Source organism: Eleginops maclovinus, chromosome 22 (genome assembly GCF_036324505.1).
Source record: "Eleginops maclovinus isolate JMC-PN-2008 ecotype Puerto Natales chromosome 22, JC_Emac_rtc_rv5, whole genome shotgun sequence".
Lineage (NCBI taxonomy): Eukaryota > Metazoa > Chordata > Actinopteri > Perciformes > Eleginopidae > Eleginops > Eleginops maclovinus.
Genome location: NC_086370.1, coordinates 319,758 through 391,846, shown reverse-complemented (window position 1 = coordinate 391,846; position 72,089 = coordinate 319,758). Strand labels below are relative to the sequence as shown.

The 72,089-nt window shown below is 42.1% G+C and overlaps 2 protein-coding genes and 4 long non-coding RNA genes across 7 annotated transcripts; all 6 read left to right on the top strand.

Annotated features, from left to right (window-relative positions):
* Nucleotides 1–3,744: 3,744 nt before the first annotated feature.
* On the top strand, nucleotides 3,745–4,421 carry LOC134858579 (uncharacterized). The gene is made up of 2 exons (XR_010164982.1): nucleotides 3,745–4,135; nucleotides 4,368–4,421. It is a non-coding gene; the product is annotated as an uncharacterized LOC134858579 (long non-coding RNA).
* A 6,813-nt stretch (nucleotides 4,422–11,234) lies between these two features.
* On the top strand, nucleotides 11,235–12,528 carry LOC134858580 (uncharacterized). Its single transcript, XR_010164983.1, has 3 exons — nucleotides 11,235–11,379; nucleotides 11,870–12,042; nucleotides 12,358–12,528. It is a non-coding gene; the product is annotated as an uncharacterized LOC134858580 (long non-coding RNA).
* An 8,142-nt stretch (nucleotides 12,529–20,670) lies between these two features.
* LOC134858576 (uncharacterized) lies at nucleotides 20,671–21,544 on the top strand. Of its 2 annotated transcripts, XR_010164979.1 has the most exons (4): nucleotides 20,671–20,729; nucleotides 20,813–20,983; nucleotides 21,100–21,275; nucleotides 21,364–21,544. It is a non-coding gene; the product is annotated as an uncharacterized LOC134858576 (long non-coding RNA). The 2 variants fall into 2 exon arrangements; XR_010164978.1 differs by having other exon boundaries at nucleotides 20,680–20,983.
* Nucleotides 21,545–21,702: 158 nt separating this feature from the next.
* LOC134858577 (uncharacterized) lies at nucleotides 21,703–22,362 on the top strand. The gene is made up of 3 exons (XR_010164980.1): nucleotides 21,703–21,816; nucleotides 21,906–22,144; nucleotides 22,239–22,362. It is a non-coding gene; the product is annotated as an uncharacterized LOC134858577 (long non-coding RNA).
* A 10,947-nt stretch (nucleotides 22,363–33,309) lies between these two features.
* Nucleotides 33,310–40,537, top strand: LOC134859142 (E3 SUMO-protein ligase ZBED1-like). The gene is made up of 5 exons (XM_063875478.1): nucleotides 33,310–33,533; nucleotides 34,277–35,867; nucleotides 39,300–39,471; nucleotides 39,750–39,829; nucleotides 40,487–40,537. The coding sequence occupies exons 1-5, from the start codon at nucleotides 33,472–33,474 to the stop codon at nucleotides 40,535–40,537; spliced, it is 1,956 nt and encodes a 651-aa protein (XP_063731548.1). The 5' UTR covers nucleotides 33,310–33,471.
* An 18,157-nt stretch (nucleotides 40,538–58,694) lies between these two features.
* Nucleotides 58,695–60,547, top strand: LOC134858550 (general transcription factor II-I repeat domain-containing protein 2A-like). The gene is made up of 2 exons (XM_063874518.1): nucleotides 58,695–59,191; nucleotides 59,460–60,547. The coding sequence occupies exons 1-2, from the start codon at nucleotides 58,763–58,765 to the stop codon at nucleotides 60,432–60,434; spliced, it is 1,404 nt and encodes a 467-aa protein (XP_063730588.1). The 5' UTR covers nucleotides 58,695–58,762; the 3' UTR covers nucleotides 60,435–60,547.
* The last annotated feature ends 11,542 nt before the right edge of the window (nucleotides 60,548–72,089 follow it).

Sequence of the window (72,089 nt, the reverse complement as noted above, 5' to 3'; positions counted from 1 at the left end):
ATCACCCCCATCTACGGTCAGTGGCTGGTAAAATCACGCCTGTGGACCACAACGCACCTATCCTCTTGCTCTTAGGGAGGGACATCCTAAGCGTACACAAGGTACGTGAGCAAATCAACGGGCCCCAGGACGCACCTTACGCTCAGAGGTTAGACCTAGGCTGGGTCATTGTGGGAGAAGTGTGCTTGGGCTCAGTTCATAAGCCATCAAAAGTGAACGTCTACAGAACAAACGTATTGAACAACGGCCGCACGTCCTACCTACAGCCATGTCCAAACAGTATCCACGTGAAGGAAGACTACGGTGGTATGGCTCCTCATCACAGCACGACCTTACCAGCAGGTGACGTAAACACAAGTCTCCATGTGGACACAGACAACTTGGGGTCTTCTGTGTTCGACAGGTCCAAGGATGACAACAAGCTAGCGCTGTCCATAGAAGACAAAGCCTTCCTAGCTATCATGGACACAGACGTCTATCAAAATGAAGAAAATAGCTGGGTGGCTCCTTTACCATTCCGGGCTCCCAGGCGACGCCTTCCAAGCAACAGGCAGCAAGCCTTGAAACGCCTCTGCTCACTTCGGCGAACCCTGGAGAAAAAGCCGGAAACAAGAGAGCATTACATCAAGTTTATGCAGAAAATGCTGGACAGTGACCAAGCCGAGCTTGCTCCAGCTCTGGACAAAGAGAAAGAACACTGGTATTTACCAACCTTTGGTGTGTATCACCCGAAGAAACCTACCCAGATACGTGTAGTTTTCGACTCAAGCGCCGAGTGTGATGGAACCTCACTCAACAACGTCCTCCTGAGTGGACCGGATTTGAATAACACTCTGCTAGGAGTTCTTCTGTGGTTCCGTAAAGAACGCGTGGCTCTTACAGCAGACGTGGAACAAATGTTTTATTGTTTCGTCGTCCGAGAAGAGGACAGAGACTATCTACGGTACCTCTGGTATGAAGACAATGACATTGACAAGAATGTGACCGAGTACAGGATGAAGGTCCATGTTTTTGGAAACAGCCCTTCACCTGCGGTGGCCATATACTGCATGAGACGAGCAGCGCAGAAAGGTGAACAAGAACATGGTTCTGACGCAAGACAGTTCGTTGAGAGGCAGTTTTACGTCGATGATGGTCTCATGTCTGTCGCCACACCAGAAGAGGCGATAGATCTCCTCACACGAACCAGAGAAATGTTGGCAGAATCCAACCTGCGACTGCACAAGCTGGCGTCGAACAGTAGCCAGGTGATGGAAGCGTTTCCGGTCGAGGACCGAGCCAAAGATCTCAAGGATCTGGATCTCGGAGTGGATCCCCTCCCTCTTCAGAGGAGTCTAGGCCTCTCCTGGAACTTGGAATCAGACAGCTTCACTTACCTGGTGTCACGCGAAGAAAAGCCATACACGCGAAGAGGTGTGTTGTCTACGGTCAACAGTCTGTATGACCCCTTGGGCTTCGTAGCTCCTATTACCATGCAAGGAAAAGCGCTTCTCCGGGAGTTGTCATCTCAGCAGAGTGAGTGGGATGCTCCTCTCCCTCCACAAATGGAGGCAGAGTGGAACTCGTGGAGAGACTCTTTGAAAGCTCTGGAAGACCTGCACATAAGGAGATGCTACATACCAGTTTCGCTGTCTTCAACACAGACAAAAGAACTGTGTATCTTCTCAGACGCTTCCACAGTAGCCATAGGAGCAGTGACTTACATGAGAGCTACAGACGCCGAGGGACAGTATCACGTTGGGTTTGTCATGGGGAAATCAAAGTTAGCTCCTCGGCCCGCTCACACCATTCCACGTTTGGAGCTCTGCGCAGCTGTGCTGGCTGTTGAGCTGTACGAGCTGATCAGTGATGAGATGGACGTGGAAGTGGACACTGTCAAGTTCTTCACGGACAGTAAGATCGTTCTTGGCTACATTCATAACTGTACAAGAAGATTTTACCTCTATGTCTCCAACCGGGTAACTCGGATCAGACGATCTACACACCCCAGTCAGTGGCACTATGTGCCGACGGATCTGAATCCCGCTGATCATGCGACAAGGTTCATGCCAGCACGCCAACTCCAGCAGAGCAGCTGGCTGTCAGGTCCAGCTTTTCTCTATCAAAACAAAGCAGCGGAGATATCCGATTCTAGTGTCTTCGCCCTCATTGAGCCTGAAGTGGATGAGGAGATTCGTCCGGAGGCTACAGTTCTGGCAACCAAGGCATCAGAGTCTCAGTTGGGCTCTCAACACTTTGAGAGATGTTCAAGCTGGAGAACACTCTATCACACCGTAGCCAGACTTATTCACGTTGCAGCATCCTTCAAAGGAAAGTCAGACAAGGATGAAAAGAAAGGATGGAAGTGTTTCGGAGACGCATCCAGCATGAGTGAGCTTCTACAAGCCAAAGCTGTGATCATCCGCTCTGTTCAGCACAGTGCCTTTAAAGAGGAATTCAAGTGTCTTGAAAGCGAACAGACCCACCCCAAGCAGAGCGCACTCAAAAGACTCAATCCAGTCGTGGACGAAGATGGTATGCTTCGTGTTGGAGGTCGTCTTTCTCATGCTGATCTCTCAAAGAAAGAAAAACATCCATTGATTATTCCACACACGCATCACATCGCTACACTTCTTGTGAGACACTTCCATGAACAAGTAGCTCATCAAGGAAGACACATTACAGAAGGAGCCATAAGATCGGCTGGATACTGGATAATTGGGAGCAAGCGTCTAGTGTCTTCTGTCATTTACAAGTGCGTTACCTGTCGCAGGCTACGAGGAAGGTTGGAGAATCAGAAGATGGCCGATCTGCCTGCCGACCGACTTACTCCTGAGCCCCCATTCACCACAGTTGGCCTCGATGTCTTTGGTCCGTGGTCCGTCATGACACGTCGGACAAGAGGAGGATCGGCAGACAGCAAACTCTGGGCTGTGTTGTTTACATGCATGTCGACCAGAGCAGTACATATCGAGCTAATCGAAACCATGTCAACCGACAGCTTTATCAACGCTCTCCGGAGGTTTTTTGCGGTTCGAGGTCCAGCAAAACATCTGCGGTCAGACAGAGGGACCAATTTTGTGGGAGCTTGTGGAGAACTGGGTATAAGCACAGAAGACACAACAATCAAGAAGTACCTCCAGGAGAAAGGCTGCTCCTGGGTGTTTAATCCCCCTCATGCTTCCCACATGGGCGGCTCCTGGGAAAGGCTCATCGGGGTTGCCAGGCGCATCCTGGATGCGATGTTGCTTCAGGCAGGACCAACACGTCTCACTCATGAAGTCCTGAGTACTTTCATGGCAGAAGTCATGGCAATCATGAACGCGAGACCTCTTGTTGCCATATCCACAGACCCGGATATGCCTATGGTGCTCACCCCAGCGACACTCCTTACTCAAAAGATGAGTGCAGTTTCAGCCCCCAGTGGAAACTTCGACACAGCTCAGTTGTACAGCAAGCAGTGGAAACACGTTCAGTGTCTTGCTGACACGTTTTGGAAGAGATGGAAGGGAGAGTATCTGTCTACGCTACAGAGCCGCAGGAAGTGGACAGAGGACAAACCAAATGTGAAAGAAGGAGATGTCGTCTTGCTGAAAGACAGCCAAGTCAGCAGGAACGAATGGCCTATGGGTCTAGTCGTGAAGACTTTGCCAAGCAGTGATAACAGAGTCCGCAAAGTCGAAGTGCGGATTGTGAAAGATGGGACAAATAAGGTGTTCTTAAGGCCGGTCTCGGAGATCGTAGTCCTTCTTTCAGAGACTTAATGTGTGTTGTTTTCAGAAAGCATTCCGCTTTAAAATTTGTGTGTATCTGGAGTGATATAATGTAATCATATCAAGCGGGGAGTGTTCTGCCTTTGCAGATGAAAAAGTTAAAAGTAATAAGTTAAGTTAAAATTCATCAGTTCATACGTAGATTTAAAAAGTGTATGTTCTTGGTTGTAAGAAACTGCGTCAGAGTGAGTGGTCTTTTCTTTGGTCTCGAGAAACCGCATCGTAGTGAGCGCTCAGTGCGTTAGCAGCAGCTATGTAACCAGCGCGGTTGTTCTCCTCATTACATGCTCAGGAGAGCTGAGGCACGCACAGACAGATAAGCAGACTGTTAAAATCATATTGTCAAAGGTTACAAACGCTTTTGCCTTGGAGAATATTTGTCTGTAAGTATTATAAGTGGTCAAATGTGTATTTTATATCAAGACCTACTTGTTGTGTTTTTATGAGTATAGCCTACTCCGCTAACGTTAGCTCATGCTGAGATGCTATTTTGTGTTAACATGCTAACTCTTCTCAGTTTGTTCATTTGTGGAGGCTAATTGAAATGTACTCATTCTATGCCAACTCACACTGTGTTTTAAGTAAGTAAAGTGTGTTTATTTCTGTAATCTGCAGTTTTACGGTGATGTTGGAAAAAAGAAGACTTCATTAAAGGACAAGAAAAGTCAAGCCTTGTGGTTTTTTGGAGGGCTTCTAGCTAACCGTTATCTGACTGTCTAGCCTTGCATCGGCACATGCACTGCGAGGGCAGTACAGTAAAAAGACATCACACGGCGGGCTCAAGCAGTAAACACAATATTCAGCAACATGAGTCTGCGCTCAGGAAGAAACTATCTTAAAGACTGTACCACTACACAGCAAGAAGCAGCTGGTGAAGAGCAGCTAACAGAGACTGTAGATCAAGCTACCAAGAAAAAAGAGACTCATCAAGCACGAGATGTTAAGTCTCGGTCATCTAGAGCATCTGGTAGTTACACATCAACAACGTCTTCAGCTACAAAGGCCTACGCTAAGGCGAAAGCTGCAAAGGCTGCGTTAGCCTTCGCTGAAAAGGAGGCTAACGTCATGAAGCAGAAAGCTGGCTTTGACGCTGATCTCCATCTCCTCCAGAGTCAAAAAACTGTGGCTGCAGCTGAAGCGGAGGCTTCAGCCTTTCTGGAGGACGCCATCAACATCGACACTGGAAACCCCTAGATTTGAGGCCAGGCGGTTCAGCACCTGGAATTCCAGAGGAAAGTCGGTGAAAAGGTAAGACCGTTTTTGTCATTGATATGGCCTAACAGACACTTCAGCATGCTGAAACAGATTTTGCATCATTAAACCATTATACATATAACGGAGATGAAGCTGGGAAGCACTAGCCTAGCGAGCAGGTGTATGCTGTCCATGCTGAACCAGCCTTTTCTCCTTTATTTTATGCCTTGTCCTGTTCGGGATGCACCGTAGTGTCGTGTAGGCCTATTATCATTCTAGAACTACCATTTTGCGTTCACTCAGTGCCAAATCAGAAATAGTCCAGCTTAGCACCAGCTCATGTGTAACGGAGGCCAACTAGCAGAGTGTGGCGTGGAACGTTAGTAAACCTTCCTCCCAAAGTACAGTACGTTTTGCAGCTAAAAATGTCTATTTCTGGACTAATGAATACTTAGTATTTGATGGTGGTGGTAAGTAGCCTATTCATGAAAAAAGGTGCCATTTGTGAATGGGCAGTATGAATTCTGGAAATAAACAACTAAAAATATTTCACAGTGCACAAGAAGCAGCACTATGGAAACCCATTCCCGCCACAAAGAAAAATCCGGACCATATCTCGCAATTCTGAGATACTATCTCTGAATTGCGAGATACTAAGTCAGAATTCCGAGATAGTAAGTCAGAATTGCGAGATACTATCTATCTTGCAAGAGATATGGTAGTAGGCTAGGCTACGTGAGAACACAACAGGCGGCAGTAGGCACATTTGTTTCAGTGTCGCTGCATGCATGCCACAGTTGAGAAGCATTTTCGTGCACATTCCTCCATTCAATAATGCGTGGATCACTTTTAGTTTTGTAGGCTTCAAGCCAGATTCTCTTCCGCGAAAAGCCATCTATGCAACCACTGATGCAGATGCCATACGCTTAAGTTTATCGTAGAATGGCCGTTAGCTCGCTAGCTAGCACAACAATCACTCATAATTAACGAAGATCTGTCTTTTTTTCATTTCCCCAAGTTCTTGTAAGTGGCCCGTGACTGGCGCAAAACTTGGGCAGTCTTCGCGGTCTATTTTGGTTCGCTTGGTCTATTTTGGTTCGTTTAGAAATATGAATATGTGAAACCGAACCAACGTTTGTTTGCTACATTGTATCATTTTTTGGCCTGGTGCGGACCAAAGCAATCGAACTATATGTATGAAAGCACATTGCGAGGTATGGTCCGGATTTTTTTTTTTTATGTGGCGGGAATGGGCTTCCACAGTGCACAAGAAGCAGCACTCCTTTTTCATGCTTTCTTTCTGATTTGTTCTGGATGACTACCCCTAGCTAAGCTACGTCAGCAGGTGATAGGCACCACCTCATACCTGCAGGGGTTTGAGACTGAAAATGCCCAGCACATGTGACCAACAATTCAGCTGGTTAGCCTGACAAGAGAGAAATGGTCTTTATACACCACCTACAGAATAACTATTTTGGGGGGTGTTTTTTGTTAGTACCTTTCATTACCACCCATTGCATAGTATGGAAATTCACAATGATTGTTGCTGATAATATTGATCTTTTTTGATCAATTTGATCTCAAGGGTAATATCGCAAATGTCTCTGTCACTATGTCATAGTGCATTCATGTAGTGGTTTGGGGAGTCTTTGATTTTGATTGTTTTTGTCATGTTGTCCTAAGTATGTTGATGTTCTATATCCTTTTTTTTTTACAGAACAAAGCCGGGAATACACCGGGCTTTTCATAAAGATGTTATCCTGCTGCCTTCAGCTGATGACAGCAGTGTCGTAAAACAAGCAAAGAAATCAGTGCTGCACCAGAGAGGCTACATACTGAATGCCTTTGAATTTGAAAAGGCATGGGACAGCACAGAGGTGATGGCCAGGCTTAGGCAGGCATTTGCAGCTAAGGTGTGCCTTCCTAATAATGTCAGGTAAGTACTGAAGTGGACAACAGTCCATTTTGTTGTGTTGAGAGAAGTTAAGCCAGGGATGTCAAACCCGAATGTGTATTAGAGTTGGCCCACATACCACCAATACACTGCTCCCAAAAAATAATAAAGGGAACACCAAAACAAAGCAATGCAACTTCAAGTCAACCATACTTCTGTGATACCAGCCTGTCTAGTTAGGAAGCAACACTCATCATGAATCCATTTCGACAACTGCTGTGCCAATTTAACAAGGCATGGGTAGAAATTAGCGGTAATAACCAAAATGTGCCCAAAGTAGACTTATTCTGCAGGTGGTGTCCACAGACCAATTCTCTTTTTTCATTCTGTCTGGTTGATTGACACCGCCTCGTGGTACCTCCAGGGAAGGGACACTGACAAAATGCACTTGTGACTAATACAAATAAGCTAGAAATGATTTAAAAAAAGAGAAATGGGCTGTGGCCCCCACCTGCAGAATAACGGCATATTCTGTTTTGGGGAGCTTATTTTGGTTATTACCTTTAATTTGTATCCATTGCATGCCAAAATGGTTGTTGATTCCTAACTGGAAAGGCTGATGTAACAGAAGTGTGATTGACTTGGAGTAGCATTGCATTGTTTTTGGTATTCCCTCAGAGTGTTTTAAAGAGTGCATTTCTTTTAAAATATATATTGAGTTCAGCCCATCACTTCGGCCTGTGTACTTTATCGTTCATTATTTTTTACTCTGTGGCCGGTTATGTGACTGTGCTGGATGTAATGTATGTGTTGCTTCATCAAACTCTTAATCTGCATTAGCTTACAGATTAGGGATGTCCCGATCCAGGTTTTTGCACTTCCGATCCGATACCGATATTGTATTTGCATTTCCGATCCGATACCGATACCGGCCGATACCGATACCGGCCTATCCAAGCATGTATTAAAGTTTAAAGTTATTTAGCCTACTAACTTAGTTGTCAGACTCATGTTGAAAAGAGTTTTCCTGTTTATTCAGGGATAAACACAACATTGACAAAATTATAAATAACAAACAGAAATGGCATCAATTAACAGTAAAAAGTGCAAATAATACTGTAAACTGTACACAGTTCACTCACACTCTTAGAGTACAGTATACAAACACCCGCACCCTGCAACACTCAAACACAAACTCAAACACAAACTGTCACACAGACGTGCACTTCCAGTGTAAAGTGCAAATGCACGTTCACAAATACAGTGAAAGACATGTACGTTGGGTGCCTGTACTTATGTGACGAGATAAATGATCTCAGAGAGGTACACAGGCTGAACTCACAAAAGGGACAGCACATACAAATACAAGCATACACCAAAGGGACAGAGCACAGACACACACATTTGCTGTCCCTGTACATAAAATGTGTGATGTAGTGACACTGTAATGACAGGTTTGGGTCTGAAAGAGTGTGGGCACCAATTAGCCAAATCAGTGAATTAGTGTGGAGACAGAGAGAGAAAAGGGACATAAAAGAGGCTCATTAGCAGTCTCCATTTACATTACAAATAATACTGTAAACTGTATTAAGAAAGCAAATCACACAAACAACCTGAGTAGAAAATAGTCTAGTAACTCAGCATCAGTACTCTGCTCTTGAACAAGTGTAAACCAAGGCTTTAAAAACAATCAGTGCAAATAATATTGTGAACTATTTAAAAACAAAAATGACTTCTACTCCCCAATCTCCTCCACACTTTGCTGCTCCATCTCAATCTACACACTCCCTTCAACTGTATGCCCTGGCTGCAGTCCGAGCATGATGGGGAGATTCTTTTTTACAAAGACGTTGCCTTTTTCATATTGGCCGCGTTATCTCTTTGAATTACATGGACCTTCTTTTTGTCAATCTTCCAAGCACGTAGCATATGTTCCATTGCGTCTGTGATGGCATTCGCTGTGTGTGAGCCTCTAAACTCGCGCGCATGTAAAACAGCTCTCTTTGGGGTGAAATCCGGCCCAATCCAATGTGCAGTTAAACTTAATAAAGACAAAGGACGGTGATCACAGCTCCATATATCAGTTGTGAAACTCAAATAATTTGCACTCTCTATCTGTTTGGTAATGTAATCTGTAACATCTTTGTGAATCAGGGGGATCGTTTTTTCAAGGATGTAATGACGGCTGGGCATGTTGTACCGTGGTTCCAGGTGCTGGATGGTGCGTCTAAATCCCACTTTACTCACGAGAGATAATGGCTCGTCATCCAGAATGATTTCCTCGGCAATGACTCGTGTTATTCCCTGGGCTTTAGCACTGTTCAGTGGCAGTATGTCACGCTTTGCAAACGTTTGTGCAAGAGTAAGTTGTGTTGGACCTTTCTTTTTCTTTTCTTCTGTTTTCTTTAAAAACTCCTCATGCTGTTTATGGTGGTATTTCGCCAAATGCGTAATAAGATTAGTTGTATTAAAATGCCTTACAACTCTACCACCACGCTTGACTTTATTGTGGCAAGTTTTGCACTCCACCTCTTCATCTTTTTCGTCTTTTAGGGTAAAGTAATCCCACACAGCCGACATCTTTACCGGTAACTTCAAATGGCCGTCTTAATGGTTAGGACACCTGTGCATAGACATAATATTATTATTATGTCTATGCACCTGTGGGTTAGGAGATGCGCTCGTGTGTTGGTGTGCTGGAAAATGCGGAGCGGATATTAGGGAACAACACAGAAAAAAGTGGAATGGATTATTTAAATCGGTGCGCTGGAAAACACGGACCGGACTTTTTTTAAAAAAAAAACTGGATCGGGAGTCTGTGGATCGGCATTTTTCCATGCCGGCCGATACGCATTTTTTTGCAAATATCGGCGGCCGATCCGATCCAAATATCGGATCGGGACAACCCTATTACAGATCCTCATGCCCTGTGGCAACAAGCTTGTTCCTCCATCACTGTCTGAGGGCCAAAAGCTGGATGCAACCCTCATACAGAAAATATTCAAAAGGGCATCTTTATACCTGCGGCCTTCCCTTTCACTTGAGGTAAGTATGACTCTGTTGAAGCCTGGTGGTCATTGTGCTGAAAAAGCCTCCAGTTAGAAAGTTGAAAATGAGAGTTCATCTTTCATGACGACAATTAGCCTAATCAAATGCCTACATCAACAAAAGAATGGCTTCACCAGAATAAGATTTGAGATTTTGTGTAAAAAAGATGGTTCACCCACTTTTCCACAAATTTGCCCCTTGGACTTCTGTTTTCTGAAAATGGTATTAGTCTTCTATGCTTAAAACCTACATACCGTAAAACATTTTTGTTCTCAAGTGTTTGAGTGATGACGGCTCATATAGTGATGACAGTTCCGAGGTAGAGGACGACCTCATGGAAGACATTTCTGCCAGCAGCCAGCAGCCATCCTCGTGCACCACACCACCCCCACAAGCACCACCTCAGCAGCCACCTCAACAGCCACCTCAACAGCCACCTCAACAGCCACCTCAACAGCCACCTCAACAGCCACCACAGCAGCCACCACAGCAGCCACCACAGCAGCCACCTCAACAGCCACCTCAACAGCCACCACAGCAGCCACCACTGCAGCCACCACTGCAGCCACCAGTGAATGACCAGGCAGGATATCATCCAGATAATTACTATAGTGCATATGTCGACATCATTGAAGATTTGGCGGAGGAGGAAGACGGTGAACTGTTACATGCTATAGTCGTTAGCATGCAAGACCAGACGTAAGTGTGAGATCACCTTTGACACATTCCATAACTTGCTGGTGCGCTTCAGACTCCGCAACCTGACCCATCAATCAGTAAATAACAGATAGTGACATGCTTTGTCCTTGTGGCGTAGAAGAGGCCATGTGGACAGCCATGGCCAGGTGGAGAATTGGTGGAGTCTCAGTCACTTGTTTTGTAGGCTATAAATGTAAACTGAGTAGCAATTGCTGATACCGCTTATAATGATAAAATCAGAATCATGACAATGTTGTTTCAATCGTGATAAGAAAATGTAGCCATATCACCCTCCCTTACATTGCATTACATTGTGAAAATCAACTAGTTGTAAATGTGTGTGCAATTCTCTCTTCTCTCTTGAAGGCTCCCCAAAGAAGATGTCCCAGTCAGTGACATTCTGAAGGAATTGGCAGAGAAAATCGATAGCATTGGAATTTCAAGATTCAACATAAATCGCTCCAATGTTCTTGACGGGGCCATACGGGGTCTTAAAAGGTTGACATTCAGCCCATGCAATACTTTGAATGTGAGATTTTCTGACGATAAGGGGGCGACTGAGGAAGCTATTGATCTGCTGTACTTTCTGTTCTTTCTGTAATCTTTCTAGCTTTACGTGAGGACAAATATTTTTATGCAGGAACTGCCATTGCCCTCAGCCTGGTCCATGGCGGTCCACCGCCATGTTTTCTGTCAAAGACTCTTTTCACGGGCATATCCGAGGGAGCAGACCAGTGCCAGCCAGAGCTGGAAGACGTCACTGATTCTGATCTGCGCGACAAACTAACAAAGGTCTGTGGTTGGGGGAAGGGGGTTGCACATTTCATGCACTAATGTGTTGCTGTGTGTATCTATGTTAATTTGAAGTTGTTTCGGTTGGGTGTGTCAATGTAGAGTGGGTAGTGAACATAATGAAGCAGATTACTAGGGTTGTGGTGATGTTGATGCACTACCTAGTGTATGTGTCTTTATGCACAGAGGTGTCAAAAGTAAAAGCAGAGGTTAAAAAATGCCACAGTTTCCTTCCAACACAATTAACTTCACTGAGTAACTGGTCTACAGATACTGTAAACCAATATACCTGATGCTGCGCTGGTTGGGTCAAATTTGTAGGTTTTTGGTAGGTTCTTAGTTTATTTTTTTCAGTAACAACGTCTATCGACCTCATTAGCTACAATGGCATAACTGGTGTAACAGTTGTGTAATGTTATGTGCCAGTGTTGTACTTAAACAATACATTTACTTTTACTTTTGACACCTCTGTTTATGCACTATTCCACAGGTTTCTGAAGCCACGACACTACATGACCTGCAGCTGTCTGTGGAGCCTATCAGCGACTACTTGGCCACCGCTGGCTGCTTAAGGCTCTTAACATCCTTGACCGACAAATATCCACTGCTGGAGGACATCCTGATGTTCCACGTGGTCCATCGTGTTCGGGCACCCTTGGAGCGGTAATTTTGTTTCACGTGGTAAAATAACATGATGCAGGGTGTCCATGGAGGATTAAAGCGATACTGCACTATAGTGAAGGTGGAAAAAGTTGTGAAATCATTCGTCCGTGTGACATTTTTTTACATCACAAAAATCTTAGCATTTGAACAGGTGTGTTCAGACTTTCTCTGGCCACAGTATGTCATAATGAAAATGCATGACATTGAGTGCTAACTGCAAGTACGTTGTTGTGACTAAAAGAAACGTCCAACAATATGGCATTGTTATGTCTTTGATATTTTATTTTTGTCGTCCCCCCCATGCAAAATGTTTAGATTCAAAGACGGGCTGAAAACCCTAGGCGTGTTGCCGAAAATACAACAGCACCCAGAGGCATTTCGCCCGCTGCTGTGCTACAACCCTCCCACGCTCACAGCCGACTCTCTGGATTGTCTCTTCACCATCAACTGGTCCGAGGATGGGAGCAACTCCCGGATTGGCGAGAACAAGACAGTGGCATTTTGGAGGGACTTCCTTCAGGATGTAGAAGGTGATTGAATTTCAATGGTGTTGAAGGCACTGGATGTTGTTGTGACACAGGACTATGAGAGGTTAACCCTTTGTTGACGGCCCATGTAAATTTGGTTCGATATCGAACCATGACGTCTTCGCCGTGTTTGAATCACGCATTTAACCTCACCGATTAAAAAAACTATGTAGATATGTTGTCAACACCTAGCCAATCACTGTCAAGTAGTTGAGTTCGTTTTGATAGCCTATTGGCTGAGTTATGTCATTTTACATCTTGTGATCGTCCCGCCCTAGAAAGGTTCGTGTGAATCGCCAGGTGAATCGCGTTTGGCTCATTTCGCGGCTGCACACTGAATGAACATGTCAGATCGTAGGCATCCTCAAGTGCGTTTTTCAGCTGCTGAGGTGGCAGAAATGTGTTGTCAACACACAAATGATGACAATAGCGGTGAAGACAGTGAAATAGGAGGTATATCCAGTGGAGAAGAGTACGAGTTGGACCGTGAACTGAATGAAGACTTTCATGACGACGACGACAACGATGATACGTGAGTAAACAAATAAAGTTCTTGAAACTCAAGATTGTATTTTAGACTACTTACAGCTTCATAAAACATTATAGTTTCGAGGGATAATACTCAGAGTAGACTGTGCCTTTTGTATAATGTGTTTTTTTGTCTGTCACAACAAAAAAAATCGTGCCTGGTGATTGTTTATTTTTGATCGCGCTTTATAGTGATGCGCGGGCTGGCCCAAAACCCGTGGGTCCCGCGGGCTAGCCCGTGGGTCGGGCGGGCCGGGTTGTTTTTTCCGTGGAAAATGCGGGTAGCGGGCGGGTCGGGTAAAAATCGCAATTATTCCAGCTATTATAGTTATATGTATCCGTTCATATGCTTGTCTTTTGTGTAAGGATAAAATGGGGTTTTCTCCCTCTCTTCCCGCTCCGTCTCATGCACCGCACACAGGCAGCACGTCAGAAGGCAGCAGCAAGCTGCGAGCTATGCCTCCTGTCAATCATTTGTTTAGCGAAAATAATAGCCTGCCGTGCATCTCCTCATAATTGTGAGCAAAACCCCTCGTTAATAGGCCTACCGTTTGGCAAATCACGACGTAAACTCATTGGTATCTTTTTTTTTTTTTTTCTCCCATTTTCGCGGGTTGGGTCGGGTTGGGTTAAAAAATCAGAGCGTAATTTTGCGGGTCGGGCGGTGCGGATTGGCTGTCACGATGGGTTGGGTTGGTGCGGGGGTTAAAAATCCTTAACCCGCGCATCACTAGCGCTTTATCTCTCGCGGGTAAATTAGCCCTTTGCCAACATTGTAGCGTTGTTAGCATATGCCATGGGCATGTCTGGATGAAGAGCTGAATATAGGATTGAATAAATAAATAAATATCAGTGTTACTCGTTCTGTTTAGTTCCAGAAATGTCTATTTTTGCTCCCTATAAGAAAGTAATGGCATATAAGAAAGTAATGGGATGCCTAGTAAGTAGCAACCTTCTCTGACTGAAAGTAGCCTTGAGCTAGGTTTTGAACAACTTGTATTTTTGTTCTCAACTTCTAGACAGAAAGTAGCCTAATGACATTTAGTAAGTAAGCAACCTTTCTGCTACAACTTTTCTGACTGAACTTAGTTTTGACCTAGGTTGTGAACAATTTGCATTTTTTTTTTTTATCTCAACTTCTAGAAAGAAAATAATGACATGTAGACAGTGGCAACTTTTCTGCTACCACCTTTTCTGACTGGAATTAGCCTTGACCTAGGTTGTGAACAACTTGTATTGTTTTTTTTATATCTCAACTTTTAGAACTCAACTTTCTCCTGGTTCTGCCACCGACTCAGAGGAGGATGAGCCTGAGCCTGAGCCTGAAAGGGAGGCACCAGAAGAAATGCCAGAGCGACCGCGCGCAGGGAGAGGACGAGGGAGAGGACGAGGGAGAGGGAGAGGGAGAGCTGCACATCGAGTGAATCAACCTGTTGTCCAGACATCTAGCTATGATGATCCAGACATGCCCAACCAGTTGCCATCTTTCCGTCCTGTACGCCAGCCTGGTGTTCACCTAGATGTACCAGTAACACGAGGTACCATGACCAAAGCCATAGATTTTTTTCAACTTTTTTTTACTGATGCCCTCCTGCTACAAATCTGCACCTACACAAATGCTTATGCCTGGGAGGAAATACTCAGAAAGCCCTATTATGGTGGCACAGATGGTACATGGAAAGAAACCAGTCCAGATGAATTGGCACGACTGATGGCCCTTGTAATGTTTTGTGGCCTTGTCCCAGTTAGTTCTTTTTACAGATACTGGAGCACCAAAACCCTGTACCATGGCCTGTGGGCACGCAGCATAATGTCAAGAGACCGGTTCAAAGCATTGATGGCAATGCTCCATGTTGTAGATCATGGTGCTGAAGATGAGCGTGATAAACTACGTAAAATCACTGGCCTGTTAGAGACTTTCAAGGTGACGTGTAAAGCACTTTACCAACCATTCCAGCATGTTGCTGTGGATGAAAGAATGGTGAAATCTAAACATAGGTCTGGTATTCGCCAGTATATAAAGAACAAACCCACAAAGTGGGGAATTAAGCTCTGGGTGTTAGCTGACAGTTTGAATGGTTATACTTATGACTTTGACGTTTACACTGGCTGAAATGTTAATGCTGCACCTAGTGAGAATGGTTTGGGGTATGATGTAGTGATGAGACTCTGTAGCTCTCTTGCACACCAGGGGTATCATGTGTACTTTGACAACTTTTACACATCCCCAAAACTAGTAAAGGACTTGTTTCAGCTCCAGATGCCTTCTTGTGGGACTGCAGCTGAAAACAGAAAAGGTTTCCCTGACTCAGTAAAGAAAGGGAAGCAGTGGGTGAAAGGGAAAGATAGGGGAGCTATGAGGTGGGTCCGCGATAACTGTTGTTTGGCATTGCAGTGGAAGGACAATAGGCCTGTGACCCTTCTGTCATCTATCCACTCAGCAAATGAGTTCCTGCATGTGCAAAGGAGAGAAAAATTCGCACACAGGTGGCATTGTATTAGAGTGAAACAACCCAAGGCTATACATGACTACAATTTTTTCATGAATGGGGTTGACCGGTCTGACCAGCTTATTGGGCAGAGCACAGCCTTGAGAAAGTGCATGCGATGGTGGAAGACTCTCTTCTTTCATATGATGGATATTGCTGTCGTAAACAGCTTCATATTGTTCCAGATTCACCGGGCTGCAAACCCTGATGTAGCTGCGCTCAAGCGACCACAAAAGTATTCTGTGACCGAATTCAGAGAGGAGCTTGTCCGGCAGCTGGCTGGCCTTGAGGAGTATGGAGAGCCCCCAGTTTATGCTTCTGTACAAAACCCTGGGGAATTTGTATCTGATCACATTCCTTCTGTCTCTGATACAAAGAGAAATTGTAGAGTCTGCTATGACACCAGCAAACAAGCACTCAAGGTTGTTACAAAATGTGATGCCCCTCAATGCCAGGTCTACTTGCACATAACTCAAGACAAGAATTGTTTTAAAGTATGGCATACAAAGAATTATGAACATAGAAAGAGCAATAAAAACAAAAATGAATTGTGAACACAGAAATTGATTAGTTTTGTTCCTTGATTTTTGTTGATTTATCTTGTCATAATTGTTCATTGACTGCACTTTACATGATTGTTCATCATCAATTAGAAACACTGTCTTAGTTGATTGTTGATTGACCGTTGCTGTTGATTGATTTTGTATTGTTTGTTAAATATAAATAAGAAGAACGTTTTGATACTGTTTATAGTGATTGACAAGAAAGTATTGTTTATTGCACATGAAAACAGGAGGCACTTCCCATTACCATTGATCTGACATTGAGTGTTCATTTACTATTGATTGTTTATTGGAAATGCACTTACTAATGAATTTACATTTATTATTAGATTTTATTGATTGACTGACATGCCTTTTCATCCTAAATAAGAAGCACTTTTTTAGTTGATGGTTGACTTTTTGTCCATTGCTGCTTATGTTTATTGATTGTTATTTTTCGTGATTGATAATTGCACTTCTTTATTGAGTTACCACATCTAAAAAAAAATGACTTAAGCAATATGTTTTGTAATAACTTATGTTTGCAAATAAATCAACTAAATACCATCAAAATTGATGTTGGGTGTTTTGGTGGTTTACAAAAAAAAAGTTAAAATGTACATATTTGGGTTTTTTAGGTGTAAATTTTCAGCGGTCACTAAAAGGTTAACACTTTCTTTTCCAGAAGGATTTGTATTACCTGTCCTAAAGTATAATGAAACATACCATATATAGCTCTGTCTCATTGATATATGGCCAAAATAACTTATTTTGACCATTCTGTCTGGATTTTGAGGTCAAATGTCAAATTGGGCAGTGAAGACATTCTACTCTGTAAAGATTCTATAATTTTCTGCAAACGTACAGGGCATAATGAATTGACCATAACTTTTGAGCAGAAAATGATAAATTGATTCTGTTTTTTTTCATTGAGTAGGGGACAACTTTGCTAGTCTGTCATATACTCTATGTTTTTCCCTATCTACAACAGAAATTAGGGAAAAAATAACATTTCTGTTGAAATCTGTAATTTTTATGATTTTTTCGGATTAATTTTGAGCATATTTATAAAAATAATTATGCTACCTTTACACATAATTATTTATGTTTTATACCATTTTAAAGTGCTCTTTCTTCTGATTACAATGGTGTGTATATTTCATCTCTGCCATGTAGTATGGCCACACAGTAAGGTTATTTGTGCCATGAGGTCATCAAGTGTGGAAAAAATGGAATGTTCGGGGCAGTCAACAAAGGGTTAAGGTCACTGAGATGAAATGAAAAGTTCATTGCCAAGGAAAATGTCATATAGGCCCAAGTAATATTACCTTACATTTTTAAAATATGAAGTAATCTAAGTAGAAATTAACTTTTAAAGGTGCACTGTGTATGATGATGGCCAGAGAAGGTTGCAACTATGCTGCTCATTGAAACTGTGCTGCCTGTGGCCAAGTTTGATCTTTTCATGAATATTACACATATAATATATGTATATACATAATATATACATGAATACATACACTTTCTCTGTAATCTTTCACTTTCTCTGCAATCTCAGAAGAATGTTAAGTGTTTACTTTTTCTTTTCTTTTTTTTTGCTGATTACATTTTTGAATTGCTTTTTATACAAAATAGTTTTGATCATGAATGGTGTCACTAATGTAGTTATTGTGTTTGTGTATTATCATTTAACAGAAGAGAAGAAAATGACTTTGGAATCTATTCTTACCTTCACTACGGGGTCTAATGTGGTTCCACCGATGGGGTTCTCCCCTCAGCCATCCTTGGAATTCCTTCATGGTGGAGGAAAATATCCAATTGCAAACACTTGCATAAACTGCTTACGGCTGCCCCTTCACTCAGAATACGAGCCTTTCAAGGAGGCAATGGAGTTTGCCATCCAAAACACATATGGATTTGGTATGGCTTAGGGTGTTTTAGGAAGGATTGCACTCAGTTTGGTTTCGTTACACAAGTGAAAGGGGAGAGAATTCCAGTGTGTTATGGCCCCTCATAGTTAGGTGTATAAATCATGCATCACACCCATGAGCAAGAGCACACACACACACACACACAGACACACACACAGACACACACACACACAGATATAAACACACAGACACACACACATGCACGGATATGCACGTACACACACACACACACACACAGATATGTACACGTACAAACACAGTGACACACACACACACACACACACATACCCACACAGATAACACACGTACAAACACACGTACGCACATATCCGGGTCATTCTACAGATTCGGTGCCATTTCAGTAGTGTCTTTGTCCCAAGGTGTAACATTGTTGTTACTTTTCAGAATATTGATCAAACTACACCTAAACTTTTTATATGAAATAGAGAATACATATTTAAACAGATATTTATTTCAACACTTTTATGTTTGCTGTTCTTAAGACTATTAAGAATTCCGCATGTCCCATTAACCCACCCTAACAATAGCATGATGCATTTTGAGTATACAATTTTAAATAATAATGGTTTTTTTGGGGTTAAATTCCATCAAGAAGTCACCTTTTCATTGATCATGCATTTTCTCAAGAAAAGGAATTGAATTTTCAGAGAATTTTAGCCTTTTAACCCGGTCCTTGCGTTTCATTCAACCCCGTAACGCCAACATTCCCCCCCTCCCAATAAAATAATGGTTTGATCCTTTTGACATCATTTATGAGTGAGTGACATCATCAAAGTCTTCAGAACAGGACAGTGGAACAAGAGGTAGGCTTCTCTCTCATTTTCTATGAATATTTTATAGTTTTTATGTACTTATGGCCTTTGTCAATCTCAGGTGTTCAACACTGTTGAGGGGTAAACTCATAGCTAGGAAAGTTTTAAGGAAAAGTGTTATTTATAGCTGTTAAGTATAACAATATCTAAACTGATAAATGCCATGTGGCACACTGCTAGCTGCTAGCATCCAGAATTAACAACGATTAGCACAAAATCTTACAGGGTTGAATAGCTTTTACATCTTTGCTATATTTAATGTATATTGCTTGATACAATGATGTTTTGTTATTGTTGTAAATGTTTGTTGTGAGCAGTTTTATAGTATCAACCGAAATAAAAAAGTAATTTCTAAATGAATAAGCTTCAGCAGTGACTACGACCTTGTTCTCTCTCTTGTTCGTCACAATGAAGGAATATTACCTTCAAGTTCAGGTTCATTTTACTATATACTGATTCAAAGAATGTATTTAATCGCCTTAGAAAATTAGCAGGCCATTTACTTGTCTATGCTTTCAGATTCATCAATGGCAAAAACAGCAGCAGAAAGGCAAAGAGAGTACAGGGCAAGACGAAATGCTGATCCAGAACGAAGGGAAAGATACCTCAAGAGTGAACAAAAGAGATGGGGAAAAGATGTTTTAGCAGGGAAGAAGAAAAGAATTGGATATCTAGACAAGAGAGGTCAAAAGATGAGGAGAAAGGGATGGAGAAAAGCGAAGGAGCGCCAAAAGCAAAGAGAAATGGCGGTTAGCAGTATTGCCACCCCTCCACAAAGCCCTGATAGAGACATGGTGATATCACATGAGCCCACAAGGTTAGGAAAATATATTTATCATGTGGAATTAGTTATCAGGTGTGTCTGTGTGCTAGAGAGTGTGAGTGATTGTAGGTTTGAGCGAGCGAGCGAGAGAGAGAGAGAGAGAGAGAGAGAGAGAGAGACCAATAGAGAGTGCATACAACTATGATTTCTGGTAACTTTATACACTCTTTCTTCAACATTTATTTATTTATTACTATTACCAGGGTTTCCCACAGCGCTTTCCTGTTAAGGCGGCCGCCTTAACAACACGGGGTTGCCGCCTTGACTAACGTCACGTCTCCAGAAAAAAAAAAAAAAATGATATAGATATAGGCCTATAGCGATATTCGCCGTTTTACTCTTTCATGTTTTCTACCTTTCATTCCAAACCGTGACTGACAGTCTATCTTCTCTGCAGAACGCATTTTAAAATAAAAAACAAAAAACAAATAAAAGAAACGTTTTAAAATGTGGGGCTATGCCTCCAAATATGCCTCTGAATCGCGTGATGCGTCCGAACAGCGGCATCTAGTGGTATATGTCATTGTGCTATCATCGTTCGACCAACATCCTTCAAAACCAGCATTTTTCGGAAAGACTACTATTTGGATAGCTGACAACCTGTCGAATCAAGGTAAGATTATTATTGAATTCTATACTAGTCTAATAATAGTCTGTCAACTGTTCACTAGTAGGCTACCTGGATAAGCGTAATGTTTTCTTATCAAGGCTAATTGTGTTTAACGTTTACACGTGGCTATATTATTATAGCCTAGCCTGCCTTTGACATTTGCACCTAATTTTCTCTCGCAATGTTCACAGCCAAATGGATCGAAAAACTCAGCCCAAAATCGCCGGCTTCTTCATGCGACGTAGCCGGCCGACTTCACCCTCCGCATCGTCTCCCCCCCCCCCCCACCACCAGCACCTCCATCGCCGGATCCCCGGCAACCCAACAAACACAGAGGCAGTGGTGGAACCCGGAGTGGGCTATGGATCCTAAATATGCAGGTTGGCTTTACCACACAGAACACGGTGAGTAGAGCATTATTTATTTTATGTTATATGTGAAAAGTGTAGACTAAGCTATATTAAGTGAGTTATTGTATTATTCCTAGGAATGTTTTGTAGAATCTGCAGGATGCACCGACAAAAGGCATCTCGTGGCCCCTCTCAAAGGCCTTTCATAGAGCTACCTTGTACCAACTACAGGCGCGATGCCTTGGACCAGCACTTGGGCTCAACGAATCATATTTCATGTGTGGGCATTACAGCCCAATCAAGCCGAAGTTAGTATTTCTGAGTGGTTCAGGAATAATAATAATAATAACTTTTTTTTAAATGGTGATTAAATGATGTTTATTACATTTGAATTAACAGTGACAGCTGAATGTGTGTGTATTAGGTCTGCCCATCAATGAGGCATTTCAGCCCATTTTGAATTTGGAGCATGAGGCCATAATTGGTGGCTTTAAATGTCTATACTGGCTGGTAAAACATGAAATTGCGCACCATACAAATTACCCGGCATTGCTGGATCTGGCAGACCTCCTAGGCTGCGAATATTTTGCCAAACTGAAGGTAAAAAAATATTTCATTACAGTGTACATTTGCTGTCATGGGTTTCTAGTAGAATTAACTATAATTTAAGGATATATTATTTTCCTAGATTGATCAGAGGACAAACTACAGGTCCCACAGGATTGTGGATGAAATGCTACAGATTCTGGGTGAAGTGGTTGAGGAGCCCATTTTAGAGGCCATTAAATCATCAAAGGCTATTGGCCTGGAAATTGATGAGTCCACAGACATCTCTGTGACAAAACAGTTAGATCTCCATGTCAGGTACAGTAGTGGTCTTCTTCTTATTATTTTTTAAATGGGTCATGATGAGGTCTTCCTGAATGTGTAACAAAACCAGGTAAGGCTAATTGTTTTTGTAAATACTCCAGGTACACAGACAAGGAAGGACGGATGTTCTGTCAATTCCTGGATCTTGTGTCTATTCCAGATGGCACAGCTATAACTATAGCTGAAGCTGTGAAGGAGGTCATCATAAGAAAAGAAATACCTCAGGACCGCATCTTTGGCCTTGGCACAGATGGAGCCGCAGTGATGACCGGTAAAGTATAGGAAAAAGGACGGTTAAGTTAATGTCGAAACGAATAGGTTGCCTTGATCTAAAACCTTTTTGTTTTACTTTTATTTTAGGAAGAAGGAACGGCACAGCAAAATTGCTGACTGACTCCTGGCCAGGATTAGTGTCAGTGCACTGTGCTGCTCATCGCCTTGCACTAGCATGTAAAGATGCAGCAGATGGAGTGCCATATATGAAAATATTCAGAAAGCACCTACAAGACCTGCACCTTTATTTTAGGAATAGTGCAAACCGCACCAGCGCTCTAAAAGCAGCTGCAAGTGTGCTTGGAGTAGAAGACCTGAAAGTCACAGTAAGTGAAGACATGAAGTGTTTGAAGTGAAGTGCATCAAATTCCTTAGATAAAAAATATTGAATTACATTAATTGCTCTATCCCCCACCCCAGGAGGTTAAGGACACTAGGTGGCTATCACAAGAGAAGGCCATTTCAAATCTTCAAAGAAATCTACCTGCAGTGCTTGCTACACTAGCTGAGGAGGCAGAATTAAAAAAGGACCCTGTGGCACGGGGTTGTACACCTACTGTGCAACTTACAGATTCGTTGCAGCTGTCCACCTGCAATCGGACATCCTGCCCTACCTGGCGCAGCTTTCAAAATTGTTCCAGAAGGAAGATATCAATTTCATGGCAATCAAGAACCATGTAAGTTGTGATGTCACATTGATCTTTATTTAATGCATGTCAGTTTTCCTTTGCAAATGTAAAATAATGTTTAATTTGCATGTCTATAATAGGTTCCTGTTACCATTGAGACATTGAGAATAATTAAAGCAGCAGGTGAACGGCAACCCGAGGGCTCCTTTCTAGCTCAGGTTGAAGAGAAGGTGGCCAATCTGAACATCAGTGCCGAAGAAGACAGGGTGAGGCGTGGGACAGCTCTTCCCACCGACACCTTATGGGCACGTTTTCAGACACAAGTAAGCAAGCTTAAGAATGAATAAACAATAATAACGAGCCTGAAATATTAGGGCCTAAATTTGAATTTTCTCTTACATCTAATGTTAATAGGTCATGGAGCCTTACATTGACGGACTCATTGAGCACCTGGAGCTGAGGTTCCAGCAGCTTGGGATTCTTGGTGCCTTTAGTTCCCTGGGACCACAAGGACCACAAGCTGATGAGAGTCGTGCCATCTCAGATCTACAACTGCTGGCCAAGCAGTTCCCTCCCATCAGTGAGATGGCACTTCTCCAAGAGTGGCAGAGCTACAAAGTCCTAATAACAACCGGAATACTGAAAGTGAGTGATAGTCATTAACACAACTTAAGTTGTTTATGTGAGTTCATGCATCTGTCATTGACCAATGTTCTCATCCATCAGGACAAGTCCCAGCTGGAGATCATGACAGCAATGGCATCTGGGTATGATGAGCTCCATCTACTCTACCCAAACCTGTCCCTCCTCTCTGCAATCGCCCTAACAATACCAGTCTCCAGTGTGAACTGTGAGAGGGATTTCTCGGCGATGAATAGGGTAAGTCCATTATCATCTCTCAATCTTAGATTCTATCAAAATTGTAAATATTATACAAAAGTATAAAATAATCTAAACTTCAGTTAATTCACTGTCTATAGATCAAGACAGACCTAAGAAACAGGCTGCAGGGCAACAGTCTGACAGCCTGCATGAAAATGAGCATCAATGGTCCGCAGGTGAAAGACCTACAGTACAGCAGGGCCCTTGAGATTGTTTTCAGCAAACCAAGGAGGATTGCTTGTAGTGATGCCACCTGTCAGCTCTGCCATTAGTGACCTTGTTGAATAATTGATGTTTTGCAGTTCTAATAGCAAAATCATCATGTTTAACCCTTTATTTATCATTTTAAAAGCTAAAGATTTGTTATTTATTGTAAGAGATAAGATATTGTATTATTTTGTTGTTTAATAAATAGTTGTTCTCAAAGTTGTAATCAAAGTCTGCATTTTATTCCCCTCGGTGATGTGCTTGCGACGCAACGGTGCCACCCCCCCCCCCCCCCCCGGTCACCACCTTGACTAACACATTTTCGGGGGGAAACCCTGATTACTATTTATTTATTTCTACTGCTTATATACTTACCTTGTTGTGTCTATATGTTTGTTTTAGACAATCTGTGGAGGGGAAGAAAAAATCAAGAAAGACTAAAGACAAATTGAGAAAGCAGGTAGCTGAATTACAGAAATCTCTTAATGAAGAGAGGAGGGCCAAAGAAAAATACAAGAAAAGGCTCCAGCGTTTAGGAAAGAAGACAAAACCTACAGCTGTTCCAAGTGATGTCAGAAGATCTGTACTGCATCACACAGCACTCATTGCTCAAATAAAGGAACATTATAAAAAGGCAAAAACTGAAAGAGAGAGGCAAATGATATCTAGAGTAGTGGCAGGTAACATTATTAAGAAATACAGACTGCAATCATTTACAGAGTCTGCGTTGGGTTTTTCAAAGAAATGCTGGAAGCTCATCGGCAGTGTATCTACATTTCAAAGGAAGGAAATCTCAAACTTTGTGGACATCAAGAAGAGGGTGAGGGATTTCTTCACACGTGATGATATCAGTAGAATGACCACTGGCAAAAAGCAAACTAAAACAAAGGACAAACAGAAGATGCAGAAGAGGTTCCTCCTTGACACGTTAAAAAATCTGCACAGGAAATTTCTTGCAGAGAACACAGAGGAGCTGTCATACTCCATGTTCTGCCGCCTCCGTCCTTTTTGGGTGGTTTACCCTTCCCTTGCTGATCGGGACACTTGTATGTGTAAGCTTCACGAAAATCTGACATTTGTCGCAGAGAAGCTGAAACAAATTAAGCTTATTGAATCGTCAGTGCTTGAAGATTTAGTCGAAAGTGTGTGTTGTAGTTCCTTGAATAAGCAGTGTATGTACGGTGAATGTGAACTATGCAAGAACCAAACAGTTTCAGTGTCAAGCTTGTATGCTGCAGATGAAAACGTGGTCTTTCTCCAGTGGATGGTCAAAGAAAAGCAAAGAAAAAACGAGGAAAGTCAAACAGTAAAAGTCACTGTGAAGGATGAGGTCAACAAGACGCAGGAACAACTAGTTGAGTTGTTTCATTCACTCCTGTTCAGGTTTCGGAGACATCTCTTCAACATCAAACAGCAGTATGCTTACTGTCGTGAGCTCAAGAAAAACATGTCTGCAGAGGAGTGTCTTATCCATATTGATTTTTCGGAAAATTTCACCTGCGGATATGGGGCAGAGATACAATCAGTTCACTTTGGCGCATCTCATGAACAGGCCGTCCTCCACACAGGTGTCCTCTACGTTGGACAGAATGAGCAACCAACTTGCTTCACCACCATATCTCCATCACGGCACAAGGCTCCTCCTGCTATCTGGGCACACCTCAAGCCTGTGCTTGATGACCTGCAACATACCCACCCCAACATATCAACAGTACACTTCTTCAGTGATGGCCCTTGTACCCAGTACAGGCAAAAAGGCAATTTCTTTCTGTTCAGCACAGAACTGGCCAAGAGGGGCTTCAGGGCAGGGTCTTGGAATTTTTTCGAGGCAGGGCATGGGAAGGGAGCACCAGATGGTGTTGGTGCAACCCTTAAAAGAACTGCAGACAGGCTGATAAGTCAAGGATGTGACATCCCAAATGCTCAAACACTGTACAGGGTCTTAGAGGAGAGTAGAACTGCCATCAAGCTTTACTTTCTTGAAGACGAGGCCATCGAGAAAGCCCTCCAAGATATGCCGGCCAATTTGCCAGTAGTTCCATCCACAATGCGGATCCACCAAGTTGTTTGTGTCTACCGTGATGTGAGCTGTATGTGCACAGTCTACAGCAAGCAACTGGAATGCCAGTGTTACAATACACAACATTTCACATTCAGGCCTACCCCTAAAGTTGCATCAATCGTGTCACAGAAGGAGGTTGATTGGGCAAATCCAAACATATGCGGGAGTTGGTGTGTAGCCAAATATGATGATGATTTCTATTCAGGAATGATTCTAGCCACTGATGAATCCCATGTGCAGGTCAAATGCATGTGTTGTGCTGGACCAAATAGGTACTTCTGGCCACTTCTTGATGATGTCCTGTGGTATCCATTTGAGGACATCTTGGAACACATTGATCCCCCTACTCCGGTGACTTCTAGGCACATGGAAATACAGAAGGAAGTGTGGGCTAGGCTCTCTCATGAACAGTTGTAGGCTTACCTATAGATTATTAATATGATGTTTGCTCAATGTTCAAACAGACATTCCTGCCATTATCAGATGGATATTTTATGAATTAAGCTTATTGATATCACAAACACTATTAGTTCATTAATGTGTTTTAATATGACTAGATTTAATCTAGATTGTTTAGATTTTCAAAGCTATGTTGACAGTAAGAATGTACAAATGTTTAAAATGTTTAAAAAATGGCAACATGTGAGTGATCTCACAAAAAAAAAGATAAAACATATGACACGTGATACTTTTCACTCAACCCTGTTACGATGCATTCATCCCTGTTATGAGATCATTTTTTTACATTTTTGTATTAAATACACAAAATATAATATCAATGGTTTCTTTATTGTGTGTATTAAATCAGGGTAAATATGTCTATTTACATTTTGTCAGGAATTAGGCAGCATTCTTGACATTTCTAGCGAAAATGTGAAGTTAGATTCGAAATTTCTTCATCATAAGATGGAAAGGATGGTGCTTTTCATTTAAAAAAATATATATCTTTAATTACAATATGCCGTTATTTACAAGGGACATCTAAACTGTGAGATTATGCCAGAAGCTGATCTCAAGCTTAGTGGAAAAATGAATAGTTGAATAACAAAATGACTGTGATGGGGTTGAATTAAATTGGGACTTGTTTGAGAAAATAATGCAGAATAATAACTTAATACTCTATGTTAAGATGGGAAAAGGTATTTTCTATTAAGTAAACATATTACTTTGTCACATCAATAAAAAAAAGTTTAACATTTTAATGTTCAGTATTTCATCCTCCCAAATCACAACTGGCACCAAATCTGTAGAATGACCCATCCACACTTACACACGCACTCCCTCACAGTCAGTACAGTATGCAGAGACAGATGCATCTCATGTAAACACACACACAGATGTTCACACTGTTTTACAAACAAGCACTGAAATGAATTAAAACAATTCATTCAAATTAACAAGAGTAACAAACATATTTATTCCGTAGTTTCCGTCATCCTCTAAAGGATCAATTGTATGACGGATCTCTGCTATAGTAGTGTCATTTACATGAAAATCATTATCAGGAACTTCTACGACGCTGTTGAATTGGAGTTCAGGAGATGTTTCACGCATGGCCGTAGCCACATTAGAGGTAAGGGAGGTCCGGACCTCGCTTATTTCATCCCAGGTTTTTTTTTTTTGAACATCAAAAATGCCCAACTGAATCAAACATTAAAAACCTCTCATTAAACCTCTGTGAAACGTGCTTTGCAGATTGTGGTTAACATCCATGGGCTTTGTTTTCGGTTTCCTGTGTGCACTTTCGGCTTTTTGCGTTTACGTGTGCAGAACTAAGAAAAAAAATAACACAAAGCGCGCGTGCGACGCGAGGATAAGAATGTTCAGCCGACATGAAGTCAGTGTGTGAATGATAGCAGTAACGACAGTAACTTCTAGCCTGTGTCAACGTCAAGAAACCATTTGGTAAGTGAAAGTAGGCTACTATTTTACCCTGTACCGTTAAAATAGTGTCCAAATGAGCAAAATATCCGTTTTAAATATCCGTTTTGGGACTGTCCACGACTTCAACGGATATTTTAGCTCATTTGTTGGTAGGGCTTTGACCTCGAACTTCGTTGTTCGAATATAATTCGATTGTTTAAAAAAATAAAGAAATTCGAACGAATTTTAGGGAGCCCTTAACATTCGAACCTATATGGGAATTATTTTTTATTAGTGTTGTTTTCAATTCAGATTCCAAGGTTTTTTTCACGCCTGGTGAAGTAAAACCGCGAGCTCATTATCAAGGCTATTATTGGTCATCTGGGCTCCTGTAGACCTATGACGTTGGCATCCTCCTGGTTCGCGCAATCGCGCTTATTTTAAAACAATATTCTAAAACAATGGCCGCGCCAACGACAACTACGCCTGATGAGGAGGTCGAAATCCACACCCCTGACCATTTAAAAAGTAATGTGTGGCGCTTCTTTGGGTTCCCGACGAAAGAGGGGAAAATCCTGAGTAAGGACAAAGTAATCTGTAAAATATGTAGGACCAAACTCGTATACCACACGACGACCAGCAATTTGAGAGCCCACCTGTCAACACTTCATCCCGGCAAGCTGGAAGCGGAGGAGGGGGAGGGATCGGGGACGAGGCAGGTCAGAATCGACTCCATGCTATCACCACGAGGCCTACCCTATGCCCGTCAAAACAAAGTGACAGATTTGCTGGCACGGTTTGTTTGTGAGGATATGAGGCCCATTAACTTAATATATGGGAGCGGGTTTCTAGCTTTCGTCCACGAGCTAGAGCCAAGGTTCAAGATCCCCTGCTACAGGACCATGAATAATAAAATAACGAAGCTGTACGACACAACCAAGGGTGGCATAAGGGAAATGCTTCAGGGTGAAAACCTCGCACTGACAACTGACGGGTGGAGTTCTTTGGCTACTGAGTCATATGTTACGGTAGCAGCCCATTTCATCGACGAGGACTGGGAGATGAGAAATGTAGTCCTGGACACGTCTGAGCTTCAAACTGCTCACACAGCAGCGAATGTCTCAGAATGCATCGGCAGTATTCTACGAGAGTACCACATAGAGCTTGAGTCTGTGCTTGCCATCACTAAAGACAATGCACACAACTATGTAAATGCTGTAGAGAGGCACTTGGGGATCACTGATATCCCGTGCATGGCTCATACAATTAATCTGGCAGCGAGAAAAGGGCTTGCACAGCGTTCCGTTGCAACATCAGTCAGTCGCCTCAAGGCTGCCACTCAGCATTTTAAGCACTCCCCTACAGACAGCTACCTCCTGGAGGCCAAGCAAAAGCTCCTTGGTATGAAACCAATCCAGCTCATCAACGACTGCCCCACCCGCTGGAATAGTACATACGATATGATCTGTCGAGCAGCTGATCAACAAGCCCCGGTTGCAGCAGTGATTATGGAGAAGAAACTCAGCCGTCTGGAGCTCACCAGTGTGGAGTGGACGCTAATGGAGAAGGTCAGTGACGTTGGCTATATTGTTAGGTCTAATAATATTATGTCCCTAATGTTGTTAATATTACTGTTGCAAACGTAGTAACACGTAAGGCTAGTTAACGTTAGCTAAGTTTGTGTGTTTTTTTTTTTTTGTAACGACACCTAACTGCGCTAGCTATCTAACTAGTGGCGCTAGGATAAGTTAATATTAATTGTGTGTTTGTCCCACAGGTGAAAGACGTGCTGAGGCCCTTCAAAGTAGCCACCCAGGCGCTGTCAACAGAAAACTACCCAACAGCATCAGCGGTCCTCCCCCTGCAGTATGTGCTTCTGACCCAACTGAAGCCCTCCACCGATGACCCGGCAGGAGTAAAGGAGATGAAAACCATGATGTCAACTGATCTGAAGGCGCGATATGGCCCCGACAAACATGCATTCTTGCTACTGAACACAGCCAGCTACCTCGACCCGCGTTTTCACCGACTGGTTCATTTAGAACAAGAGTCGCGGCAGGCAGTGCGAGATAAGGTTCAGAGGGAGCTTGCAGAGGTCAGCGAGGAGACATGCGAAGAGGATGGCCAAGATGAGAACGCCACGACTAGCGACCCTAGGGAGCAGCGCAAGGAAAAGAATGCACTTAGCGCGATTGGGGGACCTCTTTGGCGATGTGTACTGCCAAAACTCGGCAGGAGCAGGAGGTAATAATGATGTTATTATCAATAATAAATTATACAAAACGTTTAAATTATCGAGTGCCTTTCATAACAACTCAAACTCTTACCTACATTGGAAATATAAAAAGTTCGTATAAAATGTAGCCTAAACAACACCTTAACAAAAACTAATTGATTTTTAACAGCCAGACCGAGTGAAGATGTGCTCCTAAGAGAAATGATGGCCTACGACAGTGAGCTCCCACCCCCGTCTGACAGCAACCCGCTGTCCTGCTGGAAGGAGAGAAGCCCCAAGTACCCCCATCTCGCTAAACTGGCACGCAGCTACCTGGCAATATGCGGGACATCCGTGAGGGCGGAACGAGTATTTTCCACCGCGGGAAACATAGTCACAAAGCAACGCTCTTCTCTTGAGCCAGAAAATGTGAATCACCTTGTGTTTCTGGCGAACAACTTAAAAAATTCTGCAGCCAGATAGCCCATAATGGCGACGAGTTCTAATTTAGCCCTAGGCTACATGTTTGATTGCCCTGTATCTCGACGTGTTCTCAAGGTGTTCTACATTCACAAAGTGCCTTTATTTTTGGTAATTGCGGTCAGATCGCTTAACAATGTCAGTAATGGCTGGCCATAAGGTAGGGTGTGCTTGTTTTGAATAGCCTATTAGGGCCTACCTTTATTTATTTTGTCTTTTCAGTAGCCTACTTAGCCTGACTGGCTTATTTTTTTATTTATTTTTGATGAGAACAGTGGATAAAACTGTTTGTGTTTAATCCAGAGTCTGATAATAATACAATTAAAAAAACCAAAACAAGTGACTGTGTTTTTCTTCCGAAAGCATCATTGACTGACTAGGTGCACGTCACGAAAGGTTCCTGTAAGCTCGTGTATTTCCGATGGAGCGTTAACTGTCATATGTGGGACCCACACTAATGTTGTACATATTACGGACACCCGCCATTGACTGATACACTGCCCTCTGGTGGACAGAACATCGAACTGAAGTGTGATACTAATATTGGTCTTACTGAAGACATTTAATGGTCAAAATATTATTAATAAATATTCGAATACATTCGAACTTTAATATTAATAAACAAACGAACTTCGAATATGATTTTTGGGCAAAAGTCAAAGCCCTATTTGTTGGCTACTTTGGCATTAGACCCATACTGTAGGATCAGCCAAAGCTTCCTTTTCAGGTAGATTAATAAGCATCTAGTCTTATTGACTTTATTGGGTTAGGCTATGGGTTAAATTTGGAGGGGGCACCTTTAGATATTAATGTTCAGTTAATCTAGCACGTTTTCAGCTCATATTAATTTTAATATACCCATTCCACAGAAAACAAGTCACAAAGAGCAGGCCAACCATGTCCAAGAGATTAAAACAAAACACAATGGATGCATTTCTGTCAAAGAAAAAGAAAGAAAAGGACAGAGATGGAGATAGTAAACAGGAAAGCAAGGAGGATGAAAGAGAGAATAGGGAAAGTAAGCTGGAGCACAGAGAAGAGAGTCATTCAGAGATGGAAGGAGAGAGGCACACAGAGGATGATGAAGCGCAGAGGCACACAGTGGAGGAGGGAGGGCAGAGAAGCGCAGAGGATGATGAAGCGCAGAGGCACACAGTGGAGGAGGGAGGGCAGAGAAGCGCAGAGGATGATGAAGCGCAGAGGCACACAGTGGAGGAGGGAGGGCAGAGAAGCGCAGAGAATGAATACAGCAGGGAGCAGGGAAACATGGAAATAGGGGGAGAAGAAATTGGAAGTTCATGCCCTCAGCATCCCTTTGATCCGGTTAGGGTAAAAAACAAAGTTATTAATGGTGATGCCCTTACAGATGATGAGAAAAAAAGTGTACTCCAAAATCGGTGGTTAGCACCACAGGGATATAGCTAGCTATCCCAAACGTGCCTTGGGAGGAAAACAGCTGAGGTACAATCCCCAGTGGGAGAAAAATTATGAATGGCTGAGCTACTCGCCATCTGAGGATGCAGCTTATTGTGCCACTTGCCTCTGCTTTAATAAAGTAAAAGGAAAAAACTTTAGCTTCCTTACAAAGGGCTTTACTGACTGGAAAAATGCAGTTGGTGATAAAAGAGGCGTGATCCCAAGGCATAGCCATTCAGAGGGACACCAGAGAGCCACCGAATTGGCTGAAAATTCATGTTGATCACACAAGGCCAAAAGAAAGATATTAAATCTGTTATCAGCAAGCAATATGATGACAAGGTCATGGCTAACCGCAAGGCTTTGCTCTCCATCATAGACATCATTGTATGTTTAGGGAAAAGAAATGTGCCTTTCCGGGGGAACTGGGAGGGATCCAGTGAAAATGGAAATTTTAACTATTTTGTTAACTGGAAAGCACAGTTTGACACTACACTCAAGCAACATCTGGAGACTGCAGCCAAGAATGCAAAATACATATCCCCACAAATTCAGAATGATCTCATTGCATGCTGTGCAGAGGACATAAGGGAGACTCTTATCAACAATATCAAAACAGCGAAGTTCTTCACTGTTTTAGCTGATGAGTCAATGGATATCAGTGGAATTGAGCAACTATCACTCTGCGTTCGGTATGTGAGTGGGGAGGGAGAGAGTTCTGAAATAAGAGAGGACTTTCTTGGATTCTGCCCTTTGACTCAGCAAGATGCGAAGACAATAGCCACAGTAATTCTTCGACAGCTGACTGAATGGGGACTTCACACTGAGTATTTAAGGGGCCAAGGATATGATGCACTGTCAGAAATAAACGTACACATGGGGTACACTATTATACTCTCAGGTACAGATTTGTTCCTTTAAGTGAATTGTACCTTAAAGGGTACAGGACAGGCCCTTTTGAGGTACAACATTGTACATTTCAAAGTACATAACATGAGAAAGTACATATTTGTACCCATAACTCTCTGTACCCTTCACCAAATGCTGCAAATGAAGGTTTCAAACACAATAAAATACCTATTTTGACAACTGACATGAAAATGAGCTTATCTCAAAACCCTAACAAGATAGAATAGCCTATTCTTGGATCAAGGTAATGACCAAATTTAGCCTTACTTTAATATGATTTGTAATTTACCAATACTAGCAGAAACGGAAACTTTACAAACTTGCTAAAATTTTGATTTTGATGTTGTACCATCGTACACTATCTTTTTATTTATTAATTAATGTATTAATTGTTATCTTTCCATTTTTGTGAAATTGATGACGTACCGTACATGTGCACGTCAGGCTTCACAGTTCTTTAAATTCATAATTTAAATTTGCAACCGTTAGTCTCGGCGGGAACTGGCAGATCAGGTAAAGATGTCGCTGGCAGCACTCACAACAGAGGAGCTCCTCGATCAACTCCAGCAAGCTGGATTGTAGAGCTGGGACGACTAGTCGACATAGTCGACTTATTCGACGTCATAAATTCGTCGACATGAATAATTTGCGTCGATGCGTCGTTTTTTTTTTTTTTTTTGGTTGAAGTCCCGTTCCAAACAACCCACTAGATAAACTCTCACTCCAGTCCAGCGGTGGCAGTAAATATGCACCAGAGTCGCCAATCGGTGTTAGACGCCTTAGTTTAAAACGGAAGAAGAAGAATTCATAATGATGGCAGCGGCAAGCAGTAGTGGGAGCACTGAACATGGCACTGAAGAGCACATAGCGAAAAAAACACGCACACGGACTTCTAAAGTCTGGGAATTTTTCACCCTCAACGCGACTAATAATGTGGTTATTTGCAGACTATGCAAATTTCAGTCGGCTTACCACAGCAGTACATCAGCGATGCACGAACATCTGAAGAGAAAACACCCTGGAGCTCTGTGTCAGGATGGCAGTAAAACACCGTAAGTTCTGTTGATTTCATTTATGTTAATTTATCAAGCAGTAGCAGTAGTTGCAGTAGGCTAAATGTTGCACACTTGGACACAAGGAATCTTCCAGGCGTGCATTTAGGTTTTAAATCCTTCCTTTACTCGTCAATTATTCTGCAAATACAGAACAGCATACATCAGCACACATTAGCATAACGTGGTTTTAAACACCAACACTTGCACATTAGCCTAACGTGGCTGCCTTCAGCTTACGATGTAGGTCTATTGAATTGACGTCTTTAAACATTCAAGTTTGCTCGCGTGAAACATAAAATGTCCGCTTACACTAGACGCTAGAAACATTAACGCTTACTAGTGTCATATTGCATAAACAAACACATAAATTGCATAAATATGGTCCCGTGTTTGCCTAGTTTAAAGATGTTAGCGCTACCAGTCCCGACATGTTTCTGTTATCTGTTGGCTAACACCGGACGGTGGATTTTATACTCTGCCATTATGTAGTTCTAGTCTACCTGTTGACTGTCGAAATTCCACGATCTAGTAGCAACCAGTTCCAAGTAGTAAACACGCATTACAAGTTGACAATTTAAATAACATGAATCATTTTTGAAGTTGAGCCTCTGAGATGGCTGTAGTATATCCTACTGTTAGCAAAATGTATCATAATTAATAACAGCAATGATGTGGACGATGCTATATTTTTGATTTGCTGCTGTGAATATTCATGTGCTTTATGTTTTTTGCCTTTACAGGAGTAAGCAAAGCAGTATGGGTGACTTTTTCCATAAAAAGAACCAGGCACCTTGCACACCCCAGGAGGCTAGTGTGTTCACCAACAGCATCGTCTCCATGATTGTGAAGGACATGAGGCCCCTTGCGATTGTGGAAGGTGAAGGCTTCCGTGAAATGGTAAACACTTTCCACTCAGGATACACCCTTCCATCCAGGCGCCACTTTACTGACCTAATGGAAAAGAAGTATGTGGCTACCATGGACAAAGTGAAAAGTGAAGTTAAAAAAAGCCTGTCCAAACTGTCCCTAACAACCGATGCTTGGACCAGTCTGGCCACTGAGGCATATTTAGGTGTCACCTGTCATTTTATAAATGAGAATTGGGAGCTGACCTCGTTTAGCTTAACTACAATGCCGCTTGAGGAGCGCCACACTGCTGAAAATATTGCCTCTTGGGTTGAGATGGTGGCAGATAAATTTGATTTCTCCCTTCGAGATAATGTACTGGCGATTGTACATGATAACGCAGCAAATGTTGTTGCAGCTCTTCGCATCCTAGAGGAGAAACATGGGGTAGCATCACATCGTTGTGCCGGCCATACACTTCAGTTGGTGGTGAATCATGCCTTGAAGAACAACCCCATGATCGACAGGACACTCGGGGCTGCACGGTGTCTTGTGAAGCATTTCAAGAAAAGTGAGCCTGCTAGCAGCAAGCTGAAACAGAAACAAAAACAGTGGGGTACAGCTGAGCATACCCTGCTCCAGGATGTCTCTGTAAGATGGAACAGCTCATACTACATGGTGAGTCGCCTTTTGGAACAACGGTGGCCGGTGGTCGCAACACTTTCGGACCCAGACGTTACACAGCGTGGGAAGCAGTACCTGGATTTGAGGAATGATCAGTGGATCTTGCTAGAGGAACTGGAGCAGGTCCTCAAGCCTTTCGAACAGGCCACTGTTTTTCTCAGTGGAGAGTCCTATGTCACAATATCTGTTTTACCTCCACTGCTGAAGGGTCTCCATAAGTCTACAAAGAAAACCACATACGAGTCTGCTGCTGTGAATTCTTTTCAGATTGCTGCAGACCAAGAGATGCAGGCAAGGTGGGTGTCTGAGTCTGCTTTTACAGAGAATGGAAAAAATGTGGCCATCATTGCTGCTGCCCTTGACCCCCGCTTTCGTAGGTTGAAGTTCCTGTCACCCGAGGATGCTTTGAAGGTACAAGTACAAATTCAGGCTCTGATAATTGATATCAAAAGAGCCAAGCAACAACTGCAAACGATTGAGCAGGAGCACTCGGCCAGTCCCCAGCGAAAGAACACCTCTATGCTGGACATTCTGCTTGGCTCGGACTCTGAGGGGGAGGGCACCGAGGATATTGGCCAGGAGGACAGTGCTGAGGGTGAATCTGTGAGAAATGAGGTTCTTTTGTATTTTGGGGAGAGTTGCATTCCAAGGGATACAAGCCCACTTCAATGGTGGAAGGAAAATGCAGGAAGGTTCCCCAACCTGGCAGTTCTAGCCAAATCCTACTTGTCTGTGCCTGCACCCTCCACTCCATCAGAACGTCTTTTTTCAGATGCTGGAAATATTGTAACCAAGAAAAGGGCAAGTCTGACGCCGGATCATGTTGACATGTTAACATTCCTCCACTCCAACCGTCAAACTATATCTTGAATTCAACACACACACACACACACACACACACACACACACACACACACACACACACACACACACACACACACACACACACACACACACACACACAAAGAGAGAGAGAGGAAGAAGATATTCCTCCTGGGTGACATTCATTTATTTGTTAAATGCTGCATCTGGCACCGACACTTTTCAGTTTGCAAAATATAAGTGCTATGTTTGCGCAAAGACAGAGGGAGGAAGGAGTAGTAGAGTTTTTTATTTTTAGTTTTTGGAATATTCCTCCTGGGTGACTTATTATTTATTTTGTTAATTTGTGAGATGCTACATTTGGCATCAAATGCGTTATTTTGCAGTTTGCACTTTGCACAATATAAGTGCCATGTTTGGAATAAAGTGGCATGTTTAATAAAAAATAATATATTAACAACACATGTCTTCATATCCATATTGTGTGAAAAGTTGTAATGTGAAATAATCGGTAACTGAAAAAATAATCGGTAGATTAATCGTTAGATTAATCGTAAAATTAGTCGTTAGATTAGTCGTTAGATTAGTCGACTAATCGAAAAAATAATCTCTAGATTAATCGTTTGAAAAATAATCGTTTGGGACAGCTCTACTGGATTGGAAACAACAGAAGAGGAGATGGGAAAATTTTTTGGTGAGTGTTCTAGTATTGCTTTTTGAAACGATGTTTGTTCTATGCTTCAATTAACAATACTGCTGCTGCATGGAGAAAGTGTAAAAGCAGGTGTGTGCCGGTTGCTACCTAGCTAATCGCGCTAATGTTAGCGTGCTAATTGCCTCGGGTTTTCATCGAACGTTTGTGAACAATCGCAAAGGACGGTTTGCGATTGTTCACAAGTTCGACGAAAACCCAAGGCAATTAGCACGCTAACGTTAACGCGATTAGCTAGGTAGGAGGTAGTTCTCCACGAACATGCAGTGAAACTGGACGTGAGTTTGACGAAGGTAACAATGCAATTACTGTTAGAATGTAATGTTAGCACCAGATCATTCCAGTTGAACTGCCATGCGCTGTTTGAATGCACCTACTTGTGTCAGTGCAATTAGCACGCTAACGTTAGCGCGATAAGCTAGGTAGAAAACTGCAAACGTTCACCTATGTTTTCTCTCAGGTGCTAGCACCTACAATGCGAGAAGATGATTGTGTAAATTGTTCAAAGATAAAGTTATAGTCTGAACAGGAGACAAGACTGCCATGCTCTTGTTAGCCGATGATAGCTTCCAATCGTTGGCAGTTCGTCTAATATTAGCAGTTGTGCTATCCAACCTGGAAGCTAACCACCTGAAATTAATTTGAACTTTAAACATGCTTTAAAGTTGTTGGTGAATATACAACTGTTAAAAAACGTTGGTTTTACTTAATCGTAACTGTTTGGATAGACATGTAGACAATGCCACTCATAGATATCATAAAGCTTTATAATATCTATGATGCCACCTGCTTGCACCACCACGTTTTTTTGAAACCGGGCTTTGCGCCATTTTGTCACTCAAGTCAGACTCCACATCTCAGAATTAGATTATACGCATGGATGTGTATGTGAACAATAAACAGCTGTATTTATTCATTCCAATAAGTGAGAGGTATGTATTTTTTTGTTGTAGCTGGTGTAAATGTGATAATTTTTCTTCTAATTTTGGTAATGGTTGTCTCTTATGACTTAGAGAATGATGTGGATGGAGAAACAGTGGATCGTGGTCTTACAGAAGCAATGCTTGCATACCTCTTTCCGAAGTCTTTCAAAAAGCAACTGAAGTTCCGAGATTTTGTGCAGCAGAAGAAAATTGTAACCCTGGATGTTGAGGTGCTGACCCCTTTGCCAGATGTTGAACCTCAATTTGAGTTTGTTGATGATACTCCAGCCTCCTCAATGGCAACACGGTATGTTGTGGAATTACTACTAATATAACTATTCATGATTGTTATTTGTTTCATTCAATATCAGGAGAAATGTGTCTCATTCCATTTGGAGAAGGCTGTATGTCATGTGTTGCATCATACAACAGATTAATCTCTGCCTGACTTTGATTGTCCCATATATAAATTGAGATGGAGGCTTGTTTTACTTTGCAGTGCGGGGCTTCCAGCTGTTATATTCATTCCGCAGTTTCCAACTGATGTACAAAAACAACTGGATGCCAAGGAACCATGCCACAAGGTGGCAAAATACCGGCACACTATAGTGCGCAGTTTGTATGAGATGATGGCGGCATACACAATGTAAGTGGCAACATATTCAGCATTTGAATTATAGTTAAATTAGAAATCTGCAAATAGAAAACTATGCTATATTGTGATACAAACTTGTTTTATTTATGAAATTACTTCCCACCCCACAGGTTTCCAAGTAACACAGACTATGTTAATGTTGCCAAAGCACTGATCCTGAAGTACCCTTTTTTGAAAGATATTGATGGCAATGGTTATGTAAGTATGTATGGATGAAATATGACAATTAAATATAATTTGTTGGTTAAGAAAAAGCAATGATCTAGTAAAATTATTTTGAAACTGTATAATTGTGCGTGTGTGTGTGTGTGTTTCTTTCCTGCAGCACACTTGGCACATGTCACTCAAACGAAAATTCAAGACTGAGCGTGCACCGCTAGTTGATGACACAGAAGTGAGAAAGTACAAAGAGAAATATGCCCAGTCGAGGAAATCACAGGCGACCGATACATCTGCAGCAGTGAAACGGAATCGAGCAGCAGCAGCAGCAGTAAGCTATATTCATGTTCCCATTAATTGGTGGTGCACTGATTGAGAATTTCGGCCTGTACCAATGTTTCAAATGACAGTATGCCTATATCAATGGTTGTCTTTGCTTTGGTTTTTAACCATTTGATACTACATAAAATAATCACTGGCGTCAACTTCAGGTTAAGGGGAGTTATAGTGTAACAACCCAGACGCAATCTTATTGTATATAATGAGTTTCATGGTTGTATTTGTCCTATGCAGTTTGATGTTATCGGAGAGGATGTCGCCTCCATTGAGGAACACATAAAAGTGTTAATGGGAGAATATAAAAAGATGCATCCTGATCTAAATATCGTCAAAGACCGTATGAGGAGAACATTTGCATGGAGAAGAAAGGAAATTGTGGGGGGAATGTCAGTGTCTGATGTAATTAAGAAGTACCCATTTCTGTCGACGACCTCTGGGGTAAGTTTTTAGAATGAAATCAAATGGCTTTTAACATTTACACATTTTTTAAAATGATTTAAATTACTACATAACTGAGCCACCCCATCAAAATGACTGTGTGGTACTTTGTTTTGCAGTCACCACCAATAAATCCTGTTTCTTCGTCTTTCCCCCGCTTTTGTTTTGTATCTTTTTCCTCTCAGTTATATGATGAACTGGACTCCATGCACTCTTCCATAGTGCCAGTCTATAGGCGCATCAATGACAACCTACTGGCAGTACTTCCAAAGCTCCTAGATTTAGTTAAGAATTCCTCTCCACTTAAGAAGATGTACCAAGATGCCCGAGCTGATGCCCTGGCTCAGGATCATGCAGGTAATGATCATCTAATGTGGGTTTTGTCTCTTAGCTTAGTTTTCATTGCCAAAGGGCTGTTACATTTAAAGAGGTCCTATGCAGTTTTATTTATCTTAATTTACCTTAGTTAAACAGCTTCGGAGTCATTGTGATGTTTCTGTAATATTTTACGGAGCAATCCTACATAGTACTACATTAAATCCTTGTTAAAGGTTTTTAACAAACCCCAGTTTAGTGATCCAAAACTGTTGTAAATTACTGATGTTGATATTGTATTTGTGCTTGTGTTTTTCAAGCCATTGACTTCAGAGGCGCCATTCTCCTGCTGCCTTCAATCTTCAGAGAAAAAATTGAGAACTTGGTCATTCGAGGACAGGTAACATAATTTGACTGGTTTAGGACACATAACATTTGAATGCTTAGGTGTCTGTACTTCTGACCAATCTCCCTCTTTTCTTTCTTTGCTGCCTCTTTTTCTGCACAGAGCGAGCCAAACACCCCTTATCCAACAATTCAGGTTAAGGACCAAGACTGGACAACTGTTTTTGCTGGCAGATCTGGAAGTGTCATCAAAGTAGACGGCGTTGAGGTCTGCTCCTGCACAGGAATTGAGGAGGCATTCAACGCCGTATTTTGTATGTATTACGTGTTCAACATGGAATATCCTTCCCACCTCAAACATACCATGGCCTTCTTCCAGAGGATTATTGCACAGATTTTGGATGGAGAGAAGCTGTCGACACCTGTGACCCGTGTTGTTAATCTTCTGTACTGATCATGCCACCACAACATCAATGTACCAAGTGCTTGCGCAGAACTTTTACCCTCACAAAACTAATTCAGCATGTTGGACTTGTTCATGCTAACGAACCCAATTTCCACATCACTTGTGGTTTATCAGACTGTCAATCAGCGTTTTCAAAGTACCACTCCTTTAGACGGCATGTATATAGGAAACATAAAAAAGACTTTTTTCACACACAGGAAATTGACATTTTAGAAGAACAAGCTAATCTTGAACTTCCCCCTTCAGAATCAGTCCAGCAAACGCCACATACGCCACCAAGTGTGGAACAACTTCTAGATGGTCTAAAAGATCATTTGTTTGGATTTGTTTTGAAGTCAAGAGAAAAAAATGCCCTTCCCATCTCTGTACAGCAGGATATTGTTGATAGTCTTCAGTTTCTTCTTTGTTTTTTTAAAGAGAACTACGATGCCTTTATTTTGTATCATCTTGAAAAGAATGGTTTTAATGTGACTGAATGTGAAGAGCTGAACAGTGTTCTTTCCTCTAAAGACTTTTTTGACAAGGCATGTGAAACAATTCGTTCACCGTATATGATAAAAAGTCACTGCAAAACTAAAATGGGCTTCATTGAACCAGTTAGTTATACACTTAGAGGTGCTTCAGGGAACAAAGTTGGATATTTTTCTTATGTGCCTATGACTCAAGTGCTCCAAAAATACTGTTCTCTCGAAGATGTCTGGGAGCAAATAGTTGCAGATGGTACAAAAGCTAGAGATGGTGAGATTTTGGGAGAGTACACTGATGGAGAGTACTTCAGGCAACACCTGTACTTTCAAGACAATCCACAGGCTCTCCGACTTCATTTTTATGAAGACGAGTTTCAAATTGTTAATCCTTTAGGGTCAAAAAGAAACAAATACAAGCTTTGTGCATTCTATTACACTGTAGGGAACATAAGTGATAGATATAGATCAAGCTTGAACCATATTCACCTTGCATTACTGGTGCGTCACATCCATATGAAAGAATTTGGCTTAACTGACATCCTGCAACCAATCATAGATGACCTGAGGACTTTGTCTAGTCATGGTTTCACTTTATGTTTTCATGGAACAGAGCACACAGTAAAAGCTGCCCTTGTTACATTTTCCTGCGATAACTTGTCTGCTCACATGATTGCTGGGTATTCAATGTGTTTCAATTCAGGCAGGATTTGTCGGTTTTGTATGGCATCTTATTCTGACATGAAGAAACACTTTTGTGAGGACTCCTTTGTATTGAGAACCACAGATGTACATACTTACCATGTTGAGAGTGATATTGATGACCGTGACAGACTGACTTTATATGGTGTCAAAGGCCAGTGTCCATTTAATGCACTGGACTACTTTGATGTCACCAAAGCTTTCCCCCCTGACATCATGCATGACGCATTGGAAGGGATAATGCCACTCGTTATGAAATTGGTCATTGCTGAAGCGCGAAAACAAAGGCATATAACCATTCGTGAATTTAATGAGGAACTAAATCAGTTGTCCTTTGGGAAAAATGATGTAAAAAACAAACCAGTGCCTTTAACAGAAATGTCATTGCGGAAGTCCATAGTTGGATCTGCAAGCCAGAAATGGTGTCTGTTTAGGCTTTTACCCCTTTTAATGGCTCGTCATGTCCCACCTGGTAGTCCTTACTGGCATGTGTACTTGCTCTGTAGAGAAGTCATGGAGATTGTTTTTGCTTCACAGATCAGAAAAGATGACCTTGGTTATCTCAAAATATGTATTGAAGATTTCTTAACAGAGTTAACAAATGTATTTGGAAATGTATTGACTCCCAAGTGCCACTACCTAACTCATTATCCACGATTGATTGCAATGTATGGACCTCTACGTTTCTTATGGTGCATGAGATACGAAAGCAAGCATCAATATTTTAAGGAGATAGCAAAGAACAGTAAGAACTTTGGAAATGTTACTAGCACTCTATGCACTCGACATCAGTTTAAACAATGCTGGGAGTTTTCTTCTATTCTACTGAATGATTTTGAAAAGTCCAATAGTAAAAGCACACGTACACCATTTTCAGCACTACCAGTAGACTTGAGAAACACTTTGCAGACACATGATGTCTTCCGTGATGTGCAGTTTGAAGGAAAAATCCTGCAACGTGTTTCCCAGTTGCAAGTGAATACTGTGAAGTATGCCCTCAATGATGTTTTTGTAATTGGTCATGTCCATGCTGAGAAAATCCCATTATTTTGGAGGGTGAAATACATACTCAATGTAGACACATGTTGGGTGTTATGTGGTCAAACTTTGTGTCCGCTTGCTTTTGACAGCCACTTATATGCATATAGGGTCAGATTTGAAAAAAACTGGACAATCTTGCGTCCAGGGGATGAGGTAGATCATCAGGCCTTAGATGTTTACTCTATTGATGACGCTTTATTTGTGCCCTTGAAATATTTTGTGTAGTCTGGTTTGTCTGACTTCCTAATCCATGTTAATTTGTTATGTGACAGTTGAAATGTTATGAGATGGGAAGTGTTAATAACTATGAATTTTGATGTGTTTGTGACAGTTTAAATGTGAAGTGATGTAAATGACTTGACCTGATAAGATTTTTTAATCCATGTTAACATGTTATGGGAAGTGTTAATAACTATGAATTTTGATGTATTTGTGACAGTTTTAAATTTGAAGTGATGTTTTTTTAAATGGAATAATAAACATATTTGAATATACCTGTTACTTGTTTGTGCATTTTCATTGGGACTGTATTTTCACTGAGATTGTACCTTTAAAGGACTGTTCAGTATATATAAAGGGTACGCATTGTAATGATTTATTAGGTACTTTTTAGCCATCAAAAGGTACGCAAGTGTACTGTCAAGGGTACAGCAGACTGAGGTACATAAATGTACCTGTGTAAACAGGTACATTCCAGCCACCTCAGGTACCCTTATGTACCCCAAGAGTACAGCTGACTGAGGTACATAAATGTACTTGTTTAGAGGGGTACATTATTGTTCTTTTGAAGGGTACTGCCCCAGCGACAAGCATTTGTACCAATCTAGGTACACAGTGGTACTTCCATTTCTCTGTGTGTGGGGCATCTACAATGAGTGGCCATGTGAGTGGAGTCCAAAAAAGAATCAGTGATGTTCATCCCAGGGCAATGTACACCCACTGCAGGAGCCATGCACTTAATTTAGTTGTAGTGCATGGCTGTTCAGATCTGCCTATAGTGAGGAATACAATGTCTATTATTGAGGAAATTGCAGTGTTCTTTTCAGGATCTAGTGCCAGAAAAGGTGCTTTGGAGGCAGAAACCAGTAAAGAAGGTCAAACAACAAAAAAATCAGGAATCCCACTCATGAGTGACACAAGATGGAGCAGCAGATCAACCACCCTCAGCGCATGGGTGGAAAAGTTCACAGCGGTGCATTCTGTGTTGGAAAAAATGGGGGTTGAAAAACCTTCTGTTTCTGCAAAGGCTGCCACCCTCAGGCACAGCATGGAATCATTTGAGACCATAATTACAGCTGTGATGGTAAATGAAATACTTGGATACATACATCCTTTAACCAAACTGCTGCAGACTACAAATTTGGACATCCTCACAGCCTATGAGGAAGCAAGAAACATGCGGCAGGTCATCGCCAACCAAAGAGAGGACAAAGGTTCCAGGTTGTGCTTTGAGAAAGCCACTGCATTGGCTAATTCAATAGGTGTTGTCCCAGCCAAGCGGAGGGTATCTGTGAGACAAACATACAGAGCAAACGTGACCACAGAATCAGTGGAGGACCATTACAGGATAAATCTCTTCTACCCCTTCTTGGACCACATCACAGCTCAGTTGGATGAGAGATTTGCCAAGAATAATAAGCCCCCTATCCTTGCATCATACTTGGTGCCATCATCCTTGAAATATTTAACACCAGCACGAGAGGATGAGATGCTTCGGTGGTACCACGAAGACCTCCCTGACCAAGACACTGCCAGACAGGAAATTGAGCGCTGGAGACATAAATTTGAAGATGGCCCCCTTCCTTCTTTTGCCCTAGAAGTTCTACAAAAACACAACCTGTCATTCTTCCCTAACATAAAATGTATGTTGAAGATTTTCTTAACCTTGCCAGTGACAACTTGTGCCTGTGAGAGGTCATTCTCAGCCATGCGAAGACTAAAGACATGGCTTAGATCTACCATGTCCAACGACAGACTGACGGGCCTGGCGATGATGCATGTGCATCAGAAAGTGGAAGTGGACCGGGAGAATATCCTTCGACGGTGGGATGCCTCTGGTCATAGGAGGATTCAGCTTGCATTTGATTAAAAAGTTGATTGTTGAGATTTTAGGTGATGCCATTTGTACTTTTAGGGGCTGTAATTTGCAATGATTTATTTCTACTTGAATATTATTTTTATTGTGGAATCATTCATCATTCAGTTCATCAAGTTCAAAGTTACCCCCTATATTCTTTAAAAACATGGTGGTGTACTATTGCTATAAAAAAAAATGTAAATATAGTACAGTACATTTTTTGGGGGGAAAATGCTGGTTTATACAATTAAAAGACATTTAAACAATAAAACTCTTGTGTGACTTGTAATTTAATAAATACATAAAATATATATATATATTATACATAAATGTATATCTAAAAAACAATATAATTTAAAATATTTATATATATTTTTTTTAAATCGCCTCATGGACCTCACTTATTCCAAAATGCTGGCTACGGCCCTGGTTTCACGGTAAGCAGCACCTTGGGATCCGACTGGTGCAAAGACACCATTGACCCCTGTGATGTCCTGGCCTGCATTCCTGATGATGCCAGAGAACCAAAGCTGGAGTGGGGTCCTACATCTTTCAGTCGATAAAGCATGATTATTCCACTGATTACGGAAGTCACTCGCAGCCCGTTGTATTCGTGGTACATAAATGTAATGCAGTGCGAACAGGTGCAACTCCGACAATGAGTCTAAATAGTTTCGGTTTTCCATAAAGGTGAAAAGTTCGACATAAAAATAAGAGACAACACGATTCAGCTCAGCCTAAAGTCTTTCTATTCTTTGGTTATGCACGCTGCGGCCTGCAATGACACTTCCTCGATGCAATCCTCTTCTGCTCAGCATGAAACGCGCAACCTCTAAGTTTTCAGTTCCACGGTCGCAACGGACTCTTGATGGAAGCCCAAAGTCCAGCACTCCCTCTTCAAACAGCGTCAGCACACTAGAACCCCTATTGTTTGTTAAACAGCGTAGATATATTATGGTTCGACTATACCCGTCCACACATCCGTGGAACACCAATCTCCAATGGATTAATTTGTGGTTTGAATCAATGTGCCTGCAAATAAAGACAAGGGAAAGGGGCATCAGTTCAACGTAGGCTATGGCCAACACGTTTGTATTTTAAAGTGCTTTGCAGTTTGACAGCAGCCTCAATGGTAGGCTATGACACGACTGGCACAAAGTCATTCGGACACTCGACAGTGCTGTCATTACAATAGTAGACTAACTCACCATAATTCATTCGGACCACGAACACAGTAGGTCCTGCGGCGAATGGCCTGTCGGTGACGTACACTTCGCCCCACTGGGTCAATGGTTTGTAGAGCTTCCCGAACTCTCCTGCGCTGAATACGAATCCCCATGTGGCGCAGACTGGCCCGTACGTAGATCTCGCCAGCATTCGGCGTAGTATCCAGTATGTGTCTGATGGTTGACAGCAGGTTCTCCCTTGACAGTTCACTGTATTGAAGAGGTGGTATACCCAAGCGTTGTCGGTGGCGGTACAAGGTCCGGCGCGCAATGCCAAAAAGCGAGGCTATTCCTTGCCAGTTAAGCCCAAGACCCATGCACAACTCTATCTGTTCTGCTGTCAAATCGTACCGTGGGCGACCAGTGCCGCTTCTATTAATAGGTGGTACAATGGTCATTTCTCTCGGAAGATCGTCATCGACCTGTTGCAGAACAGCCATCATGCACTGATATAATTGTTCAAGTAAAATTGTACACGGTCTTCCCTCCAATGTATCATGTTGCCGTACAATGTTTGTTATGTGGAATATTGTCCTAGCATGGGCTTCAAGTTCACGAAAACACCTCACATTTGGATAAACCTGAATTCTTTCGAGACAATGTAGAATTTGCGAAAATATCTCAATAACATCTTCGTTGTTTGACCTAACTGATACGTGACATGCGAGGAAAATTATTAGGCCTACAATTATCTGTTTGTGCATCATTTTATGCTTTTGTCGTAGGCTACCTGAACTCGTACAACGTACAATGAACCTGTTATCGTCTAATGGCTTTCCGGACGCACTGACATGCCTTCCGGTTACACTGAAATGCCTTCCGGACACACTGAAAAATGCTCGCGCGCTTCCCGCTTCATCTCTCTCTCTCTCTCTCTCTCTCTCTCTCTCTCTCTCTCTCTCTCTCTCTCTCTCTCTCTCTCTCTCTCTCTCTCTCTCTCTCTCTCTCTCTCTCTCTCTCTCTCTCTCTCTCTCTCTCTCTCTCTCTCTCTCTCTCTCTCTCTCTCTCTCTCTCTCTCTCTCTCTCTCTCTCTCTCTCTCTCTCTCTCTCTCTCTCTCTCTCTCTCTCGCTGTTATTGTGCAAATCTAGTGTGGAGGCAAGTATTCCAGTGTGTTTTGGCACCCATTAATATGAAAGTTGTTTTCAGTGTGCAGTGACAGTTTCAGTGGGAAGGGGAGAGAATTCCAGTGTGTTTTCACTAGGGATGCACCGAAAATTCGGCCACCGAAAATGTTCGGCCGAAAATGGCCCAAAAGTGCATTTTCTGTTTTCGGCCGAAACACTTTTGTCACCGAAACAACAAGGCCGAAACAGAACGTTGTGATGATGACGCAAGCAAAAAACCGCGAACAGCACTCGGGCCAACATGTCTGCGGTGTGGACGCAATTCACTGTGTCTGAAACAGAACAACGAATAGCAATTTGCAATACGTGTAAAGCCGAAATTTCTAGAGGGGGTATATCTGCAAAGAGTTTTTCCACGTCGGGTTTAATTCATCATCTTAAATCAAAACATCCCGATCGCTATTCTGAATTTGAGAAAAACGCGGCACAGAAAAGGAAAGCCATTCCGAGCACACCGACTCCGTCTGTGGCAGACGTTTTTGAAAAGGCCAAAAAGTTTCCCAGTGATGGTGCCAAGGCTAAGGGCATTACACAAAAAATGATGGAATTCATTGCCTTAGATGATCAGCCGTTCTCTGTTGTAGAGGACGTGGGATTTCGTAGGCTGATAGAGCACATTGAGCCCCGTTATGCCATACCGAGCAGACGACATTTCTCAGACGTATGTTTACCTGAGCTGTTCAATGTTGTTGCAACTCACGTCCATGAGCTTATGGCATCTGATATTTCAGCAATCAGTTTCACGACCGATATATGGAGCTCAGACGTCAGCATCACGAGTATGCTCAGTCTAACTGCACAGTGGATCGACACAGATTTCAAGCTGCAAAAGATTCTGCTTAATTCACAAGAGTTTCGAGGATCACATACAGCAGCAGCCATTTCTGATGCATTCGCCAATATGTTCGACACCTGGCATATCGACCGATCTAAAGTGCATGCCATAGTCAGTGACAACGCAAGAAATATGACAAAAGCGATAGAAGAAAGTCAGCTGAAAGGAATACGGTGCATGGCCCACACACTACATCTGGCTGTGAATGAGGGAGTGTTGTCTCAGCGGAGCGTAAAAGACGTATTGGCTATAGGCAGAAGAATTGTTGGCCACTTTAAACATTCTCTGCTGGCCTATTCCCGCTTGCAGTCTATGCAAGATCAGTTAGGAACAACAAAAAAATGGTTCCAACAAGACGTGAGTACACGGTGGAACAGCACATATTACATGCTCGAAAGCCTCTTTGCGCAAAAGCGTGTCTTGGCTGCATACAGCGCAGATCACGAGCTCCCCGCGACATTCACTTCACACCAGTGGGTCTTAATAGAGAACATTCTCTCTCTTCTTGCCCCCTTTGAGCAGCTAACTAAAGAGATCAGCTCCTCTGATGCATCTGCAGCAGACGTTATTCCTTTAATTGCAGCGCTAAAGCGTCTTCTACGCAAAGAGGTTGAGACGGACCACGGAGTGAAAACAATGAAAAGTACACTCTTAGAGTCTGTCAGCACACGTTTCACTGAGATCTATTCGGATCCTCTGCACTTCATCGCGACTGTAGGGGAGAGTGGGGGCAGTTGCAACGTGTGGCAGTTGCAACATTGCTGATTTCTCCAATCAGGAATGAGCTAGAGTCATGACACGCCTACTGCACATGCTCAGTAGACCCCTCCTTCTTACTGGACATTAACAGCCACATGTCATCATTCCTTCAGGGAGAACTGAATTTCAAGGTATAAAAGTAACTTTTTTTGTGATCAGATTTTTTGTCATATTGTCTAAACTTTTTAAGTATACATATTTGTAGTTATGTTAGTTTGAATGTGCAGTTTCTTAGCTCTAAACAGACTTAAGTACCATGTGTTAAAGCTAATGTGTTAGGCTAGCATAGCTTGTTTTAAGATGGCTGCCATGTGGGGACAGTTGCAACGTTTTGTTGCAACTGTCCCCACATGGTGTTGCAACTGTCCCCACATGGTGTTGCAACTGTCCCTCATGACAACAATAATGCAAATTAGATCAAAGACATATATAGGGCAATTCATCGGTTATATAAATAACATATTACAATAGCCAGGTATCTCCTCTTTGTGTTTCAGACACATTACTTTTTTAAAAGTCAAACTAGGTTACAGTGTATCCTCATTTTTGTTTTGTTTTTTTCAGTATGCCACGAGACAGAAAGAGGACAACAGATAGGGGTGTCCCTTTACCTATTATGTCCTTAGCAGCTGCTACAGTGACAAATGAACGCAGGACAGTGAGGTCTGTTGCAAAACAGTATTCCATTTGCCACACAACCCTCTACCGCTTTATGAAAAAAAGAGAAAGGCTAGGTCCAGGAGAAGAGATGAGGACAGGGTACTGGACTCCCAGGAGGGTGTTCTCAGCTGAACAGGAGGATAGTTTGGCAGATTATCTTAGAAGAGCAGCTGACCTTTTCTATGGTCTCAGCACTAAAGAGGTAAGCATGAGGAAGATATTAAAGCAGAGTGTAGGCCTAAAGGGAGGGTTGGTAGGGAGAATTATATAAGAATATGAGGCCGTGAAATAATAAGATAAGATAAATTCATAAAACAAATTTAACCTTCTACCTCTATTTTCATTTAACATCCATTTTGCAGGTTCGTCGATTGGCCTTCCAACTGGCTTTCTTCTATAAGTGCTCCTACCCTGATACCTGGAATGAGTGCTCCATGGCTGGCCGGGAGTGGTTTTTCGGGTTCATGAAACGACACCCCTGTCTGTCTATACGGTGCCCTCAAGCTACTAGTCTGTCTCGGAACACAAGTTTTAATCGCCATAATGTGTCCATGTTCTATGATAATCTTGCCATGGTAATTGACAGATATAATTTTGAAGGAACAGACATATGGAATATGGACGAGACTGGGGTCACAATGGTCCAAGAACCAGAAAATGTTGTTGCCGGGCGCGGCGTCAGACAGGTGGGGGCAGTAACCTCCGGAGAAAGAGGAACGCTCGTGACCGTTGCATGTGCAGGCAATGCATTAGGGAACATGATTCCACCCATGTTCATCTTCCCGCGGGTCCATTTTAAGGACCATTTCATCCGGGATGGCCCGCCTGGATGCATTGGTGCCGCAAACAAGTCGGGATGGATGTTGGAAGAGCATTTTCTTCAGTTTTTGCAACATTTTCAACACCACACGAGGGCCTCACTGTATTCAAAGGTCCTCTTGATTCTCGACAACCATTCCTCCCATCTTTCTGTTGCCGGGATTAACTTTTGCAGAGAAAATGGAATTGTCATGCTGTCTTTCCCACCCCATTGTTCCCACAAACTACAGCCACTCGACCGCACTGTCTATGGCCCCCTAAAACGCCATGTAAACTCCTTCTGCGACTCCTGGATGAGAAGCCACCCAGGCCTTACGATGTCAATTTATGACATTCCGGGGATTGTTAGGTTGGCCCTCCCATTGGCTGGAACACCCATCAATGTCCAAAATGGCTTCAGATGCACTGGAATTTGGCCTTATCACCGTGACATATTTAACGAAAGTGACTTTGCGCCGTCTTTGGTGACAGACCGGCCGCCACCATTAGTTCTCCCGGAGCAGGCTGGGTCATCCTGCTCCGTTCTTCCAGTTTTTCCACCAGTTCTTCCGGAGCAGGATGTCCCAGCCTGCTGCGTTCCTCCAGTTCTTCCACCATTTCTTCCGGAGCAGGCTGGGACATCCTGCTCCGTTCTTGCAGTTCTTCCACCAGTTCTTCCGGAGCAGGATGTCCCAGCCTGCTCCGTTCTTCCAGTTTTTCCACCAGTTCTTCCGGAGCAGGCTGGGACATCCTGCTCCGTTCTTCCAGTTCTTCCTGCAGTTCCTCCATTGCCATTTTCACCTGAGAATGTTAGACCCCACCCCAGAGCAGGACCACGGAAGGGAACAAAACCAAATGGTCGAAAAAAACGCAAATCAGTCGTCTTAACAGACACTCCCGAAAAGGAGGCTTTGGAGAAGGAGAAGGCAGGAGTGAAGAAAAAGCCAACAAAAGTCAAAAGAAAACTGACAAACACAGTTGAAACAAAACAAAATGCCAAGGTAGTCTTAAAGAAAACGTTGAAAAAGAAACATATAGAGAAGGATAGTGACTCTGAGACAGAGAAAGATTTCTGTATAGTTTGCTTAGAGAGCTACTCCAGACCGAGAGAGGTGTGGCTGCAATGTTGGCAGTGCAAGGCATGGGCTCATGAAGCTTGCACTGATGGTGGTTCCATTTACATTTGCCACAATTGTGAGTCAGATGAGGAATTAAATTGAATACTATCTTTACTTAAAATAATCAGTTTGTTGGTGTTATAAAATCATTACTGCTTGTATTACTGCTTGTATATTGTTGTATACTTTTAAATATTTTTTCCTTTTGAATATTGTTAGTAGGCTAAGTGAATGAACTCTGTTTTTGTGTTATGAAATCATTACTGCTTGTATATTGTTGTAAATTTGAATATTTCTAAGTCAATGAACTCTGTTTTTAACTTTAATAATTAGTTCAATGAACTCTGTTCTCAAATAAACTAAAAAAGATTTGAAGAATAATGCCTAAGTATGAGTTTTATTACATCTAATTGACTGTTGCAACTGCCCCTCGGCCCCAATTTTCAGGGTGCATTAAAGTACAAATTACTTACATAGTATCCTATGTACAAATGTTGCATCAATATAGACAGGTAGGTGACATATATGGCTTTAATATATAATTGTTTTGTCTTTCTAATATATACGGTTGCTGAGAAACTGAAGGAAATGTAAAAAGTGTTGCAACCGCCCCCACTCTCCCCTACTTGATCCGCGTTATAAAGATCATTACTTTGATGTGGGAACGAGGCAGCGCGCACGAGAAATGATCCAAGCCGCGATGGATGCGGAGAACCCGCTTGGAGACGGAGAAGCGCACAGCGCAGAAGAAGGAGAGCAGAGCGCAGAAAAAAGGACTCGTCTCTCTGCACCAGATGAGAGGCATGCACCCTCATTGTCTGATATGTTCAATGAGATCCTGCAAGAGAGTGCCCCAAATAATAGGTAGGGTATTATTTTCTTATATACTTATACTTACTGTATATGTGATTATCAGATGATTTTATTTTTCTGCTAGATATTTTTTTGTTGCTATTTGAGAATAATGTTTATTTATGCACTGGCCCTATTTATCTTTCTCAAATGTCAGGCAGATGACAAGCTCAACCGCTCAACAGTTAGATGGTTATCTGTCTGAAGTCACCATCCCCAGAAGTGATAACCCTCTTGCCCACTGGAAAAATAACCAAGGCCGCTTCCCTGACCTGGCAAAGATGGCACGCAAGTACTTGTCTGCTCCGTGCACAAGCGTTGACAGCGAGAGACTGTTCAGTGCTGCAACTCATGTTCTCGATGAGAAGAGGAACAGACTTCACTGTGATAAAGCAGAGAAGCTACTCTTCATCAAGAAAAACCTGCCACTTTACCTCAAGAAGTAGAATGGGCTTGTGTCAAGTGTTTAAATATTTGTTTTCCACTTCTACATTTGTTGTTGTTAAAGGCCTAAGTTTAACATATGGGCTATGGCAATCTTTGTTTTGATATACTATTATGTTGTAGGCCTACAGAGAAAATTGGCTCTTGTTATCTTTCAGCAGTTGCACTTGTTCTGAATGCACTTGACTTAAATGCACTTTGTTTTTTTATGAGAGAGCATATTTAATTTTACAATATTTCAGCAGGCCAGTCAGTTTACAGGCCTGTACATTATTATTTCATGTAGGCTACACATGTGTGGTCAAGTTAAACATTTCATTTTATTTTATATTGTGCATAATGTCAGTTCTAAATAAATATTTTCATAATTTCGTGATTTATTTATTCTTTGAATTGCAACGCCTTGATTTTTAGTAAGGTTAGCACACAGTCATAGCCATAAATGCAATGGTACTAATAATTGGAATAATAATTTATTTCGGTGTTTCAGTTTTCGGCCTTGGTTTCCTCATTTTCGGTTTTCGGTTTCGGCCAAGAATTTTCATTTCGGTGCATCCCTAGTTTTGACACCCATTAATATATATGAAAGTTATTTCCAGTGTGCCGTGAAATATTTTTTCAGTGTGCAGAGACAGTTTCAGTGGGAAGGGGAGAGAATTCCAGTGTGTTATGGCCTAAACGGCCCCTCATACTCGCCAGCACCTCTGAGCGCTGTAAAGATCTGCTCTGCCCGGATAATGTACTCAGTTACAGTCTCTGTATCCGCTTTCTTCAGCGAGGTCAATGTAATGTACATAGAAACAATCCGTGGCCTACCTTTGCCAATGTAGTGCTCTCTCAGCACTTGCAGACTCTCACGTCCCTTGTTTTTAGTGTCTCTGAATATCAGTCCCAAACTCACGTTATCCAGCAATGGCGCCAACGCGCAGTATGCGTCCACATTCAGTTCATTATCCTTGCCTCGTTCCTCAACGGTCAGCGGTCCACCAGGCTCATTCAGAATAGTCTCTTTTAATCCAACACGGTGCATGCAACACAGCATCCGTTCTTCCCAGAGCTCATATTCTTCGGCCCTACCGTCGAACGTCGGCCACTTTGCCTTTTGGTTTGCCATTCTTCTCAGTTTTAGCTTAGCTCCCCGGTTCTACCGCACTAAACTAGCTACCACACTTTTAGCTAACTAGCTAACGTGTTCGTCGCCACACTTTCCGTTGTTGCAACTACTGTCGTCGTTACTGGGCCCATAACCTGTTAGCAGGGGTACTGCCAACACACAGCAGGAGTCCAATAGTGCAACACTAGAAAGGTAGACGAGACGAATTCTTCCTTCAGCCTTTAGGGCATATTTATTATATAGCAAACAAAGGAACTGCTCTTCCAGCCTTCATCATATTGGGAGCGGGCCAAGAGAAAAAATCATGCGCAGAACATTCATATATATAGGGGGTGTGACGTCACCAATCATATTCATCTCATATACAATCAATAGCACCCCCTTATGGTGTGGAGCAGGTAAGTAGTACAGAATACATCTCAGTCAATCATACACACATATGTCAACAAAATTCAAACAATTTTGAATGATTTATTAATTGCATTTTACTTAGTTTTGTTTGAATAAAATCAGCTGTGGATTACAGAGTAGAAATTAATGGTATATTTTTAGTAGCGTAAAAAATGCAAAATATTGATAAATTCTACTCATTTGGAGGTCGTCAGTTCTACTGCCTTTTTGCGCGGGCAGTTCATCATCTGCGTCTGCCACACGTCACTTCCTGACTGCCAAGTTACCAAAGGTAAGACCTGCTTATTGTTGTTAATGAACCCACATTTTTTAAATCACGTTGCTGTTGCAGTTGAACATCGTTTTGCGTTATTCTAAGTTACCAAACATGCCAACTTTACTGGCTAAACCAACTTTTCAAATGTAGCTAACGTTAGCATTAGTGATTCAGTCAGTCTGTGTTGTTCAAATGTAGCTAACGTTAGCATTAGTGATTCAGTCAGTCTGTGTTGTTCAAATGTAGCTAACGTGAACATTAGTGATTCAGTCAGTCTGTGTTGTTCAAATGTAGCTAACGTTAGCATTAGTGATTCAGTCAGTCTGTGTTGTTCAAATGTAGCTAACGTTAGCATTAGTGATTCAGTCAGTCTGTGTTGTTCAAATGTAGCTAACGTTAGCATTAGTGATTCAGTCAGTCTGTGTTGTTCAAATGTAGTTTAACGTTAGCACATCAAAATCAGTCACATTGACCCGAAGACACATTTTGAGTTATACACACTGTTGGAAAGAGGGGATTCCTAGCTTTCTAATGATATCACCATTGCTTTTGTACTCCAAATATTAAGCAAAATATGTCACGTTAAATAATGACTGTCACCGAGTCATCATTTTGAGAAAAAGTCCTTCAAAGTTTCCTCTTCTGTGGAATCCATCGATCTGATTGATTAATAGCGGCTGATGTGATGAAAGCAGTACGGAGGGGAAATATTTTCGTTTGGATTACTGGTCTGGGGGAAGCGTGTGTGTGTGTGTGTGTGTGTGTGTGTGTGTGTGTGTGTGTGTGTGTGTGTGTGTGTGTGTGTGTGTGTGTGTGTGTGTGTGTGTGTGTGTGTGTGTGTGTGTGTGTATTTTTGCGTTTGTGTATATTGTGTTTGTTTCCCGGGGAAACCCTCACAAGAAACACCGGCTGTTGTTATGCCCGCTGTGACGTTACGTTACTCTGTTCTACGCTTGTAAGTATTCCTTTATAAGCTTCAGAGTTATATTTATCATCGGAATTTGCGGAAACAACTTTAGTATTCTGAAAGCCAAGACTTTGTTTATTTGAAATCAGATGAAAACAAACTGTCATGGACCCTGCCGTGTTATCTATGATTACTATACGCCTTACTTTCATATTTCAGCGGGAGGGCGGGAGGGAGAGCGGCGCTGCGGAAGAGCCCAGTGCGAGTAACGGGTGCCTGTCATCTTCCCTTTACAAGCTTCAAAAATGTGTTTATGGTGTGATTTTGGCAATAGAAGTTACATATTCTGAAAGCCAAGACTTTGTTTTTTCAAACAAAACACCGGAACCCCGAAAAACGAGTTTTTTACGCAAATCCAATCGACTTCCGACTGATTTCGACAGAGCGGGTCACATATCTCGGCATGCATAAAAGTAGTTTTAACTCATGTTTATGAGGCAATTTAGTAATTGAAACTATATGTACTTAAACAAGATCCCAAACCTCTTCTGCCCCACACCTCTGTACCTATACATTGATTTTCTGTTACTGTTCTCTTGTGGTTAAAGACCAAGAGTTATGTGTGGCCTTACATCTGATACATGGATGTCTCCAAACTATGTAATTGTACTGCAGCTAGCTATGTTTAGTGTCCCTTGCACATAAATTCATAATGTATAATGTTTGATTAAGTGCTATTTAAACTGTTTTTTTATTTGAGTGTAAGAACACTGTAAACAATGAATGTTACCTACTTTTTGTAGTATGCAAATATATTGGTATTAAAAGGTCATAGGTCATTTAATATTAACCCTTTGGAGTCCAGGGCTAATTTTGCTGTTTTCGCATACTTTTGATTTCTCTTACTAAATCATAATTCTTATCTTAGCTGGCATAAAAACATGCTATTGCAAATGCCTTATGTTCCATTTTTGTAATTAGGGAGCATTCATTTCAAGTTTTCTTATCCAATAAGTTGTTATCACCTTCTCCTTTGGCGGAACATTCTGACATATACAATGTTTTTGCAATTTCAGGATGCAGATGAAGACAGCGTGTCACAGGACCTTGCTGTTCAAGGGAAGGTCATCTACAGCATCAAGGCAGATGCTTCAGAGCGTGACATCGGCATTGTTGTAGAGGGCATCAGAGTGCTGACTTCCCAGGGGACCTTTACAAGGGCTTGCTGCATGCTCATTGGGATGGCATATGCAGTCAATCTTGCATATCCAAAGCAGCTAAAGTACACTTTCAAAGCCTTCCAGAAACTCTTTCTGGAACTGGACTGTTCAAAGCTGTCCCCAAAGTTGAACAGCCTCAAAAATACGCTTCTAGCTTAAGAAAATCAAAAATGGCACATGCTTCGTTGTTTTGTTAAATGTTTCAGTCGTTTGTTCCTGTTTATTTACGGACGCCCTTTTGAAGGATCCTGTATGTTTGGCTATGTTTCAGTGTTTCAGTGTTAAAGGTGGTTGTTAAAAACACCCTTCAATTAACCATACTTGTTTAAAGAGAGTTTTGTTAAACATGATGGAAAAAAATATTTATGTAAAGTTGCAAAAATAAATGTTGAAATAAATGTTGAAATAAATGTTGAAATAAATGTTTACCTGTGCGTTACATGCATTGATGTGATGACTGTACTTGATTAAACTGTGGCACTAAGACGGCAGAATATTGAGTAGATTCGACACCCAATATTATTGAATAGATTTAAAGTTATTTCTCATCAATAACACTTGTATTTAAACAACTAATTTATGTAAAAGGTAAATAATATTGACACTGTAATTTAGTTGAATTAAGAACCAATGTGCTGAAATATGAGTAGTTATACCTTATTTTATTTAGTGAATCCAAATCCTTTTCAGCCAGTTATTCAGTAGATGTAAGTCGATTTCCTCCAGTTAATTAGTAAATCTAAACAATTTCTATTATAATAATGAGTAATTACAAATAACATTTCAACAGATACTGTATTTAGTAAATCCAACTTACTTTTGCTCAGCTACTTGGTTAATACAAATCTAATTTCCTCATGAAATTGATTTGGATTAACTCAATATATGTTGCCTGTTGAACTAAATATTTGGGCCATTATTAATTTATACAACACCTTAATTGTTTTTTTGGTTAGTTTTTTAATTTTTTTAATTTTGTCAATTTATTCAATAAGTTTTAATCAAAGCTGTTGAATTTAAATGTTATTCAATTATATGAATTGTCACTTTGTTGCCACAATTTTATTAAGTAACCAATGGTCTTATTTTTTAGGGTGTGGGTTGGGGACATACATATGTACTCAAATGGCTTAAAACACGATAAGTGCTGACTAAGCGAAGTCTTAACTCTTTTAACATCACAACTCAATCAATAGCTTCCACACTCATACTGAACACAATGAGGGCTGTACACCATCTGACAGATGAGGCATGTCCAAAATCTACCGCAAAGTTATTTATCTATGTATTCATTGAGCATTGATGGGTTCATTACCATTACATTGGTGCAACAGTCTTGAGATGATGTGGAAAGATAGCACTGATGAGATGAATGATCAATACATTAACCATGTAATAGCAAAGTGCCGGAGTCATTGATGATGTTGTCATTTGCCACATGCCAGCATGTAACGTTCCTAAGAGGATCAATGAACAGATAGCTGCTTTGTATTGGCAACATCAGCTAAAACGCTGATCTTCATAAAGAGATCATACGGTACTTCTTTAATTTGCCTATTCCAGATCTTATGCTGTCTTTTAATTGGACCAATTTTTAATGACAGTTTTGTGGTTTCCTGCTTGACACACATCACAACAATAAGGATCGGTTCCCAAATGATTAGATATGTAAGGCAGCTTCCAATGCTTCAGCTATACCTTAGGCCAGGGGTCACCAACGCGTCGCCCGCGGGCGCCATGGCGCCCTCGAGGACTACTTGAGTCGCCCGCGAAGGCCTGTTCTAAAATAGCCTAGTTCTCACGTGACACACAACTTTATTTTATTCGTTGTTAAACTTTCTATTATTTTTAAATATATTGCATTGCTTGTAAGAAGATAACAATATGCAGTATGCACGCATATAAACATATGCCTACTTATAAAACGTAATTTGTGTAAAATAAAATGCTTCAGATTACGTAGATTGGACCTAGCTGGTCTCCACGACAACCGTTGCGTGGAGACCGAGTCCAGTCAGTGCAGTGAAGCGAAGTCAAGATGAACGGATGATTACAATTTAATCGAAAACATGGCAGAAAAAAGAAAGAGAACGTATTATTTTCACGGTGAATGGGAGCAAGAGTTTTTTTTTACCACTGTAAAAGATGCCTGCGTGTGTCTCATTTGCCGGGCGACTGTGGCGATACCAAAGCGGCACAATGTTGAGAGGCATTTCAAGACCTGTCACGCAAGCTACCATGCTAACTACCCACCGGGCAGCGCACTACGAGTGGAAAAAGTAAGTGAGCTAAAGGCAGGATTGTGCAAGCAACAGTCTTTTTTCACAAGACCAGCTAAAAAATCTCAGAAAGCTACCGAAGCCTCGTTCAGAGCAACAGAACACCTGATAAAGAAGAAGAAGGCATTTACAGATGGAGACCTTTTCAAGGAAACAATGATGATAGTTCTGAACACTGTGCTTAAAGACGAGAAATATGGGAAGGAAGTGCTCTCTTCTGTAGCTGATGTTCAAATGGGGGCAAGCACAATGGTCAGGAGAGTGACAGCAATGTCCGACAACTTGACTGATCAGCTGGACCAGGATCTCAGGGAGTGCAGGTGGTTCAGCATCCAATGTGATGAGTCCATCGACAGCAGCAGCACGGCGCAGCTGATGATGTTTGTTCGGATGGTGTTTCAAGATTTCTCTACAAAAGAGGAACTTCTCACACTACTCCCCCTAAAAACCAGCACAAGGGGGGTTGATATCTACAACGCGGTGAAGGAGTTTTTCAACAACAGAAACATACCACTGGAAAAGCTGGTGTCGATTACCACCGATGGGGCTCCTGCGATGACCGGACGGCATGCAGGGTTCATCGCGCTCTGTAAAAGCGACCCAGCGTTCCCGAAATTCGTACAGTACCACTGCATCATTCACCAGCAGGCCTTATGTGCAAAGGTGCGTTTTCATTTTGTATTTTATTAATTTATGTTATCCTTGTTGTAGGCCTAATATCCTATTTGTAATTATGAGTAGGCCTATTGGGCATATTTTACGCATCTGCTTGTAGACCGGCCCCTACTGCGCTTTTTGGTCGTTAGAGTCAACTTCATAGTTGTGATACGGCGCTATATAAATACATTTTGTTTTGTATTGTATTGTATTGTATTGTATTGTTATTGTTTTTAAGTGCTTTGAGTAAGAGTGATTTTATTTTATTTTTAAGGTGATCGGCTTCGAGCACGTAATGACTCCTGTTGTGAGGATCATAAACAGCATCCGTTCCAAAGCTAAACAACACCGAAGTTTCAAGGTGATGTTGGCGGAGCTGTCGGCTGAATATGGGGACCTGCTTCTCCACACGGACATCCGATGGCTCAGCAGAGGACGGATTCTGCTCCGGTTTTTGTCGCTGTTGAGGGAGATCAAAGATTTTATGAAATCTAGAGACGAAGACACATCGCTGCTGGAGGACGTTGCGTGGCTACTAGACCTGGCATTTCTGACGGACATTACTGGAAAACTGAACAATCTGAACTGTGCGCTGCAAGGCAAAGGTAAGACTGTTGCCGACATGATCAGTGCTTTAAATGCGTTTAAAGCACAGATGAGCATTTTCTCTGCGCATTTACAGAGAAAAAAGGTGCTGCACTTCCCCTCTTTGCAGATGGTGCTGAACGACAATACCTCTGCGTCTGAGATTTTTGGCAACGCTGCCGAAAAATACACTCAAGTCATAAACAGGGTTGGGCAAGAGTTTGAGAATAGGTTTTGTGACATTGATAAACTTGAGCCATGTGTGTCGTTCGTTTCGAATCCATTTATAAACGTGGACACAACGTCCATTGCTGAGCAACTAAGTGCAATGTTCAGCTTGGATGCTGGGCAGGTGGAAATAGAAATAGTGACACTGCAGAATGACATTCGCCTCAAAGCCCACCAGGCTGCAGCAAACTTTTGGGGCCTTGTTGATACTGAAAAGTACAGTGGTCTGTGCACAGCAGCAATGAAGGTTGCCAGTCTGTTTGGGTCTACCTATCTTTGTGAATCAGCCTTTTCTGACATGAATTTCATAAAAAACGAACACAGAACACGGCTCACTGATGCACATCTGCAAGACTCACTCAGACTTGCAGTGTCAAATTACAGCCCAGATTACGAGGCCCTGGTTGCCAGCATGCAATGCCAGGCTTCCCATTAAAACTTATGAAAGATTGTGATGGATTAAATAGGCCTATAAATACTTTTGTTTAATGTTATGTTGTTCTGTTTGATGGTGATTACAGTGAAATAGAAATAAAGTGCTGATTTTGATATTTGTCTGTTTCCTTCCTTTTTAAGCCATTATTGATAATTAGGCCTATTGTGCAAATTTGTTAAAATGAGCAGTGTCCTCAAACAGGTGAATATAACTAATTAGTTTTACTATTAATAATAACATACAATTAAAGGTAAACCGCGCAAATTTGAAGCGTACCAAATTGGTAGCCCTTCACATTAATCGGTACCCAAGAAGTAGCCCTCAGTTCAAAAAAGGTTGGTGACCCCTGCCTTAGGCTGTGCACCTCTGTTTATAGAAAATGGAGGGTAATAATGGGGACAAAGCAAGATTTCACAGTCCATAGGGTTTCACCGTCATGGCGCTTCATTTCTTTCATGGAAACGTTAACAAAGGCTCTCTGCCTCACACAACGAGAGGAGATGCCCCAGGCCTCGTACATCTGCCACCAAGATGGATCCAATGAAAGCAAGAGAAGGAGGGGGGAACGCCAACAGTGACCACAGAGAAAGAGGGTACATGCATTTTCACAGAAAAAATAAGATTAAGAGTTAAACATTTGATCTTTCATGGCTGTATAAATGCAGCAAAGCAAGTTAATCTAAGAAGGAGTTTAGGATAGTTTTCTAGCCTGTAACAGATGCTTCGGTCGTAATTGGTAAAGTTTGGTTTTGCTGAAAATTGCGTGCACAGTAGTTATAGTTTGAGTTTCTAGTGAAATTACAGGAGCGGCAGGAGGGTGATAGCCTTTCTACCTTCATCTCTTTCTATTTCCCAGCCAGTGCTGACATACCTCACCACACAGGCACGCAGGCGAGAAATTAAGAGCAGGGAGACGCTGATCGCTCTCACTAATGTTACAAGCCAAGAGGTTACGGAAACACACACACACACACACACACACACACACACACACACACACACACACACATTTCCTTTAGCATATACTGCTGGTATTCTTGCAAATCTTCAGTAAATGGATTTAAGAGGTCTTTTAAGGGCTTTGTTCTTCATGACTCTCATCGTGTCACACATGAAAGCATGCATACAAAATGTCCAACTGGTCACAGGTTGTAGCACTGTGACAGCACAGGGAGAAGTGGATTGGCAGAGAGGGTGTTATCAGTGTAACGGCCAGCCATTGTGACATGCTTTCTCTGGCCCATTGGCTTCTGTGGTCAGATTCAATTTCAGCCAGTATGACTGTGGGCTGCTCTGACATTTGCTGACAGCTTCATGTCGCCAGTGCAGACTTTGGGGGTCTGGCAACATTTTAAGGCCAATTGACTTTTAATATGAATCACGCTGAGATGCCAAGGACTCATCCCATCGGTGGAAATTAACACCCTGGAGCATACACACTCTAACAAATGGGCACATGTGATGCACAGATACACACACACACACACACACACACACACACACACACACACACACACACACACACACACACACACACACACACACACACACACACACACACACACACACACACACAAACAAACTCACAAACTTATTAATTGCTTGACTGAGTAGTGTGATTGTTTTCTCTGCAACTAGACAAGCATCATGCGGTGCAGCCGATGACACTTGTGTAATACAGTAAAGTCAGGTCTTTCCATTTCAGGCTATCGGCCCTGCCCGATGCACGGCACGAGCTGAGGTTTCATCCTCATACTCTGGTTGTTCATTATGACCTCCTTGGCAATTTTTTGTAGTTCATGTTGGTTCCCTCTCTTCAACTCACAAGCCCGCTCTTGTTCTCTTTGTTGACGTTGCCATCTTAGGTTAGGAATACCCTGAACATTGCTTAACACATGAAGAAGGGAAAAATAAAGCAACATTGTAGTAGGTTTGCAAAGGGGATCCAGCTGCGGTCCTCCCCCACGCCACTGATCCACAGACCACGTTTAGGCAGTTAGCGGTCTCCCAGCAGCGCGGAGGAAAAGATAGCGATCCTCTCTCTTCAACAGGCATTTCTACTATATGTTCCTTCCGGTCTTGTCTTCTCTCATTGGTTGGCAGCGGGGCCGGATCCTGTTGGCCCCTTGTTGTCACATGTGTGTTTCCCGGTCTTTTCTATTGGCTGACGTCGTCGGAGGCGCGTCCTCTTATGACGTCACCGTGGCCATCTTGTTGGCGTAGCCATGAAACTTTCTACCTACGATATTCTTATTATGCAATCCTTCTGAGGTTTATGGGTTAGTAAACACGTAATTGTATTATTGCAGCATCAATGAGTGAGAGGTAGAGGCGGTGTGTTTAGTATGTAACTCCACGCGTCCTTCTCCCTAACCCTAACCCACTCACAGACCAAGGAAGACGGTGGTGTTTGGACTGCGACAACACAGCTATTAGAAGAGAGTGGAAGAAGGGTTGATTTAGACCAGTTAATAGTATAGCCTGAAAATTCAGAAAAGGTGTTTATGAGGCGTATGGTTTCGGGTAGTGAAGTAGAGGGTTTTGTAAATACAGTATTATGTCATCTGCATAAAGACTTATCTTGTGGTGTGTATTATTTGTGTGGATTCCTGTGATGTTAACTTGTTGACGGATAACTGCAGCAAGTGGTTCAATGAATAAAGCAAATAGTGATGGAGAGAGGGAATCCTTGCCAAGTACCCCTGTGTAAAGTGAAGCGGTGTGACATTAGTCCATTGGTGGTGATTGTGGCTGTCGGTGAAGTGTATAAGATCTTAATCCATTGAATAAATGATTCACCAAATCCAAATTGTTTTAGTGCTGCCACAAAAAAACAAAAACAGTTTACCTTGTCAAAGACTTTTTCTGCACCTAATGAAAAAATGGCTGTTGGTGAGGTTTATTAGATTTGTAATAGATTATGTTAAAAAGTATGCGTCGTTTATTGGAAGAATGTCTTCCTTTAAAGGTCTCCTATCATGCTATAGTTGAACTATATATTGTAGGTCATATCAATACAAAACATTTCTGTGAAGTGTTTTGCTCAAAATACCAAACAGATCACCCATTGTAGCATGCTTCATCCCCCTCTATCTCAGCCCTGTTCCTGAAGTGATGATTCTGCGACTGTCGCTTTAAATTTGAGCTGACCTGAAGCTGGCCACAACCGCAGAGATGCTGTATGAGAAAACCAATGTGATTTTGGAACATTGAACATTGTAAATCACTCTAGTACACCTCAACAATGGAATTATGATCAGTAAAAACGGCCAAAATATGGGACCTCCGGAGAGCTATTAGCAGTGCGAAAAGACAATACAGGGACAAGGTGGAGTCTAACTACAAGGGCTCCAACACCAGAAACATGTGGTCTGGACTAAAAACAACAACAGACTACAAAAGGACAACGAGTGGTGCTGAGGAAGTGTCTGCATCTCTCCCAGATGAACTGAACACATTTTATGCACGCTTTGAGAAGCCCCCGGCTGTGGAGGCACAAAAGGCCCAGGATCCCTGCTCACTGGTTTTAACCAGTGCAGATGTGTGTAGATCTCTGAAAAGGATCAACACACACAGGGTTCCTGGACCTGATGGCATCCCTGGCCGTGCTCTCAAGGTGTGTGCAGTTCAGCTGGCAGATGTGTTCACAGACATGTTCAATAGGTCACTGCTCCAGTCTGTAGTCCCCACATGTTTTAAAGAGTCCATCATTGTCCCTGTCTCCAAAAAGACAAAACCCATCTGCCTCAATGACTACCGCCCAGTTGCACTCACCTCCATCATCATGAAGTGCTTTGAGCGGTTAGTCAAACCTTTTATCACCTCCTCCCTCCCTGACTCACTGGACCCCCTGCAGTTTGCCTACAGAGCAAACAGGTCCACGGATGATGCCATCTCCCTCACCCTCCACACTGCCCTCTCCCACCTGGACCAGAGGAACACTTATGTAAGAATGCTGTTCATTGACTACAGTTCAGCATTCAACACCATTGTGCCCTCCAAGCTCATCATTAATCTCAGGGACCTTGGGCTCAACAGCGCCCTCTGTGACTGGATCCTGAGCTTCCTGACGGGCAGATCCCAGGCAGTGTGGATGGGGAACATCACATCCTCCACCTTGACCCTCAACACCGGAGCCCCTCAGGGTTGTGTGCTCAGCCCTCTCCTCTACTCCCTGTTCACGCACGACTGCGTGGCCACACACAGCTCCAACACCATCATCAAGTTTGCTGACGACACGACCGTCATTGGCCTGATCACAGATGGCGACGAGACGGCGTACAGAGAGGAGGTCAGAGCCCTGACATCTTGGTGCCAGGACAACAACCTCCATCTCAACGTCAGCAAAACGTTGACTTCCTGTTGACTACAGGAAGAGGCAGAGAGAGGCACACACACCCATCACCATCGACGGGACTCCTGTGGAGAGAGTCAGCAGCTTCAGGTTCCTCGGGGTAAACATCAGTGAGGACCTGACATGGACACATCACACCAGGGTCATATCGAAGACGGCTCGACAGCGGCTCTTCTTCCTCCGCAGACTGCAGAAGTTCAACATGGACTCCAGGATACTCTACAACTTCTACAGGTGTACCATCGAGAGTATCCTGACTGGCTGCATCACCACCTGGTATGGCAGTTGCACCGCCCTCAACCGTAAGACTCTACAGAGGGTGGTGAAAACTGCTCAGCACATCACCAGGACGGAGCTGCCATCCATGAAGGACCTCTACACCCAGCGGTGTAGGAAGAAGGCCGGTAGGATATAAAAGGACACCCATCACCCCAGCAACAATCTGTTCTGTCTGCTGCCGTCTGGCAGACGGTACCGCAGCATCCGGACCAAGACCACCAGACTCAGAGACATGTTATAGGCGGCCAGAGGCCTGTTATACCACAGGCTATAAGACTGCTGAACTCCTTACCTCTGTGAATGTCTACTCACATCTTTTTATAGTACACACATACATATATATATATATATTATACACATCTGCCATACATATCTGTTTATAGTACACATATCTATATATTATACATATCTGCCATATACATCTGTTATACATAATATATGCATCTGTCTATACCTCCTCATTCAACAGTGTAAAGTATTTAAATACTCTCAATGTATTCCACATATGTATATATTTCACATCCTCAAATCTTTATTGTTGTTATTGTAAATATTCTTCTCTCTTTTTGCACTACTTTATTTATCTTATTTGCACCATGTATGTTGAGTTGTTGGAGGAGCATGGGATATAAGATTTTCATTCCAACATATACTGTTCGTTGTATATGCTGTGCATATGACCAATAAAACCTTGAAACCTTTAAATTTGAGCTGACCTGAAGCTGGCCAAGTCCCTTTGGAGCATCATGCAGCTCTATCCTCTCTGAAGAGAGCTTTCTATCGTCAGAAAACTAAACGCTGCCCTGATTAAATGCCATATTATGTTCCAAACCACATCAAGCATTATTGCTGAAACAGTCTGCAGCTCAAACGTTTTTTCTCTCGCGGGTTTACCACAAGGACAGGACCTTTTTATAACACACAATACACATATTCTCTGAAGTACAGGGTTAGCTCTGAGTGTTAGCGGTGCTTGCTAATGTGAACACAGACCATATTACTTCCAAAACAGCTGCAGGAGTGGTTTCACTGTATCTTAATTATTTGTCCGATGTCTTGCCCAGTTTCAGCAGCGACGATTGGATAGAAGGAAAAAAGATGAACATAATTTGCAACATCTTAAACTACATTAAGGAATAAAAGTATAAAACACAAAATATTCAGTGTTTAAATATTAGTAGCATACAGTAAGTGATGGCTTTCATGTTGACAGTGTTTTATAATGTCTATGACTTTATAGTTTTTTGTTTATAAGTGTATTTGTTTACCTGAGAAATATGTAGTGCTTAACTACCAGTGTTGCCATAATTACCTTGAAAAAGTAATCTGATTACTGATTACTAATTAAATACTAAGATAAAAATAATCCGGCACCATTTTTACTCTGCTTTGCATATCCTGATCTGGCAGCACACTGCCGTCAAATTGCTCCAGTTGAGGCTCCTGGCCGCACATCAGCTGGTACAGAGTGGGATCCAGGGCTTTGATACACGGCCCTCCGTGTGCAACTGACCACTCAATTAGGCGGCCTGCTTTGAAATACTTATACCTATCTAATGCCGCTCGGTCATAAGTTAGAAAGACCTGGCCAGCCTTTCTCTCAAATATACCAAGGGATGTCTGTAGCTCTATCATAAAGAGTCTACAATAAATCTATTGAGAAAAAATTACAGTACAATGACTTTGCAGTCAACCTGAAAACGAGGTCACATTATGATTAAGAATCCCACACTAAGTGAGGTTATTAAGACCTTAAAAAAAATCTTGTAGATGTCATCCCTATCTTCTCCTACACATTCAATATAGTTGGAATGCTTCCAGCAGAATGTAGCTCTCAAGAGTGCTTTGATTGCACTCTCGAGAAGTTTCTTCATTCTGATGCAGACATTATGGACTAGGCCATTAGAGGCCTTTTGGAAGTTTACTAAAAGGAGGGCCAGATCCACTTCTTCCTAAATCCTATAAAATATATGAAGTACATTACACATGATTTGTTATTGGTGAAGAGGGTTTGTCTGTCTTGGGTGTTAGTGTTTTTGGAAATGTATCGAAATGATTTAATTTAGTATGTGTCATTATCATGTTGTCCTATTTTTTAAATAATAATAATAATAAGCCTTGTCCTCGCACTGTACCTCCTAAGAATCATCGATTCAAAAGATATTGATGGAATTCTAAGAAAATAAACAGGTTTCTTTCTTTTAAGAGGTAACTATTCCCTGACTTGAAGAGAAGGGCTGGCTCGCAGCATACACTCCTGCATATAACATGGGGCGGCGCGTGTACAACGCAAGGCTCAGCACCTCTCTAGAACTAGCTAAATAGTAGCAATTTCTCTGCTTTTATCATGTTTGTTCCCACAGCCTTGCTTTAAGGCGAGACACTACAGGTGAATAAGATTATTTTTTTAACTTAAAGATATCGGCATAAAACTTCTCCAGTTAATTACTTACATTAACACACATTTTTCTGAAATAGCATGTTTAAATCTGCAAATTAGCCATTTTCTAGTTAAATATGCGCATATTTTAATACATTTCGGGAACACAATTCTGAACATTGGATAAAGTCAGGTTCAAAATTATTGTTTCATTTTGTAGTCATATTTGAATCTCAAGTTTTTACAGAAGGGATTTGGGATGTCTCTTTTTATGACTCCATAAATCAGAAGTTACTGTCAACAGCAGTAAAATATTCAATTTTCGCCAAGTTTTAGGTATAACATGTGATATAAATCAGGCTATGAATGATTTATGAATGATCTATGAACAAACCCTTCTGTAGAAACCTTCAGAATGTTGTTAGGAATAAAACTATATAAGTGCTACTGAAGTGGAAATTTCTCGCCCCGAATATGAGGAAAAGCTCATTTTGAGAAAACAAAGTGTAAAGATATGTATTGTCAAATTTCATTTTTGTTTTATTGGAAGACACCACAGCAAAAAAATATCTAATATAATCCTTAACAACAACAACATAGAACGTATAAAACACATTTCAAATGAAAACTGAGTAACACAGCATATGACCTGAACAGAACAACAGTAACACACACACTGCCACCAGAAGAAATGCCACCTTAGTTAATTGTATGTCCATCCTACATGACACAGCCGACTGACATACTACAACTATTCGAGGCCTGCTCCATAGGTAGACCCCTCCTGCTGATGTCTTTTCAGTTTTTTTGCTGTGCTTAGACCCTTGCGCCCATGTTTTAAACTGGCAGATGTAACACCCTCAGCTTTTGAAATTCTAAGCAAATCGGTTTCCTTCATTGCGCTGACAGTAACAGCTGTGCTCTGAAGCCACAACCTCTCCATAACAGCCAGCATGGCAGAGGCACCTTCATTAAAAGTAGAGATGGCCATACTTGCTGCGGCCTGAACCCTGCTTTTCCCCACAAAGACCATTTTTGGGCACCACGCCCATATTACGGAGTTGAGGCACTCGTTGGCATTTTGAGTACCTTTATGCTGCATTCTCTGTAGCAGGCTGTCAATTGACATGCAGTGGTAAAAAGGGATAAGCTTCTCCCCCACCTCTTGCTTTAAAAAGTTTCCAGCATGGTGTTTGTGGCTACCAGGTGTTTCCCCATTATCCTCTGCTTTCCTATACCAACACCAGGAGGGATTGCACCTGGTGTGTAAGGGGCTGGCATCAGTAGACATGCCGTGGAGGAGACCGGCCCATATTTCTGCCTTCATCTTATTGATTGAACCCTGGTTGTTCGGAATTGCCCCCCTGTAATAATTTTGCCAAATTTTGCATTTATTTGCAGTCAGCTTCCCTACACCTTTCCCTCTTAACTTTCTCTGTGAACTCATTTTTCGCAGTGCTGTAACCATTTGCTTGTGGGCATGATTGATGCACTCGAACTTCAGACCTTTTCTAAATGCTGCGCTATCCCCATCTGACAACATCTCGGTGTATCGCACCTGGTGGTGATTCACCGACCTGGCCCACATCCTCTTGGCTGACTCCTGCTCCATTGCCTTACTGCAGGGGTTTTCAACTGGTTTTGTCCCAGGGACCACCATTCGGACTAGAAAGCAATCCGCGGCCCACTGATGTGCCTGCGCGTGCGCGTGTGTATTTGGTGTTACATGCATAGCTATTTCTACACCGGTAGTTCGCCCGGGCAGTGGTTTGCAAAAAAGAAATTCCTCGCACATAGTGCCACTGTCCTCGTATCGCACAAATGTTAACAGTTGCGCATCATTAGTAACATCTGTCGTCTCGTCGATTTGAAGGGAAAACAGAACTGTCTGAAGTTTTGCCATCAGCTGGTCTTTGACATCATTTGCCATTTCCCCAATTCGTCTTCCGATTGTGTTGTCTGACAACGGAATAGTTTTTAATTTGTTGGCACATTCTTCGCTTACCATAGCTCTGCACATATCTATGGCTGCTGGCAATATAAGCTGCTCTGCAATGGTATGGGGCTTCTTACTTTTTGCAACCCTGAGAGCGACCAGATACGATGCTTTCAGTGCGTTTTCATTTATTTTTGCACTCTTCCTCATGGTAGCCTGCTGTCCTTTGAAATCACGCAACATCTGTTGCATGTACTCAACGGGTTTGGCCTTCAAGTGGACGTGATGCGTCTCCATATGCCGCGTAAGTTTCGACGGCTTCATAGCTTCATTACAGAGAATTGTTGAACATACGAAACACAGTGGTACCTCCTCTCCTGCTCTGTCTGTCGTCACTGTGAATCCATATTTAACATATTCCTCATTGTATTTTCTTTTTCGTCTTTTTTGCGAAGTTGACGCTTCGGAAGCCTGTCCTTGCCCTATCGTGGCGGCCTGTCCCTCTGTCGTGGCAGCCTGACCCTCTGTCATGGCAGCCTGTCCCTCTGGCACTTTCCTCACTACAAAACGATCCATTGGTGCTAGATATATAGCTAGACTAGTACATATGTAACAAATGTTTGCTGTACTACAACCTATCTTAAAATACTCTCGTCGGCTATGCTTATAAATGTGTGTCAACTTTGCTCGCAAGACTGTACGTAATGAATAATAAGTGAGGTTAGCGACGCAACTCATTACCATTAGCGAATCACAGGCTACCATAGACTGGATAGGCGCAAGGCTACATTCTGTCAGCTTGAATTTCCTTTATATTATTTTAAACATATTTTTCACGATATGTAACGGTATTCTGGAAATGTGTTGAAATATCAAAGCGAATTTATATTAAAAAAAAACAATGGTGAACTGATCAACATAGGCTCTTGTCACGGACCACATGCAATGCCGCCGCGGACCACCAGGGGTCCGCGGACCACCGGTTGAAAACCCCTGCCTTACTGGATCCTGCAAAGTTTTTTGCACAATCAACGTGTGTGTTTCGCCAGCTATCATCATCCTGCTGTGTAATGTTTTGCTCTTGCTTGGCAAAGCATGGCAGTAGGATGATAGGATTTCATAGTCTATCACGAATCCTGTAAGGAGGTCAATGCACACACCGATACCACAAAGGGATGTGAAGCCTCGCTTTTGCCATGTGCCATCAAAAGACACGCTGATGTTTATCACTGCATCTGCATCCTCCTTCAGCAACATCTGGGTCCACATTTGCATAAACCTGCCTGACCAGCTCCCTGGTCCTGTGCAGTGACTCTAGGCCTTTCTCAATTTCTGCCAGTAATTAGAGAAAAAAATACTTCTTGTCCTTGAATGTCCTGAAGTTATTCTCTGTTCTCAATAGACTTTGTCTATTTTACCAAGCTACATTATTTTAATATTATCCACCTGGTCCACTCTGCCACTGAAAGGTAAAGTCTCTACTGTAAAAGTAACAGATGTTACAGATGTCCTGGCGACATCGCGGCAACCAAAAGACATACTGGCGACATTGTAGCAACCATATTGAGAAATGTTGCCATAACGTCGCCATTAGGGCGGATCTGCATGGTGCAGTCCTCATTTGCCCTAGAACCCCCAAAATCTAGTATCACATTCATATTTCACCTGCATTTTGGCTGGTTGCTGTAGCTAATGTTGACCCCAAGCCTATTCTAAAGAAAAGACAGCTGTACACTAACACATATCAGTTTATTATAGTTTTATTTCAAAATAATGGGGAGTTTCAATTTTGGGGATCTTCCACCTGCCGTTCCATCCGACCCTGTGAAGACCAAAGAGAAGAGAACAGGTGAATGCATTTATATTCATTTTACATTCAGTCAAATGTCATTTTACATTTAGTCAAAACTTAAATAGGATTATGCAAATAGCTGAAGTTACGCCGGACTTTGTGTCTGGCCCGACATTCAATGCGGAGACAGCTGACAGCCTGTTGAGTGCATCCAGGCTTGTTCTTCACTGTGACTGGTTGGCATCTTATTTATTATTTGTAACCTATTTCTTATTCCTAACCCATAAGTTATTTAAGTTGAACTTTTTAGCGTTTGGATAGTTTATCAATTTATTAACCCGGAAGTATTTTTTGGCCGGCTGTCTGTCAACTAGCTCTAGAATATTTAGTTGCCAAGTAGACCTGTTCGGGATTTAATTCTTAAGCAAACCAAACTAAAATAGTTTATGTGATGTTAATTTCATCGGCCAAAAAACACTAAACCTGGATTAAACAACACATAAAGCTATTGTATTGCAACAGAGATTTGTTAGTGATATCTCTTGGTCTTTAACCACAAGAGAACAATAAGAGAAAATCAGTGTATAGGTACAGAGGTGTGGGGCAGAACAGGTTAAGGATCTTGTTTAAGAACATAGTTTCAATTACTAAATTGCCTCATAAACATCAGTTAAAACTACTTTTATGCATGCCGAGATATGTGACCCGCTCTATCGAAATCAGTCGGAAGCCGCAACAGCTCATTTCAAAATAAACGTGGATTTTTGTAAAAAAAACTCGTTCTTCGGGGTTCCGGTGTTTTGTTTCATTTGAAATAAACAACGTCTTGGCTTTCAGAATAAGTAAGATGACAGGCACCCGTTACTCGCACTGGGCTAATCCGCAGCGCCGCTCTCCCTCCCTCCCTCCCGCTG

Excerpts from the sequence above, each read along its gene's own strand:
- LOC134859142 (XM_063875478.1), top strand. The coding sequence starts at position 33,472 with ATGCACGAACATCTGAAGAGAAAACACCCTGGAGCTCTGTGTCAGGAT. Across the intron at positions 35,868-39,299 it reads ATATTGTAACCAAGAAAAGG|TTATATGATGAACTGGACTC; the intron begins GCAAGTCTGACG and ends TTTTCCTCTCAG. Across the intron at positions 39,830-40,486 it reads ACTTGGTCATTCGAGGACAG|AATCAGTCCAGCAAACGCCA; the intron begins GTAACATAATTT and ends TTCCCCCTTCAG.
- LOC134858550 (XM_063874518.1), top strand. The coding sequence starts at position 58,763 with ATGGGGGCAAGCACAATGGTCAGGAGAGTGACAGCAATGTCCGACAAC. Across the intron at positions 59,192-59,459 it reads AGCAGGCCTTATGTGCAAAG|GTGATCGGCTTCGAGCACGT; the intron begins GTGCGTTTTCAT and ends TTTATTTTTAAG.